The sequence below is a fragment of the Hordeum vulgare genome, chromosome 1H, assembly GCF_904849725.1.
Source record: "Hordeum vulgare subsp. vulgare chromosome 1H, MorexV3_pseudomolecules_assembly, whole genome shotgun sequence".
Taxonomy (NCBI): Eukaryota; Viridiplantae; Streptophyta; class Magnoliopsida; order Poales; family Poaceae; genus Hordeum; species Hordeum vulgare.
The window spans coordinates 133161612-133233700 of NC_058518.1; the positions used below are offsets into that span (position 1 = coordinate 133161612).

The 72089-nt window shown below is 43.9% G+C and overlaps 2 protein-coding genes across 2 annotated transcripts; one reads left to right on the forward strand and one right to left on the reverse strand.

The window, feature by feature from the left end:
* The first annotated feature begins 30562 nt into the window (after positions 1-30562).
* LOC123408112 (noroxomaritidine synthase-like) lies at positions 30563-32370 on the forward strand. The gene has a single exon (XM_045101305.1). The coding sequence runs from the start codon at positions 30679-30681 to the stop codon at positions 32239-32241; it is 1563 nt and encodes a 520-aa protein (XP_044957240.1). The 5' UTR covers positions 30563-30678; the 3' UTR covers positions 32242-32370.
* Positions 32371-34350: 1980 nt separating this feature from the next.
* LOC123427081 (60S ribosomal protein L18a-like protein) lies at positions 34351-37253 on the reverse strand. The gene is made up of 5 exons (XM_045111036.1): positions 37011-37253; positions 35571-35704; positions 35245-35377; positions 35063-35180; positions 34351-34751 (listed from the first exon to the last, which is right to left on the reverse strand). Exons 2-5 carry the CDS (start codon positions 35578-35580, stop codon positions 34659-34661), a joined length of 354 nt encoding a protein of 117 aa, XP_044966971.1. The 5' UTR covers positions 35581-35704; positions 37011-37253; the 3' UTR covers positions 34351-34658.
* Positions 37254-72089: the final 34836 nt, after the last annotated feature.

Sequence of the window (72089 nt, forward strand, 5' to 3'; positions counted from 1 at the left end):
GTACAACACGAATACTTTTTCTGTTTTTATTTTTCTTAAAGAAATTTTACCATAGACTACTATCGTTCCTCAAGAGTTTCTATTAAAAAACTACATACGGATGTATATAGACATAGACATACATTAGAGTGTAGATTCAATCATTTTGTTTCGTGTGAAGTCCTCTAGTGGAATATCTAAAAGAACTTATATTTAAAAACGGAGGGAGTGGAATATCTAAAAAGACTTATATTTAGAAACGGAAGGAGGGAGTGGAATATTTAAAAAGACTTATATTTAGAAACGGAGGGAGTGGAATATCTAAAAAGACTTATATTTAGAAATGGAGGGACTACATATGGATGTATATAAATATATTTTAAATTATAAATTTATAAAAAAGCTTAAAATCAGCCAACTGCTTTTAAACAGGCGCGTAAGCTGCCCATTGGATCGCCTGATTTCTAGGCGCGCTGCACTGTGTTCACACTAGGTTGCCTGCCTTTTTCATTTTTTATGGTTCGTGAACTCAGTGTTCATACGGGTAAATTGCTTTGACGTTTTAACGATACACTGCGAAGTTAGTTACTGATACACTGCTAAGTTAGTTACTTCCTCGTTACATTTTAGAAAGTATGCACATGTATCTAGGTCATTAATTTGATTTATATAAAATATATTGTTTAATATAAAAATTATATTATTAGAAAATAGAACATCTCAAATTTTTAATGATATATTTTTTGTAATATATGCATCTTATTAAGTTGATCAAATTAACGATCTAGGTACATGTTCGAAACTTGTAAACTAGACGGAGGGAGTAGTAGCTATTTGCCTACTCACTCTTAAAGCAAAAAGTGGCAGCATTGTTGCTTCCATTAACACAACAAAGGAAGGTGTAAATATGAACCAATAATTGACAACAAAATCAGTTCGTTTTGAAGCATTTACAATATTTAGACCCACCAACTAATTTCTAGCTCGTATCAATGATCTCTCTTATGCAACATGTTTTCGCTCCTAAACTTATCTCGAGCCGAATGCTCCAATCTACATGTTTTCTCTTCCCCCTTTGCCCTTTTTTATGTTGCCCGACACCCGTTGCTCCCAAGACGGTGGCCCCTACTTGTAAGTGCATCTAGTGCCCCTTAGTGATTTTGGTGGTTTGAAGACTTATAGGTTAAGTATCTAATGTGTTTATGAGTGTACACATGATCTATAAGTCATTGAGGAGTTTGAGATATTTGATGAATATCGACCCCTAAAAATATATTTCTTTGGTTGAAGAAATTGGTCTGAAGCTGAAGAAATGAATCGCGACGAATCTGCGATGAAATTGACATTCCTCATGAAGATACTGAAATTGAGGAATTCGGTGTGTCCTGAAGAAAATCACTTTGAAGACTTTAAAGCATGAAGATTTATTCTTTCTGTTTTATTTTCTTCGCATTTGAGTAATAGAAACACCGTACTGTTAAAGGAGGTCGAAGTTACACTCTGGAATGAATTTCCTCATGATGCTCAACCCAAGTCTAATCCTACCAAAAGCCTCAAGTGAGGAATACGAGTGACATGAGGACTCTCAGAGTTGAGGGTTCCGACCGTTTCGATAGCCACGCCAAGTCATTGGTCTTATCCACTCCAACGGTCATATTATTTAAGGGCATTAGTGTCAAATCATGTCGGGATGCTCCCAGGCTATAAATAGCCGCCCCCACAACCATTAGCTGGTTGTCTGCTCCGTTAGAAACTGACAGTTGTCATAAGAGCAACCCAATTCCTCAAAGTCTTCGAGAGTAATTCATCCGTGAGGAAATACCCCATACACCGAAACCACAAACCAAACCTAGTGATTGAGCATCACTGAAGAAGTTGCTCCTGTGTGGGACTGAAGCCTTTTACCTTTGAGGACTGTGCATCCTCCAGATGGTTAGGCGTCATGTTCTAGAGCTTTCCAGCAGTCAATTGTGGATCGTCGGGTGACCAAGTTTGTGAGGGTTTGGAAGTCTGCCCTGAAGACTTACCACGAGTGTTGGGCGAGGACTGTGTGTTCTTAGCCCAAGGAGAACACAGTAGGGACTGTGTGTTCCGGGACTGTGTGTCCTTTGGTTTCAATACCAAGCCGCTCCAAACCAGATGTACGACTATCACAACAGTTGGAACTGGGTCATCAATTACTGTCTTCACTGAGAAACGGGTTCTAATTCCTCAACTCCTTACTTTCCTCAAATTATGTGTTGATGACTTTCAGTGCTACTGTTTGAAGAATTTGCTGAAGACTTTTTCTGAATTTCCTCAACCCCAAATTCTTCACGCCAGTTAATCCTCATCTGTATTTTGCGTGCCTGCTCACAGTGCAATCTGTTTTCACATTCCTCACTCTGAAAAACTGCTGTTGTGAAACTTTGCACTTTTGATCCTTTACTGTTTTCACTGTAAGTTAGTCATCTGTGAGAAATTTCCTCAAAAGGAATTTCCTCAGTGATGAAATTCTAAAAATCTCCTATTCATCCCCCTCTAGTCGATATAACGCACTTTCAATTGGTATCAGAGCAAGGTACTCCCTTGTTCTGTGTGATTTTGGTTTAACCACCTGGAGTTTTAGTTATGTCGACTGAGGCATGTTTAAGGTGACTGCATCATGTCCTACCTTCGAAGGAAATAAATTTCCCTTCTGGAAGAACAAAATGCAAATGCATCTACAAGGTATTGATAATGATCTCTGGTATATTGTGGAACATGGCGTCCCCATCATCTTTGCTAGTGTCTCTGCTGCTGATGTGAAGAAATTCAAGCAACTCGATTCTCAAGCGAAGAATATCATCTGTGGCCATCTGAGCCTAGGCCAGTTTGGAAGAGTAAGTGCTTTGGGCTCTGCAACACTGATCTGGGAGAGACTGTGCAAAGTAAATGAAGGAGTATCAACCCAGCGTGACTCTCGTGTTGATATTCTTCGAATCTCTTCAATCGCTTCAAGAGACATGACAATGAAAGCTGCCAAGACACCTTTGATCGCCTCACTGACATATCAAATGAACTGCAAGCACTGGGAGCTCGAGACATTACTGATCACGAAGTTGTGAAGAAAGTGCTAAGATCTTTGGATTCTTCATTTGACACTTTAGTTCTGATGATTCAAGAAAGACCAGACTACAAGATGCTTGATCCAACTGATATACTCGAAAGGCTAAATACTCATGAATTCCAGCTAGAAGAAAATAAAGATCTATATGGACCAAGCTATTCCAGACCACGTGCACTGAAGGCTAGAGCAATTTCCTCATCTGAAGAAGAAGACTCAGATGACAGCATTGGTGACCCTGAAGAATTTGGACAGGAGCTTGCAATGCTCGTGAGGAAATTCCAGAGGTTTACACGACGTAGCCAGTTCGGTAAATCTTCAAGAAGAGACATGAGGAAATCAGAATCTTCATCTGAGGACTAAAAGAAACGAACCTGCCACAAGTGCAAGAAATCAGGTCATTACATTGCTGATTGTCCCTGTTGGGGAAAGGAATCAAAGAAGAAGAAATACAAGGATGACAGTTCTGATGACTCGAAGAAGAAGAAGAAATCTTCAAAATCCTCATCTTCAAAGCCCTCATCGCACAAGAAGACTAGTTTCAGAAAGGCTCGGGCACTTATTGGCAAGGAAATGGACCCCGAGGCAAAATCAGAGGAATGTGATGAAGAAGAGGGTTCTGATGAAGACTCAGAATCCGGACACGCTAGTCTTGCACTGGCAACCACTTTCGTAAGTAAGTCAATCTTCAATCTTGAAGAAAATGATTGCACCATCCACACTGATGACTATGCTGATGACTTCGCTCCAACCTATTGCTTCATGACAAAAGGTTCAAACGTATCAAATAATGCCTCCTCCTCTGATTCAAGTGATTGTGAACGTGATGATTACAAAAAACCCAGTTACAATAAACTTGCTATCATTGCCACTAAACAACAAACTGCCTTGGAAAAGCTTCAGAAACTGCTAGATAAAAGTGATGATCTGTTGAATGATGAAATGAACCTTACCCAAATCCTCACCGAAGATGTGTAAAGTCTTCAGTCTAGATTTGATAATCTTCATGATCGTTATGATACACTTCTCGCTGATCATGAGAAGCTTTCCTATGAATTTCTTCAATGGAAGCTTGATCTTGAGAAGCTGAGGATGTCTCATGATGATCTTCGTATGGAAAATGATTCATTACTAGCTCAACAGATCAGCACTGGTCAAGTTGAATTCATTCCTCCATGTCTTAAATGCATTGAACGCGAAACTGCTAATTCCTCACGAGAATCATCAAATGCTACTATTGCTACAAATTCTTCAACTGCACCTGTTGTGTCTATTTCCTCACTTGAGGAAAACACAAATGTTACTGATGAAAATGCAGGGTTGAAGGAATTGTATGTGACAGGCATATACAAAAGCCTCAAAGGACATCAAACCCTTTGTGATGTGCTCAGAAAGCAGATCTTGAATAGGAACCCGAGGAAAGAAGGAATTGCCTTTGAGAGGAAATTAAATGCTGATGGATCTTATTGGAAACCTGAGCAGTATCCCAAAACCTCATGGGTTGCTGCTACTGGGCCTCCTTTTGATCCATCTAATCTAACTGGCTTTTCATGTGAATTATCCTATTCCTCAGATGAGTCATTTGACTCAAACTATAAACTGTTCAAAAATCAATCTGGTGAAGTATTTGCTCGATATGTTGGAACTAACTCCAGGAATGGCCCTCCCTTGAGGAAAATCTGAGTTCCCAAAAGCTGTCTTGAAAATCTTCAGGTGAATGTCCTCAGGACACCACCACTGAAGAATCTGAACCCCAGATCAAATTCCTCAGGAGGACCAAAGTCTTCAAGAGGATCAAAATCCTCAACTGGTCAAAATTATGCTCGTACCCGTGCTAATGCGTCTAACATGTAGGGAAACTACAAGGAATATGAATATGAGCGTTACTCTTCAAATCATTATGTTCATAAATCCTCAAACCAGTTCTCTGCATATTCATATGAGTACTTTAACCCCCCTACGGTTATGAGAAGTGCATTAGCTTCAATGCCACCTTTCTCATATGGTGCTCGCAGGATGATGAATGCTTTGCCACCCCTTCAGATGTTGGTGGTGAAGAAATCGAACTAATCACTTCTGCAGGTCAGGTCTCCAGATGAAAATCATCATCTGAAGAATTTGCTGGAGACCTGAGGAAATGCTTGATAGAATGCAAGCTAATGATTGATGAAATAGAAATATTTCACGCGTCCTTATATTTCTGTTGTGATGAAATTCTTATCTGATGAAATTGATATCATATTCTTGAAATCTGAAGCATATGAGATGGTAAGCTGTACTAATTCATCTGCAGGATGACAAATCCAAGAATACTGAGTGGGTTCTTGATAGTGGCTGCACACATCACATGACTGGTGATAAAAGCTTGCTGATGAATATGCCACTAACTCCATCACCTCTGAAGCAAATCACATATGCTGACAAAGGTAAAAGCAAGGTATTGGGACTTGGCAAAGTGGCTATTTCCAAGGATAGGCATATGGACAAAGTGATGCTTGTTGAATCCCTTGGTTTTAACCTCATGTCAGTCTCGATGCTTTGTGATCTTGATATGATTGTTATCTTTGGTAGATATAGATGTGTAGTCATCATGGAATCTGACAGATCCAAAGTCTTCGAAGGTGTAAGAAGAGGGGATTTGTACATTGTTGATTTCTCTACAGGTCCTCAACCAGCCACTTGCTTACTAGCAAAAACCTCAGAAGGATGGTTGTGGCACCGAAGACTAGGTCATGCAGGCATGAGGAATTTGCACATGCTCGCGAAGAAGAAGCATGTCATCGACATCGAATTAGTCAAATTCCTCAAGGATCACCTCTGCGGTGCTTGTGAATCTGGGAAAATGACCAGATCCAAGCATCCCTTGAAGACTATCATGACCACTACACGTCCATTCGAATTGCTTCATAAGGATCTATTTGGACCTACTCACTGTGCCACACTAACCAATGCAACATCTTTATATGGCTTCATCATAGTTGATGATTATTCCAGATATACATGGGTGCATATCATAGTGTATAAAACTGAAGTGCAGGAAATCTTCAAACAATTTTCTTTAAGGGCCTCGACGAACTTTGGCATCAAGATCAAACATATCAGGAGTGATAATGAAACCGAGTTCAAAAACACTGGTCTTGATGACTATCTTAATGAACTTGGTATTACTCACGAATTATCTGCTCCTTATACTCCTCAGCAGAATGGTGTCGTCGAAAGGGAGAACATGACTCTGGTTGAAATGGCAAGAACTATGCTTGAAGAATATCAGACTCCTCGTCGCTTTTGGCCTGAAGCAATCAACACTGCATGCCATATCATCAACAGGGTATATCTTCACAAATTCCTCAAGAAAACCTCATATGAACTCCTCACTGACAAGAAACCCAATGTAAGTTATTTCAAAGTCTTCGGTGCAAAATGTTGGATTAGAGATTCTCACCATAGCTCAAAATTTGCACCTAAGGCACATGAAGGTTTTATGCTCGGTTATGGAAAGGACTCGCACACCTACAGAGTCTTCAACAACTATCACAACAAAGTTGTTGAGACTGTAGATGTGCGGTTCGATGAAACTAATGGCTCGCAAAGAGAGCAATTGCCTTCTCATCCAGATAAGTTGTCTCCTGAGGAAGCAATAAATCTCAAACCTACTGAAGACATTGTCCCCACTAAGAAAATTGGTGAAGAAACGATTCCCATCACTGATGAAAATCAAGAAGATGCTCCTAGGGAAATTGCACCAGAACCACTTCCTCAGCCCAGAAGAAATCCTCAACCAGCTCATCCGAGGATTGCAAATGAAGTAGAACTTGACAAAATCCTCAACGACATCAACGCGCCAGGTCCTCTCACTCGCTCAAAATCTTCACACTTAGTTAACTTCTGTGGGCATTTCTCCTTTGTATCTATCACAGAACCCTCAAAAGTTGCTGAGGCTTTCCTGGAACCGGAGTGGATCCAAGCTATGCAAGACGAACTTCTTCAATTCAAGCTGAATGACGTATGGGAGCTCGTCAAACGACCAGATCCTCGCAAGCACAACATCATTAGCACCAAGTGGATTTTCCGAAACAAGCAAGATGAGGACGGTCAAGTGGTGAGGAACAAGGCACGACTTGTAGCCCAAGGCTACACCCAGGTTGAAGGAATAGATTTCGATGAAACTTTTGCACCTATTGCTAGACTTGAAGCTATTCGAATACTACTTGCTTATGCTAATCATCATAACATCATCTTATATCAAATGGATGTGAAAAGTGCATTCCTCAATGGTAAGCTTGAGGAAGAAGTATATGTTGCTCAGCCCCCAGGTTTTGAGGATCCAAAGAATCCAGACAAAGTCTTCAGACTCAAAAAGGCTCTTTATGGTCTCAAGCAAGCCCCTCGGGCATGGTATGATACATTGAAGGAATTCCTCATGAAGAAAGGCTCCAAACCTGGTTCACTCGATCCAACTCTTTTCACTAAATCCTATGATAATGAGCTATTTGTGTGTCAAATATATGTCGATGATATCATATTTGGCTGTACTGACAAACGATACAATGATGAATTTGCTTACATGATGAGTGAACAATATCATATGTCTATGATGGGGGAGCTGAAATTCTTCTTAGGTCTTCAAATTCGTCAACAACGCAATGGAATCTTCATATCACAGGAGAAATACCTTAAAGATGTTCTCAGGAAATTCGACATGCATGAATGCAAAGGTGCCAAGACTCCAATGCCTACCAACGGCCACCTTGGAACTGATGAAAATGGTAAAGATTTCGATCAGCAGGTATATCACTCTATGATTGGCTCTTTATTGTATCTATGTGCATCTAGGCCAGATATAATGCTTAGTGTTTGCATGTGTGCACGTTTTCAAGCAAAACCGAAGGAATCACACCATAAGGTTGTGAAGCATATTATTCGATACTTAGCTCACACGCCAACACTAGGATTATGGTATCCCAAGGGCTCAAATCTTCATGTGGTAGGGTATTCTGATTCTGACTATGCTGGTGACCGTGTGGATCGCAAGTCAACTTCTGGCACATGCCATTTCCTCGGAAGATCACTAGTTTGCTGGTCCTCAAAGAAGCAGAACTGCGTATCACTCTCCACTGCCGAAGCTGAGTACATTGATGCTGGTTCATGCTGTGCTCAATTACTATGGATGAAGCGAACCCTCAAGGACTATGACATCAACATGAAGAATATGCCTCTCCACTGCGACAACGAGAGTGCAATCAAGATTGCATACAACCCAGTACATCACTCGAAGACCAAGCACATCCAGATTCGTCATCATTTTCTTCGGGACCATGTCCTCAAGGGCAATATCCTCATCGACCATGTGAAGACTGATGATCAACTAGCAGATATCTTCACTAAGCCCTTGGATGAGAAAAGGTTTTGCAAGTTGCGGTGTGAGCTAAATATCTTAGAATCTTCAAATGTTTTGTAAAAACATGCACACATCCTAACACTTATGCAAAATTGATGACTTAGATGTGCAACACATGATGAATCGATTTTCTTCAACTGATGAAGAATGTCACTCTGAATGTGAAGAAATCAACGAAGAAATTGATTCTCAGGGCCCTGCGACAATTGTACTCGGCGTATGTAATCAACATTGTTATATGGTGGGTCACGCCACCGCCCAATGTGAAATTCCTCAAGTTGATTTTCTTCAAATGTTCCATCTCCTCAAAATGTGTTTTTCTTCAAAGCAGTTATTCTTCATTGTGACGATTTATCACAAAATCTTCAAAAACACTTGATGACTTTCATTTGACTAGATAGACTGTGATTTCAAGTCCTCAACATCATTCACTTATAGCTATTTCTTCAAGTTGATATTTCTTCTAAGTGAATGTGATCGGATCCTACTTTCCCTCTATGCTATACTCATCCAGTCTATTCAATTCTTCATATGCGTTCTACTTGAAACTTTGTTCAAAATCCTCACTGCGTCCTTGTCAGCTGATGATTTTGTAACGAAAATCCTCAAATCTTCAAAAATTGTTTCTTTAATGCACAGTAACTGAACCCCACTTCCCACGTTCGGATAACCACGATCTCCACTATCTCCACCGCCTTGTTCGGGAACTACACGTGTCCTGCGGAGACGTAGAGGCAGGGGCTGTTTGGTTCGAAATCTTCGCGCCAACAGTAACTGTTTGGCTATAAATATGTCCCTATTCCCCTCGGCAAACTCTTCTTCGCCCCATCGCTCTCCTGCTAGAGCAAACAACACCGAACCCTAGCGCCATCGCTGGAAGTCTCGTCGCCGGTGAGGAAGAGCTTCACTGCCTCGACTTCTCCGTCGCCGGAACCACGCCGGAGTCGGACCATCTTCGTCCGCCGCCGCCGTAGATGTCCTCTGTCGCCGGGTTAGGGCGCATTGGACACTCGACCGAAGAGCCTCTCTACACAACTTCTCTGTGTTCTTCGCGTGCTCCTTCAAGGGTAAATAAAATCCCATTTTTACCGTAAGTTAGATCTACTATTTTACATCTTCTATGTGAAATCTGTTTTTCCTCAAGAATCGATATGCACTTGATTCCTCAAACACTGCCTATCACCACACCATTGATGAACTTCACTAAGCATCTAAGATTTTTACGAGATTCCTCAATTGTGCGAATTTTCGGATCTGTACAACTCTGGAACCCAAGAATAGTATGCTTAGGCAAATTCCTCAACCACTGGTTAAATTCCTCAACTGTCAAACTTTTTCATTTTCTTCAAATCTGAGAACGCATATGACCTCTCCAAATTCCTCGCAACTATACTCTATTCACAGGTACACACATGTCAGCTGATGAATCTCTCGGTTCTCATCACATTAACTCATTTGCAGCGTTTCTTGAAGAAAATCTTCAAGTCTCATCAGAATCCTCAAGAGTTCAATCTCATCAGCAAAATCCTCAGCTGAAGAAAATGGAGGATGACAGAAAACAGAAGGGAGGAAAGAAACTTGAGCAAAACACAACTGTGGATATCCCTGAGGATATTTACTTGGACTATTGCACACCTGATGAAAATGAGACAATGGCCAAAAGAAAGATCCGGCTGCAGAAGATAGAACGCCGATGGGCGAAGGAATGGAAGGAATACAAGTTTGTAACTGCCAAGTATGCGAAGAAATTCGCTCTGAAGCCCCCTGGCAAACGGGCCCCACTTGAGGCTCATCAAGTACCACATCCCTTAAGCCTCAAGACCCTTGATGACTATCCAGATGAGAAGGAAAAGCATCTGGCTAAGCTCAAGAAGCAGGCATATGCTGCAGTGAGGAAATTCAATGAATCCTCAGCTGCTGCCTCAGCTCCAGCTACTTCCTCTGCCGCTGAGACCTCTGGTTCAACAATTCCTCAACCACAGTCTGTGCCATCAAAGCCAAGGGCTCCAAAGCCTCAAGAGAAGTCTGCTCAGGGATCAGTTACAAAACCCTCAGCTCCAAAACCCTCAACACCACCACCGAAGCCTCAAGAAACACTAGTATAGAAGCCAGTCATGAAGCCAATGACCGCCACCTCCAGCTCCTCACTCCCGGCTGCAACCAGCTCGGAGACAAAGTCTTCACCACCTCCGATGAAGACTCAGGCGTCTGCTGAAAGAGCAACTCTGTCGAGCCCCAGCAAAATCATCACCGTCCCGTCTGCATCAGAGGGCAGTGATGAATATGATGATCAAACACTGCAAGCCATAATCAGAAACAAGCAGGAGAGAGTAGCTCAGGCATCAGGCAGCACCATTCCTCTCGCCATGGACCCCAAGGTCCTCCTAGACTGCATCAACATCTGGTATGAGGACCCAAACACTCCGCTTGATGATTTGAAACTTCCCCCTCGCATCAGCCACATGGTGGCCACTTTCATCAATGAAGCCAAGTGGAAAGAACAGCAAGCCAAGCAGGCCAAGGTTGCAAAGCTTAAAAAGGAGAAATTCCTCAAGCAGAATCTCCTCAGCTTGACGCCTGATGCACTGGTGTCAACACAGGCTGAGCTGAAGAATTTGACTGACAAGTACTCCAAGCTATCAAATCGTAAGAGTCTCAAGAGCAATTTCATCAAGCTGGCCACTAAAGTTGTTGATGAATACAACAAGAAGGTTGCACCTCTAGCACCAACTTCCCAGCCCTTGATTGAGGAGCCAGCAGATGAATCTCCTCAAGCTGAGGAAATACACCAAGAAAGCCGTGTAGATGTACCGGCTATTGAAGAAATCATCATGGAAGCTCCAGCTGATGAATCTGCTGCAGCTGATGAGACTGCCCCTGACCCAGCTGCTTCATCAAAACAAGCTGATGACTCTGCTCCAGTTGGTTCCTCAAAACCAGCTGAAGAATCTGTCGAGAGAACCCCTTCACCAAAAGCTTCAAAGGTGAAGAAGATGACTCCGTCTGCATCAGACGTGAAGAAAACCAGGGCTGTTGAGAAGGAAGCCAAAAAGAGAAAGGCCTCCTCAACAGAAGAAGAAACAAAGGCCAAGCACCTCAAAGCGCTTGAAGAGACTGCTCCTCTGGACCCTGTGCCCCTAAATGTCGCTCCTTCTTATGAAATGGTCATCCTTGATGATCAAGCGAAAGGGGCAGATGAGGAAATGAAGGATGCCGTCGCTGAGGAACACACTGACGAAGAAATTCGTATTGACGACAGTCCTCAACCCTTCATTCCTCAGAAAGACACTGCTCAAGGATCAGCTGCACCAGCTGATGAAACTGCCTCTGCCACCAAGCCAGCTGCGGAAGAACAAACTGAAAATCCTCAAGCTGATGAAATTCAAAGCTCTGAGCAAAATCTTCAAGATGAGGAACAGGTTGACCCAACTCCTCCACCTGAGCAAGATGAAACTATTCCTCAGCCTGATGCACAGCCAGAGCAAGCCCCTCAGCCTGACGCCCAGCCAGAGCCATCTCCTCAGCCTGAAGCCCCAGCTGCTGAAATTCCTCACCCTGAGGAAAATGCTGAGGAAAATACACCTGACCAAGACAATGCATTCGTCGTGCTCAACCCCGAGACTGCAATTTTGTCTCCTCTCATGTTCCTCAGCAAAATATTCAGCCAGTTCAGCGTCAGCCATTCTCCAAACGACCAAAGTTTCAAAAGGAGAATTTCTTTGAAAAACGCATGTACTTCATTGGAGAGAACCCCTATGACAAGCCTCAAATGAGGCATCTGAAGTTTTGGACTAGGACACAGATGAATTACTATGCCTCTGTGCTGTGTGGAAGAAAGAAGATATTCCAGCACAGGCATATTCCTCACGTTGGACTTGAAGCTATACCGTGCCTAGAGCCAGTCCTCAATGTACTTCATGACGCTGGTTTGCTGCCAATGTGCTCCGACATCTCTGACTGGAACAGTGAGCTCATTCTTCAGTTCTATGCCACTCTTCACATCTCTGGCAACCCTGAAGACATTAACACTTGGGCGTTTGACTGGATGACACAAAACACTCACTACAAGGCTCCTGCTACCGAGCTACCGAGCTCCTGCTACACTCACTACAAGTGCATCTAGTGTCCCTTAGTGATTTTGGTGGTTTGAAGACTTATAGGTTAAGTATCTAATGTGTTTATGAGTGTACACAGGATCTATAAGTCATTGAGGAGTTTGAGATATTTGATGAATATCGACCCCTAAAAATATATTTCTTTGGTTGAAGAAATTGGTCTGAAGCTGAAGAAATGAATCGCGACGAATCTGCGATGAAATTGACATTCCTCATGAAGATACTGAAATTGAGGAATTCGGTGTGTCCTGAAGAAAATCACTTTGAAGACTTTGAAGCATGAAGATTAATTCTTTCTGTTTTATTTTCTTCGCATTTGAGTAATAGGAACACCGTACTGTTAAAGGGGGTCGAAGTTACACTCTGAAATGAATTTCCTCATGATGCTCAACCCAAGCCTAATCCTACCAAAAGCCTCAAGTGAGGAATACGAGTGACATGAGGACTCTCAGAGTTGAGGGTTCCGACCGTTTCGATAGCCACGCCAAGTCATTGGTCTTATCCACTCCAACGGTCATATTATTTAAGGGCATTAGTGTCAAATCATGTCGGGATGCTCCCAGGCTATAAATAGCCGCCCCCACAACCATTAGCTGGTTGGCTGCTTCGTTAGAAACTGACACTTGTCATAAGAGCAACCCAATTCCTCAAAGTCTTCGAGAGTAATTCATCAGTGAGGAAATACCCCATACACCTGAACCACAAACCAAACCTAGTGATTGAGCATCACTGAAGAAGTTGTTCCTGTGTGGGACGGAAGCCTTTTACCTTTGAGGACTGTGCATCCTCCAGATGGTTAGGCGTCATGTTCTAGAGCTTTCCAGCAGTCAATTGTGGATCGTCGGGTGACTAAGTTTGTGAGGGTTTGGAAGTCTGCCCTGAAGACTTACCACGAGTGTTGGGCGAGGACTGTGTGTTCTTAGCCCAAGGAGAACACGGTAGGGACTGTGTGTCCTTTGGTTTCAATACCAAGCCGCTCCAAACCAGATGTACGACTGTCACAGCAGTTGGAACTAGGTCATCAACTATTATCTTCACTGAGAAACGGGTTCTAATTCCTCAACTCCTTACTTTCCTCAAATTATGTGTTGATGACTTTCACTGCTACTGTTTGAAGAATTTGCTGAAGACTTTCTCTGAATTTCCTCAACCCCAAATTCTTCACGCCAGTTAATCCTCATCTGTATTTTGCGTGCCTGCTCACAGTGCAATCTGTTTTCACATTCCTCACTCTCAAAAACTGTTGTTGTGAAACTTTGCACTTCTGATCCTTTACTGTTTCCGCTGTAAGTTAGTCATCAGTGAGGAATTTCCTCAAAAGGAATTTCCTCAAAAGGAATTTCCTCAGTGATGAAATTCTAAAAATATCCTATTCACCCCCTCTAGTCGATATAACACACTTTCACTACTGCGAGTGGCCCCACCACTGCGGTTGATGACACTTCTAGGGTTATTGCGTTGTGAGGCCATCTAGATGAGTGATACTAGGTGACACCAGCTGCTTTTTCGAGGTTGTCAGAGTTGTTACTAGAAGTGCTACAACAGATGGAAGTGTTTTTGCGAGCCGGCGTTACGATAGGACACGAACATATTGCTAGCCAGTGATGCGAGGGCGCCACCATGCTACGAGAGCCCATCGTTCTACCGCGAGGCATGTCATAGCCAATGTTGAAGGAGCACCGCCATGTTGTGAGGCATGCTATGAGGAACCTCTCCATGCCGCGGGAGCATCGTCGTGTCATGCTGCGGGGTGTGCTACAAGCCGGTGTCGCAAGCTATGCATGTTGCAAAACATGTTGTGAGCGGCGAGCGCATGTGCTACGAGGGGAAAGCATGGGTTTGAGGGGTGTGTGATGTATTGAGAACGAGACACACGTAGTTATCATGTGATCCAATAGGTGGTCATGCTGCAAGCTGTTGGGGCATAGTTTATGCCTAAGTAATTTTGGTGATTGATGACAGTACCGCAAAGGACTAACCGTGTGTGTCATTAAGATTTCAGATAACACACGTCAGCGGCACAAGACGACTCGCCCCCTCGTTCGTGGAACAGAAGACCGGCGTTCTCTAGGAAAGCCATACTATTAAGAGGGGAACCGTAGTGGAAAGGTTTGGGTGGAATCAATCTTTGCACGCGCACACTTCACATATTTTCCCTTACCTGCATCTTTGGAGTGGCTCCCGCCTTTGTTTTTCCTTCTTCTTTGCAAATGGTCCCCTAGAGGTAGTACCGCAGGGCCAAGCGGTAGTACCGCTGGCCCTAGCGGTAGTACCGCTAGCTGGTGGTAGTACCGCCCCAGGTCAGCGGTAGTACCACTCCAGGAGCTTGGTACCGCCTGCCTAGCGGTTGTTCGTGGACGGACCTTTTTGCGATGACTTTGTTGGCGGTGGTAGTTCTTATGCACTACCAGGGGGCCAGCGGTAGTACCGCTGCAGCCAGCGGTAGTACCGCTGGAGTGCTAGCGGTAGTACCGCTGCACCCAGCGGTAGTACCGCTAGACTCGGGCAGAGAGTGGGGAAAACGGTTGGATTCCCCCCACTATATAAAGGGTTCTTCTAGCTGTGGAACCTTATCTCTTCCTCTCCCAAGCTCCATTGTTCCTCCCTAAGCTCAAAAGTGCCTGATCTCTCTCCCTAGCCAATCAAACTTGTTGATTCTTTAGGGATTGGTTGAGAAGGCCCAGATCCACACTTCCACCAAGTGAAAAGTTGATTCCCCCACCAATCCCTTGCGGATCTTGTTACTCTTGGGTGTTTGAGCATCCTAGACGGTTGAGGTCACCTCGAAGCCACATTCCATTGTGGTGAAGCTTCATGGTCTTGTTGGGAGCCTCCAAGCTTTGTGTGGAGTTTGCCCCAACCTTGTGTGTAAAGGTTCGGTCGCCGCCTTCAAGGGCACCTATAGTGGAATCACGTTACCTTGCATCGTGCGAGGGCGTGAGGAGAATACGGTGGCCTTAGTGGCTTATTGGGGAGCATTGTGCCTCCACACCGCTCCAACGGAGACGTACTTCCTGTCAAAGGGAAGGAACTTCGGTAACACATCCTCGTCTCCATCGGTTCCACTTGTGGTTATCTCTAACCTTTACTCTGTGTATGCTTATGTTGTCGTCTATCTCTTACTTGTGTTAGTAACTCTCATTATTAGCTTCATTAGGGTTCACCCCATTTTTGTATTATTTGTGAACCCATATGTTGTTTACCTTAACTTGTTAAGATTAATTAAAAAGTGGTCGTTTCCTATTCACCCCCCTCTAGTCAACCATATCGATCCTTTCAATTGGTATGAGAGCCACGTCTCTTTATTAAGGGTTTAACCACCCGAAGAGTATGGAAGGTGAAGAGGGAATTAACCATGGGCAACCCGAGGCCATGGACTTGACTTCGGTCACAAGGGACGACTTGAATACGGCTATGGCCGCCCTCAAGACGTCCTTGACGAACAAAGTCAAGACCATGCTTAAAGAGTTAATTGAGGGATTTAAAAGTTCTCCCGTACCGGCTATAGTGGTTAAACCCACCGTCACCGATTCGGAGGCCAACTCCTCTAAGGAAGTGGCTAAAGGTATGCGACCTTCCTCATCTCACGAAAAGGATGGGACTGGAACATATGCCTCAGTTTCCCCCCCCCCCCATGGTCTATGGAGGATCCGTTCCCGCACCGCGTCTTAATCATGTTGGTCCTCCTCGTAAGCTTGTAAAAGGTGACTTTGCTAACTCGGTATTTTCAATTAAGTCTCATTTGAATCACAGCTCAACAAACTTGTGGAGAATCATCGAGCAAGGATATTATCCCCATGATCCAAGCAACCTCACTCCAAGAGAAGATGCAGGCAATCAATACAATCACTCCGCTTTGTTTATTCTCCTGTCCGCAGTGCCACCTGAAGATCTTCCTCACTTGCGTCCCTTCACATTGGCCAAGGATTGTTGGGAGCATATTATGGTGTTGTACAAGGGAAGCTCAAGCATTCAACGATCCAACTATGAAGTGATACTTGATAAGGCCGATGAGTTTGTGATGAAGGAAGACGAGGACCCTCGTGATCTCTATCGGAGGGTGACTGCTATTGCTGTGGCACTCAAGGATCATGGGAGCAAGGATGTGGATGATACATGGGTCAAGCGCAAGTTTCTCAAAGCCATCATGCCTTTCAACAAAGCCATGTCATCTGTCATTCGTCAGCGGCCAGACTTCCACTCCTTGTCTTCCAGTGAGGTGTTGGATGAATTCATTCCAATGTCAATCATGAACGAAACAGCCGACAATGCACTTGCTCGTGTTCGCTCAAAGACAACTTCACCCAACCTTGCTTTGAAAGCAAAAGCAATGCCTGAAGAAGAAGAAGAGGATGATGAAGAGGAGAGCTACCCTGAAGACACAAAGTATGCCTATCATGAGCACATGGCTCTTGCATCAAGGCAATTCTGGGGCAACAAGAGGAACTCAAGACCCACCTTCACCAAGAACAACTCGAGTGGATTCAAACCCAAACAACGAGTAAGGACATGTTATAACTGTGGTAACGTGAGTCACTTCGTGGCCGAATGTCCCTATGATAAAAGGGAAGACAACAGGGGCAAGCTCATTCGCATAGACAAAACCAAATCATTTCCAATCAAGAACAACTTTGTGAAGAAACCCCATCCAAAAGGGATGGTGGCCCTTGAAGAGTACCCATCCGATGATGATGATGATGATGATACAGTGGCAACGACAACTGTTGCTATTGTCACTGCCTCTCCCCAGAAGGTGTCTCTCTTCAACGCCCCCAACGAGAACCACATTACCAAGTGCCTCATGGCAAAAGGTATCAATCAGGTAACTCCCATCATTAAGACCAACATCGCTTCTGCTCCTTCATTGTTAAATTGTGTTGAAGATAGTGATGTTGGGGAACTTAATGAGCATGATCTTGACAAGTTTTTGTGCACTATTAAGGGAGAACCCAAGAAGCACTTTGTTGCTCTCTTGGAACAACTGGGTGAGGCCACTGACCTCATTGAGTCTCATGAGGAGACCATCTCCGAGCTTCAGGGACACAGTCGTGACTATGTCGATGAAATTGCTGAATTATCTAATGCTCTAGAAAAGGAGCGCACTCTTCGTTTGGCTCTTGAGGAGTCATATAACGATGACAGCGCTAAAATGCAAAAGAAACTAGATCATGATGTTGTTCTTACTCGTATGCTTAAGTCCGAAAAGTATGCTCTTGGGGTTGGCCATGACAGACTCAAAGAGGAGTTTGACACACTTGACAAGGCCCACAAGGTCTTGAAAGGTGTTCATTTCTCTCTGAAAGAGTCTCATGATCAACTCCAAGCAAAGCTTACCAAGGAGATCTCTACTTGTCCTCCCTTTGTGTTAATTGATAATGCTTGTGCAACTAACCCCTGTTGTGATCATGTACATCTTGTGGAGGAAAATGCCAAGTTAAAGGAGAAACTTGAGAAGGGCCTTGTGGCATGCATACAAGGTGAGAAGAGCCTGAACGACCTCTTGAGCACTGAAAAGGGTGTTGTAGGAAAGGAGGGACTTGAACTTACCTCCAAGTCAAAAGGTAAAAGGAGGAACAGGAACTAACGATCTCCTACCCTCATGGACATCTTTGTCAAAGAGGGTGAGGGGACTCAGAAGGTGAACAGGAACAAGGTGGACTATGGAAACCTCAAGAAGGGCAAAACCATTCCTACTAACACAGCCGACAAACTCAATTCTTCTTATGTCTTATGTTGTGCTAGTGATGGGCATGTTTGTGCCAGATTTGTTGGTTCCTATGATGAGTATATTGAATGGGCTATCTGGGTTCCTAAGACCCTTGTCTCCAACATGAAAGGACCCATTAAAAAATGGGTATCTAAAACCAAGCCTTGATCTATTGCAGGAGTTTGCTTCCGGTGGGGTGTCATGGTTGCTCGATAGTGGAGCAACAAATCATATGACCGGAAGCAAGGACTTAGTGGTGGATGTGCATCCTTCTCCATCTATGCCCACCCATGTCCAATTCGCCGATGCATCCTCGTCAAAGGTATTGGGATTCGGTAAGGTGGTCGTCTCTCAAGAGTTATCTATTGAGAAGGTCATGCTTGTTGAGTCACTTGCCTACAATTTACTTTCGGTTCGTCAACTTGTAATTATGGGGTTTTTCCACATTCTTTAATCTTGATACTGTGGTCCTCCTGAGGAGCAAGACTCTTAAAGTAGCCTATGTTGGATATGTCGAAAATGGTCTTTATGTGGTGAACTTCTCAAAGCGACCCCCTAAGACCGCGACATGCTTAATGGCTAAAGTTGATGTGGGCTGGCTTTGGTATCGCGTTTAGCTCAAGGTAATATGAGATCTTTGCAAAGTCTTCTGACAGGGGACCATATTCGTGGACTAACAAATGTGAGTTTTGCTAAAGATCGTGTTTGCAGTGCCTGCATTGAAGGAAAGATTCATGAAACTGCTCATCGTCCAACGACTCTTATCTACACTAAGAGGCCATTGGAGCTTCTCCATATGGATATATTTTGCCCTCCATCATTTGATAGTCTTGGAGGCAGAAAGTATTGCTTGGTGATTGTTGACGACTACTCAAGATATACCTGGGTATATTTCTTCAAAAAGAAGAGTGAAACTCAACAAACTGTCATCAACTTTGTTAATGAAGCCCAACGTCAACATGAAGCAAAGATCTTGATGATTAGAAGTGACAACGGCACCGAGTTCAAGAACTACACCTTGGATGAGTTTCTAGGTGATGAGGGAATAAAACACCAATATTCTACACCATATACCCCTCAACAAAACGGCGTGGCAGAAAGGAAGAACCGGAGCTTGATAGACGCTGCAAGGACAATGATGGCAGAATTCAAATCTCCATATAACTTCTGGGCAGAGGCCATCAACACAGCATGTCATGCATCCAATCGGCTCTATATCCGCAAAGGCTTGAACAAGACTTCGTATGAGATTCTAACTGGAAAGAAACCCAATCTCAAGTACTTCCGGGTATTCGGTTGTAAGTGTTTCATTCTCAAGAAAGGTGCACGTTTAGCTAAATTTGATTCTAGAGCATATGAGGGCATCTTTGTTGGTTATGCTACAAACTCTCATGCTTACCGTGTCCTCAACAAGTCCACCAGACTCATTGAGGAGACGTGTAACGTGGAGTTTGGTGAAAATAATGGCTCTCAAGTGGAGCAAAGTGGTCTTTGTGATGTAGGTGATGAAATTCCTCCCCAAGCCATAAGAAGAATGGGGATTGGTCAAATACTCCCCATTGAGGAACCCCTTGTGGCCGAAGGAGAAGGACAATGCTATACTCAAGTGGAGCCATCACCTCCACAAGCCCCACACGCTTCCGATGAACAAAGAGAAGACTCTCAACAAAATGAACAAGCTCAAGGTCAAGATAAATTGCCCAACAATGATGATGTGTCTCATGATATTCAAGCACTCTCCCAAGACTCTGAACCTGCTCATGATCAAGATCAAGTGCAACCACGAGATCCACACCAAGTAGAAGCACAAGATCAAGATCAAGAGCAATCACAAATACAAGAACAAACTAGTGAACCTGCTCAAGTCGAAGGACAAGATGATCAGGATACTGTCTCACAATTCCCTTCTGCAGCACCAACATCCGGTGCCAAGGGAGGCTCAAGACGCAAGGGCAAGCAAAGTAAAAAAGTCGATGCTCCCCCGTTATCCAATGAAGAACTCTTAGAGCGTCGAGCAGCCAAGATTGCGAACAAGGTGAAAGTCAAGTCACATCTTATGAAGAATGTACTTGGCAGTTTGAAAAGGGGAGTATCCACCCGTCAACAGATTTGGAATTATTGTGAGCATCACGCGTTCGTTTCGTATTGTGAACCTCAACAGGTACATGAAGCGCTCGATGATGAGGATTGGCTTATGGCCATGCATGAAGAACTTAACAACTTCGAGCGCAACCAAGTCTGGGATTTAGTGCCTAGGCCAACGGAGGAACATAATGTCATCGGGACCAAATGGATATTCAAGAACAAGCAAGATGCCAATGGGATTGTGATTCGAAACAAGGCAAGACTGGTGGCTCAAGGCTACTCCCAAGTCGAGGGTATCGACTACGGTGAAACCTTTGCTCGTGTTGCTCGTCTAGAATCTATTCGCATGTTGCTTGCATTTGCTTCTCATCATAACTTAAAATTACAACAAATGGATGTGAAAAGTGCCTTTTTTAATGGTCCTTTAAATGAGTTGGTCTATGTCAAACAACCCCCGGGATTCAAACATCCCAAGCTCCCCAATCATGTGTACAAACTTAATAAGGCACTCTATGGCCTTAAACAAGCCCCACGTGCGTGGTATGAGTATCTTACTGAGTTGTTACAAGATCGTGGGTTTAAAATTGGGAAGATAGATCCCACTCTTTTTACTAAGAGGGTTAAAGGGGATTTGTTCATATGCCAACTATATGTTGATGATATTATCTTTGGCTCTCCTAACATTTCCTTCAATGAAGAATTTGCTGCACTAATGACTGAGAAATTTGAGATGTCCATGATGGGAGAGTTGAAGTTCTTCCTCGGGTTCGAGATTAAACAAGGCCTAGAAGGGACCTTCATCAAACAAGCCAAGTACACTCAAGACATGCTCAAACGGTTCGAGCTCGAAGATGTCAAACCGGTCAAGTTCCCCATGCCAACAAGATGCAAGCTTGACAGTGATCCCAATGGTAAAGCAGTGGATCAAAAGGTATATCGCTCCATGATTGGATCCCTCCTTTACCTTTGTGCATCTAGACCGGATATTATGTTGAGTGTAGGGATATGTGCACGGTTTCAATCCGCACCAAAAGAAAGTCATTATATGGTTGTTAAGCGAATCTTTCGATATTTGGCTCATACCCCAAACTTTGGTCTTTGGTATCCCAAAGGAGCAAACTTCAATCTAGTTGGCTATTCTGACTCAGATTGGGCAGGAGATTGTGTGGAGAGGAAGTCAACTTCTGGAGGATGCCAATTCCTTGGTCGCTCATTGGTAAGTTGGTCTTCAAAGAAGCAGAATTGCGTCTCTCTATCATCCACCGAAGCTGAGTATGTGGCAGCTGCAAGTTGTTGTGCACAATTGCTATGGATGAGGCAAACTTTAAAGGATTACGGTGTCACTTGTGACAAAGTGCCTCTTCTATGTGACAATCAAAGTGCTATCAAGATTTCCCTCAACCCAGTGCAACATAGCAAAACCAAGCATATTGATATTCGTCATCACTTTATTCGTGAACATCTCAAGCTAGGTGATATTGAGGTTCACTTCATCCACACTGAAGAGCAACTTGCAGATATTTTCACTAAGCCTCTAGATGAAGCAAGGTTCCGGGAGTTAAGGCATGAGCTAAATATCATTGATTCAAGTAATGTGGATTTAAGCTAGGCATGTTGCACCTCACTTTGCATTCTATCTTGGTCTAGATGTAGGCATGGACATAGGGGGAGTGTTGTTTTCTCAATGAACTTTTCCTCCCCCCATTATGCATAAATCGATCTAGTCTTTCACTTTAGCCATTGTCAAATGGCACTTGTGCTTCAAAGACGAGCATTGGTCATGAACCCAAGGATAATTCTTCGCGGTGTCATACCTTTTTCTCAAACATAGGTGGCCTCGGCCACCCCCCCCCCACCTTTCTCTCATATCGAAGAAAGGATATAAAATGACAAGTCAGTATATATTTCTGGTGCTATCTTCTTTTTCCACTTACTTCTCATTTGACCACGTTCTTCTCTTCTCTTAGGTCCCGTTGTGACATTTGCAGCGGTACTACCGCTAGGCCCTAGCGGTACTACCGCTAGGGATAGCGGTACTAACGCTAGGATCCCAATCTACCACGACCTAACTAGGAAATTTTTAGGGTTGTCTCAGGGGGAGCGGTACTACCGCCAGGACCCCAGCGGTACTACCGCTGCAGCCAGCGGTACTACCGCCAGGACCACAGCGGTACTACCGCTGGCCCGTACCCCTTGGGCTATATAAAGGAGGGGGAGCCCGTTTTTTTTTGCTGCCTCTTTCTTCTTCCTCGCGGCTCCTCCCTCCCCAACCCCGAACTCCTCCTATTTCGATCTCTATTCGTGGAGCCCCTTCTCTCCGTTGAGTTGGAGGGTTTGCTTCACTTCTCCTTCCTCCTCCAAGTGCAATGGACCCCGGTAAAGCTCCTCTCCTTCTCTTGGTTGATGTTCTTGTTCTAGGGTTAGGAGCATTGGTGGTTTGGATCCATGTCTTTGCCTTGTTCTTGGATGGCATGAAGGAGATATTTGAGGGGAGTGTAGGTCTTATGAATCGTGCTGTTTATTTTGCCATGCCCTAGGATTTACATGTTTTAGATCAAGCACTTGAACTATGTTTGGATTAGATCTAAAACTTGCTCTCTCTTGACTAGGCATGTGCTTATTTAGATGGTACTTGTGTTCCTCATGTGATGAGGGTTGTGGTGGAGTTCTTAGTGTTCATACACAGCCCATGCCCCTTGTAAAATCCGTGTAGCCATATCTATGAGGTCTATTTTTATTTCAGATCTGAAAATCAAACCCCAGCGGTACTACCGCCAGGGGTAGCGGTACTACCACCAGCACCCCAGCGGTACTACCGCTAGGACCCCAGCGGTACTACCGCTAGGGGTAGTGGTACTACCGCCAGAAGGATTCTCTGTGTATTCTTTTCATATACTTGGCAATGTGTGTTTACTTTTCTGCCTTCTCTGGTTCATTGCCTTGACTCCTTTTGTCGCTCTTTTTCGGTGTGCGTTTTGTGTCACAGGTGGTGCTCGCCGCTTGAACCCCCCACGGGACACACAGTCAAAGCAATTTCGCAATCCAGAGGCTCCAGAGGGTTCCGCCACTTCAGGTCTGCAACCCAAAAACCAGGCCTTCAAGAAGACCGCTCACAAGGACAAGGGGCTCAATGTTCGCACCATGCCCCCAAGGACTTTCTGCGGTTCCGCACTCAAAACCACTATCTCCAAGAGCGATCTGTGATCAAGAATGTCGAGCATGTGTGGACACGGGATCACTGCAGGATCTATCGTGATATCATCAACCATTTCAAGAGGAACTTTGTCCCCGTTCAGTGGATTGACCTGGCTCACCTTTAGCGGAACATGGACTACTTTGGTGATGCTCTTTCTCTGATTGACAAAATGGGCATCAAGGACATCATCTCTTTCAAGACAGACTTTGACCCCAATGTTGTTGCCTAGTTCTATGTCACGGTTCACTTCTCTCCTGATGACGAGCGCTCCATGGTGTGGATGACTGGGACTCAGAAGATGACCGGTACCTGGCGTGAATTCATGGCATTCCTCAAGGTTGAGTTCCAGGGAGCTGACACTCCACTTGGGTCGCGTCCTCATGCTGTAGCTTCCACTGATAGGGCCCCCGCCAAGGACAGATTGCAACAACTCTATGTGAAGAAGGGTGTGCTCCCCAAGCATCTAGATATCATGCATCGGATCTTCCGCAACACCCTCTTTCCTCGCATTGGCAACTTCGATGAGGTACATGGCTATCTGGCTGAGATGCTACTGCTCTGTGAGGAGGCTATGACTAAGGAGTCTGCCCCTCTTGATATTTCTGATGTGATGTTCACTGAGCTCTGGAACTGCATCATGATGCGCAAGGTTCCCATCTACGGGCCCTATCTGTTTGCTTATATCCGTCAGAAGTGGCAAAACACCTATCCGCAGAAGGAGTTATACATTCAGGCTGACTACGTTGTGCACGATCCTGTCAAGCTTCGCGTCAAGGATAAATGGGCCAACCCATCAACCTCCTCTCAGCACATGGACACTTACACAGAGACTGCTGCTGACAGAGGAACCGCCTCTCAGTCCCGCCCTTCTGCCATGCCATCTTGGGCCATCAAACTGCAGGATAAGATGAAGACTCTCTTCTGTATGCAGGCTAAGGGCCAATACCAGACGCACGTGGCTCAGAAAGAGAACCGTCAGAGGCACAAGCGTGTCCTAAGGACTCTTGATGTTGACATCTCCAGCGAATCAGAGGACGACATAACTCCAGAGGCTACTTGGATGCGGGCTCAAGGGTACCAGTGGTCTGGCGTTGAGGAGGAAGAGGAGGAGCAGGACGATCCGGAGGGTACGGACGAGTCTGGCGATGCTGAGGATGAGGAGTAACCACCTGTGGCGTTAGGTGTGCCCCTTTTTGGTGTCTTGTGCCAAAGGGGGAGAGAGTCTAGGAGATTTGCTTTGAGAGTCAAACTTTGCTTTGCTTTGCTTATCTTTCGTGTTTTGCTTCGAACTTGGTTTGCTTCTATTTTGCTATCTTTTGTGAGACATGAGCTTGTGTGAGATTTATTTTCATCATATGTTGTGAGTCATATGCTCCTTATTGTCATATATCTCTATCTTTTGGTTCCCATATTATTCTATGTGCAAATCCGGTATTGTCATCAATCCACCAAAAAGGGGAGATTGTTGGGGCATAGTTTATGCCTAAGTAATTTTGGTGATTGATGACAGTACCGCAAAGGAGTAACCTTGTGTGTGATTAAGATTTCAGATAACACACGTCAACGACACAAGACGACTCGCCCCCTCGTTCGTGGAACAGAAGACCGGCGTTCTCTACGATTCTCTTTATTTGAGTCATAGGAAAGCCGTACTATTAAGAGGGGAACCGTAGTGGAAAGGTTTGGATGGAATCAATCTTTGCACGCGCACACTTCACATATTTCTCCTTACCTGCATCTTTGGAGTGGCTCCCGCCTTTGTGTTTCCTTCTTCTTTGCAAATGGTCCCCCAGCGGTAGTACCGCTCGAGTGCTAGCGGTAGTACCGCTGCAGACAGCGGTAGTACCGCTAGCTGGCGGTAGTACCGCCCCTAGTCAGCGGTAGTACCGCTCTAGGAGCTTAGTACCGCCTTCCTAGCGGTTGTTCGTGGACGGACCTTTTTGCGAAGACTTTCTTGGCGGTGGTAGTTCTTATGCACTACCAGGGGGCCAGCGGTAGTACCGCTGCAGCCAGCGGTAGTACCGCTGGAGAGCCAGCGGTAGAACCGCTGGAGTGCTAGCGGTAGTACCGCTGCACCCAGCGATAGTACCGCTAGACTCGGGAAGAGAGTGGGGAAAACGGTTGGATTCCCCCCCCCCACTGTATAAAGGGTTCTTCTAGCTGTGGAACCTTATCTCTTCCTGTCCCAAGCTCCATTGTTGCTCCCTAAGCTCAAAAGTGCCCGACTCTCTCCCTAGCCAATCAAACTTGTTGATTCTTTAGGGATTGGTTGAGAAGGCCTAGATCCACACTTCCACCAAGTGAAAAGTTGATTCCCCCACCAATCCCTTGCGGATCTTGTTACTCTTGGGTGTTTGAGCATCCTAGACGGTTGAGGTCACCTCGAAGCCACATTCCATTGTGGTGAAGCTTCGTGGTCTTGTTGGGAGCCTCCAAGCTTTGTGTGGAGTTTGCCCCCAACCTTGTTTGTAAAGGTTCGGTCGCCGCCTTCAAGGGCACCTATAGTGGAATCACGGTACCTTGCATCGTGCGAGGGCGTGAGGACAATACAGTGGCCTTAGTGGCTTATTGGGGAGCATTGTGCCTCCACACCGCTCCAACGGAGACGTACTTCCTGTCAAAGGGAAGGAACTTCGGTAACACATCCTCGTCTCCATCGGTTCCACTTGTGGTTATCTCTAACCTTTACTTTGTGTATGCTTATGTTGTCGTCTATCTATTACTTGTCTTAGTAACTCTCGTTATTAGCTTCATTAGGGTTCACCCCATTGTTGTATTATTTGTGAACCCATATGTTGTTTACCTTAACTTGTTAAGATTAATTAAAAATTGGTCGTTGCCTATTCACCCCCCTCTAGTCAACCATATCGATCCTTTCACAAGGCGTGCTCGTTCCAGCAACAAGTCATGTGCATTGTAAGGGCCGATCGGGGACCACTGCTACAAAGCCCTAATACACAACGCTGCAAGGGTCGGACACCATTGTTGCAAAGCCTGACGCGCAATGCTGCAACAGATGGTCGTCTCTACCATAAACTGGACATGTAACTTTGCAAAGACCAGCCACCACTGCTGCTAAACCACCGCCCCTACGGCAAGCCGAGCGCTACAAAGGTTGAATGTTGTTGATGCAATGCTACGATCGTGTGGCGCGCAGTGCCTTTGTGTCTCAAACGCGAAGCAAACCCACCTTTACTGAGTTCGTGACCTATAGTAGCGATCCCATGACTTTGTTGGGGATCGTAGTAATTTCAAAATTTTCCTACGCCATGCAAGGATCTATCTATGGAGAAACCAGCAACGAGAGAGGTAGTAGAGCATTTTCATACCTTTGAAGATCGCTAAGCGGAAGCATTACTATGAACGCGGTTGATGGAGTCGTACTCGCCGCGATTTAGATCGCGGTGGATTCCGATCTATGCACCAAACGATGGTGCCTCCACGTTCAACACACGTACAGACTGGCGACGTCTACTCCTTCTTGATCCAGCAAGGAGAGAGGAGAAGTTGAGGGAGAGCTCCGGCAGCACGACGGTGTGGTGGCGGTGAAGCTATGTGGTTCTCCGGAAGGGCTTCGCCAAACGCTGCGGAGGAGGAAGAAGAGAGGGGTAGGGTTGCGCCGTGGGAGAGAGATGAATAATAATTGTGTCTCAAAAATCCCAAAACCTCAAGTATATATAGGAGTAAGGAGAGGGAGGGATGCCTTGGCCCCTCCTCCAAGGAGGAGGAGTTCGGCCGAGCTAGGGAGGAGTCCACCTCCCACAAGGGAGGTGGATCCCTTCCTTTTAAACCCCTTCTTGCCTTATCTCCTTATCCCTAGCCGCATGGGCCTTTAGGGAAGGCCTTGTCCAGCCCAATAAGGGCTGGTCCACCTCCTTTAACAGCCCATGAACTCCTTTGTTCGTCACACCCCTCCCGGGGGTCCTTCGGCACCCTCCCGGCACTCCCGGTACACTACCGATGAGTCTGAAACTTTTCGGTGACCAAAACAGGACTTCCTATGTATCAATCTTTACGTACGATCCATTCTGGAGCTCCCCCTGACGTCTGGAATCTCATCCGGGACTACGAACAACCTACGATAACCACATACTATTCCCTTTACAACTCTAGCGTCATCGAACCTTAAGTGTGTAGACCCTACGGGTTCGGGAGACATGCAGACATGGCCGAGACATCTCTCTGACCAATAACCAACAGCGGGATCTGGATATCCATGTTGGTTCCCACATGTTCCATGATGATCTCATCGGATGAACCCCGATGTCAAGGATTCAATCAATCCCGTATGCGATTCCCTTTGTCTACCGGTATGATACTTGCCCGAGATTCGATCGTCCGTATCCCCATACCTTGTTCAATCTCGTTACCGGCAAGTCTCTTTACTCCTTCCGTAAGACATCATCCTGTGGCTAACTCCTTAGTCACACTGAGCTCAATATGATGATGAATTACCGAGTGGGCCCAGAGATACCTCTGCGTCACACGGAGTGACAAATCCCAGTCTCGATTCGTGCAACCCGACAGACACTTTCGGAGATACCCGTAGTGCACCTTTATAATCACCCAGTTACGTTGTGACGTTTGGTACACCCAAAGCACTCCTACGGTATCTGGGAGTTGTACAATCTCATGGTCTAAGGACATGATACTTGACATTAGAAAAGCTTTAGCAGACGAACAACACGATCTAGTGCTATGCTTAGGATTGGGTCTTGTCCATCACATCATTCCCCAATGATGTGATCCCGTTAAAAATGGCATCCAATGTCCATGATGAGGAAACCATGACCATCTATTGATCAACGAGCTAGCAACTAGAGGCTCATTAGGAACACATTGTGATCTATATATTCACACATGTATCATGGTTTCCGATTAATACAGTTATAGCATGAATAATAAACAATTATCATGAACTAGGAAATATAATAATAACCACTTTATTATTTCCTCTAGGGCATATTTCCAATAGACTTGTCTTTTTTTTATGATCCTTCTTACACGCATACTTCACGGGTTGCATTGTTGCTACATAGCTATATTTGTGATGGCACATTGAAGCCAAATGATGATTTCTAGCACACCATCTTTTGGACCTGATCATGGGAGTTGGTTTGATCTGGTACTACAACAAGCTCATGGAGTCAAGGTTATTTTGTATATAGCATCCTTAACGACGATGATGCTGTCGCCTACGAAGCATGCCATCGCGACATCACGGTGCAGCCGGTTTGCTATCACCGCATCGCTGCGACCATCGAAGCGCACCATCGCACCATCATCGAAGCATCCATGCCCGTCATCACGCACTACCCCGTCCGTGAAACAAACTAGTGAAGCAACCAGGTCATAGGATCGCGGTTGTTGAAGCACGATGTCGCAACATCTCCATGTCTGTTTGAAGAACGCCGACGCAACATCGCCGAGGCCGTTGAAGCATGCCGTCGCAATATCGACGCAATAGTGGAAGCTTGTCATCGCACTGTCATTGCGTTCGTCGAAGCACAACATAGAAGTTAGAAGCATGTCGTCATTTCATTGTCGTGGCTGCTTTAGCACGCCTCGTAGCATCACCATGACCGTTGAAACATGCCGTCGTGACATTGTTGCAACTATCAAAGCACACACGCGAGTGTTCGAAGCATGTCGTTGTGCAAACTCTGCAGCCGAAGCATCACGCCCATGATGCATTGTCGCAACCGTTCAAGCATGTCATCACAACATCCTAGTAGAATTCAGCATGCCGATGCAACATCACCATGACCATCAAAGGGTGGCCTCTTTTTATTCCCCCCATCCATGATGCCAAATGGGAGGCAGTATGACTTTAGTGGGGAATCCATGGCAAGCAGGTTTTTTTTCAAAGGATACGTCAATGTTGGTGTATCGAGATCATAGATAGAAGATACCAAGATGGCAGAATAGAGTTTTACAAACATCCACGTCTTCTTGAGCCAAGTTACGTCATGCTAACTACTCGCTAATCATCCACGAATCTATCCTAATTGGGAGCGAGCTCGCCTCCCTCAGTAATGTCGTTGCACTCCAGTTTTGGCCCTCCGCTTCGATATGCTCCAGCTCGTTGTCATGGGAAGGCGACGTGACATTGAAGACAATGTCGTTCGTGTGTTTCCACATAGTCCAAGCCACTAGGGTGATCACAGTCCATGCTTCCTTCCTCGTCCCCTTATGAATATTTAGGGATGTCCATCACTTCATCAGCTTGTCCTTATGGCCTCGCGTCCTTGTGGCAAGCAGTTGTGGACGTCTCGATGGACCAAATTGTCTCGTCCCGGTGTGAATAGTCCGGTACAAGAGTGATTTTGAACCCAGTTTGTTGTCCTCATTATGTATTTCAGGGACTAGTGTGTAACTTTTTGCTTTGTGTTGACTCCAAATGTAAGTTGTACCGTTGGTCGTGAGTGCTGGTGGTTTTGCATATTGGTCCCTGAAGGGCTTCTTTGCTTTTCTTGTTGGGTATTAGCTGTAAAATGTGGTATCAGTTGTGTTCTGGATCATGAGCATGTGTGATTTTGTAATTCTGCTCAAGGATGAATGCACATGGTTTGTTAATATAAAAACGAAAACAAAATGAAGTATATCGGTCCAGATTTCAGAATGCTTTTGTTCGAAAGAAGGCTATGCGTGGCATGAGCTGCCTACCGTCCCAGCGAATACTTGTGTTTCTGTCCTATAAAAAGTATGTGGAAACTAGCACAAGGCATCAGTGGTCTTGTGGTAGAATAGTACCCTGCCACCGTACGTACAGACCCGGGTTCGGTTACCGGCTGTTGCACATTATTTTTTTTTGGAGGGGAGCGGAGAGAAAAGGAGTCGCCCGTCGTAACAGGTTGATCCGTGCAGCAGCGGTTCGCCGATCCGACCCGCAGTCGACGATTTGTATCACGAACTCGGCATGAATCATTTACCGTCCCCACTAGCACTCTCCGGCTCACATCAATCGAAATCCCCGGCCCACACGATCGTTGTGAATCTTAGCACTCCCATAGGGAAGTAAGAACAAGTGCCAGTTATACCACTGATCATCAGTACATTAACTGTCGGCGCGCAAGGCACACCCCACTCGGCAGCTAAACCTTGCGCGCGCAAATGGCCACCATGGGCGCCTTCCTCCTCTACTACCCGGAGACCCTCCTGGCCGCGCTCTGCTTCCTCTCCCTGGCCGCCCTCCGCCTCGCCCTGCGGTGCCGCGGCAGCAGCGTGCCGCTGCGATGGCCGGTCGTCGGCATGCTCCCCTTCGTGCTCAGCAACCTCGGCCACCTCCTTGACGCCGCCACCGCCGCGCTCAGGGACTCCGGGTGCACGTTCGTGTTCCGCGGGCCGTGGCTCTTCGGCGGCGACTTCCTCGTCACCTGCGACCCGGCCGCCGTGCACCACTGCCTCGCGGCCAACTTCGACTGCTACGACAAGGGCCGCGACTTCGCGGAGATGTTCGACGTCGCCGGAAACGGGCTGCTCAACGCGGACGCCGCGTCCTGGGCGCGGCAGCGGCAGATCGTCGCCACCGTCTTCGCCGCGCCCGTGTTCCGCTCCTTCGTCATATCCACCGTCGCGCGGCAGACGGCGCGGCTCCTGGTGCCCTTCCTGGACCACGCCGCCGCGGCCGGGCGCGCCGTCGAGCTCGAGGACGTGTTCATGCGCTTCTCGCTCGACGTCTCCTACGCCGTGGTGTTCGCCGCCGACCTCGACTCGCTCTCCCTCTCCGCCGCCGACGCCCCGTACCCGCCCTTCGGCCAGGCGACCAGGATCGCCGGGGAGGCCGTCATGTTCCGGCACGTCGTGCCGGCTGCGTGGTGGAAGCTGCTGAGGTGGCTCAACGTCGGCATCGAGAGGAGGTTCGCCGAGGCTAAGGCGGTGCTCGACGAGTTCGTCTACCGCGAGATCGCGAAACGCAAGGCAAAGCCGCTCCAAGTCCAAGGAGGAGGACAAGGCGGCGACCTGCTGTCCATGTACATGGCGTGGCCCAGGGACCCCGCCATGACCGACCGGCAGAGGGACGAGTTCCTCCGCGACGCCGCCGTCGGCTACATGATCGCGGCCAAGGACCTCGTCGCGTCCGCGCTCACCTGGCTCTTCTACATGCTCTGCACACACCCGCGCGTGCAGGACAAGGTCCTCGCCGAGCTCGAGTCGTTACTACGCACCAACGCCGCGTGCTGCGGCGGCAAACCGGCCGTGTTCGACTGCGACACGCTCCGGTCGGCGACCTACCTCCACGCGGCGGTGCTGGAAGCGCTGCGGCTGCACCCGCCCGCGCCGTTTGAGGAGAAGGAGGCACGCGCCGACGACGTGCTGCCGGACGGCACGAGGGTGACCAAGGGCACCAGGATCCTCTTCTGCATCTACGCCATGGGCAGGGTAGAGGGGATATGGGGCGACGACTGCCGGGAGTACCGGCCGGAGCGGTGGCTGTCCGGCAGCGGCCGGGTCCGGCACGAGCCGAGCTACAAGTTCGCAGCCTTCAACGCCGGGCCCAGGAGTTGCCTGGGCAAGGACCTGGGGCTCACCAACCTCAAGATCGCCGCCGCGGCCATCATATATAACTTCCGGGTGGAGCTCGTCGACGGCCATGTGGTGGAGCCCAGCGACTCGGTGGTGCTCCACACCAAGAACGGCCTCATGGTCAAGCTCAAGAGAAGGGAGGCCGCTTGATGAAGATGAATAAATTCAGGCTTCTCGTTGCATATTCATATACACAAAAGCGAGGCGAATTACTACTGAATTACTACATGTCATACAAAAACTTATGTTATCCCCAGCAGAAGTTCTCTATAACACACAGACAGCAATACATAAGAGCAACAGTATTTCAGTAATCAGTAATAGTACTTCCTCTGTTCCAAAATAATTGTCTTAAGCTTAGTACAACTTTATACTAAAGCTAGTATAAAATTGAGACAATTATTTTGGGACCAAGGAAGTACTATATATAGTTCACATAGACACTAGACAGCCTGGTATAAGTAAACAAATAACAATTCTGCTTCAATACACCCCCTAAACACAAAAACGGTCTAGATTAATCGATCACTGCTCTTAATCGATACCTCTTCATAATAAAAGGCAAGATGATCATATTCACGTATATGCTTTTTTTTCATAAACACACACCCTGAACACTGTTCATGTTTTCTCTACTTTTTAAACCGCCAAAAATATTATGTGAGAAGCAAGATTCAAACCATGCACGTTTAGGTATTACCAAAGCTGCACTAACCAACTGGTCAACAAGACCTCACATGCTACAAATATTTTTTACTCTAATAAACAACACTGGAAACGCAGTATTCTTTGTTTTGTTTCCTTTTTATATTTATTTTTTCCTTTTCATTTTTTTGATTTCCTTTTCCTTTTTAAACGTGTTAGATTTTTAAACCTCGCACCATTTGTTTTTTCAAATGATCATTTTTTCAAGTTCGTCATTTTTTTCTTAAAAATAGGTGACTTTTTCACAGATTGATGAAGTTTTTTTTCTAAATTCGTGAACTATTCCTCAAACACGCGAACTTTTATTGCAAGTTAATGAAACTTTTATAAAGTTGATGATCTATTATTTTAAAAATTGATGAACTATTACTTAAACCGTAATTTTGGTATTTGAAACCCTAAACCCTAAATTGTTGGGAAGTTGTTAACAACTTTGGAAAATGTATTAAAGTTTTTAAAATTTTCATACATAGTTTGAAATTCTAAAATTGTGCACAAATTAAAATTAGGTCCATTTCATGAGTCGGAGTAGCATCAACGCATTATAACACCTCTTTCGCCCTTACCGACACCCGTGCGTTCCACATGATGTATATGCATATGTTTATCGCATTATTATAAAAATTAATGAACTATTACTTAAACCGTAATTTTGGTACTACCTCCTTTTCAAATTATAAGGCTTGCACGTATTTCTAGATTTATAATTTGATCAAGTTAAAATGAGTTGTATAGTCTAAAAATTATACCATTAGAAAGTAGACGGTTTAAAGTTTCTAATGACATATTTTTTGTGATATATAACTTGTATTACGATGGCCTATTTGTCAACCTAGGAATACGCGCAAGCCTTATAAACCGGAAAGGAGGTAGTATTTTAAACCCTAAACCCTAAATTGTTGGGAAGTTGTTAACAAATTTGGAAAATGTGGAGAACTTTTTAAAAATTTCATACGTAATTTGAAATTCCAAATTGTGTACAAACTAAAATTGGGTCCGTTTTCATGACTTGGAGTAACATCATCGCATTATAACACACGATGTACATACATACGTTTATCTAAACTATTTTTTATGACCTGTGCATTCCACATGATGTACATACATACGTTTATCTAGACTATTTTTCAATTTATTAAATAAGTTTCAAAAGAATAATAAAGATAAAAAAGGATAAAATGAATTTAAGAAAAGTTTAAGATATTTAAAAATCACGAATTAAAAAAATGAAAATAGGGTAAAAAGAAATACGAAAGAAAAAGGAGCTGGCAAGCAAAATTTAAATCAAAATAGATAAACAGCTGTGTTTTTTATATAAAGGAAATATCATACTTGAATTTGTCACATCAGTGGTGTGTTCTGTTGGTAGCTGCCCCTTTCATGTTGGCTAGAGGTTTGGAGTTCAAACCATGGTGCGAGCATAACTTTTGAACTTTAATATAAGACAAGAAAATGGTGTACTAGGCCCGACCAAGGGCGTATGTAGTGGATCCTTCGTACATATTACCCTTTATTTCGATGGTAGCTGTCTAGTTCTCTCCAACTACACAAGTATTTAGATATAGAGTGAGTATATTACTCAGCTAGCGCATTTGATTGCGCCTGAAAGAATAAATTCCAATAGTTTGCCAGTACAAAAAATGTTACGCAACAGGTTCATCTGTCAGCACAAAATTGTACAGTAATCTACACTCCACAGCAAGAGATAGCAGGCTATCATGCGAAGGGCAATCCTTCGATTTCTCCTGGGGATTTAATCAATTGATTAACAAGGGAACCTAAAGAGAGTATTTCTGTCAAGCACTTCATTCCTCGAGGGTATGCATCGAATATCTTGCAGCTAGCTACTGTATATTCTTCAGTCAGCTACCACAGCTATTCAAGAAACGTTTGTGTGCACACATTACCAGTAAAACAGAAAGGGTAATGATAGTCGCTGCTGTAAACATGATTGCCTGCACACATGAAACCAGAGGAAACATGAGAAAGAAAACTCAATTGCTAACAGTGTATAAGAAAACAAATGAAAAAAAATGGAGAGGCACATTGATGAGTTTGTATATTAGATTTAATTAAAATGTCCGTACATCACAAGGAACTAAACAAGGCCATGCAGGCAGTTCAACCATGAATTATGACAATGTGCACCGATGAATGATTGAGTAACTTGTTAAACAGTAAAAATAAATTATTGTTTTTGTATGTCATATACTAAATCTAATCGGACATGATATGCTTCGCACGTGTACGACGAATAAAAACTAACCAGAAGAGCAGAAGCGGCAAGCCCAGGCCGTTCTCGAGGATCACGGTTGTAGTACTTGCAGCAATAAAGAAGAGCTGCTATGTACCAGATTAACGGGCACACGAAACCTAAGAGAAAACTGCAATAATTTTAATACAGTAAACAATAACCGAATGAAAGAATGAAGGGGTAGACTGCCTCACCAACACCATCCGATTCCACAACCAAAGAAGGGAAGGCGTCTTTCAAACATTGCCAATCTTGGATTTTCTTCATCGCCAAGTAATGTGTACTTTCCGAGGCACACCTGGCAACTGCAATAGTCATTTGAGTTTCCTATGGAACACAAAAAAATGAATTTAGTTAAACTAAGATAAACACTTCTCCAAGGGACATGTACTTATAAACACTCTTCATTATATATGTCTTACAGAACAACGAGCATGCTTTTAATAATATGAGAGTGTGTTTTGCAACCAATATTTGACAGGCATCTCACACAAAGTAAGAGCATAAGCAGATTCAGTACCTCCCCTCATAATACTACAGTTGTTTGGTCAAGGAACCAGCAGGAAGAAACATGGAACTTTTCAGCATTTCGTGACTCCTTGCTGTAATGGCTAATGTAAACTATGATCTAAGAGCTATCATCACATCAAGCAGCTGCACAAACGAAATGTGAGTAATTAGCATAAACATTAAGTAGCTGCACAAAAACATGAGAAATTGGCAGGAAAATCATGTGGCATCTAATCTTATGTAGAACAAAGTGTATTCGAAACAAATAGCCGTTTTAGATAGTGCACTACAGAGATGATGATTCTGTACAAATATTGCTATTCAGAAATATGTCGAGTGCAATTGAACTAGCTATTCATTACATAAATTCCATGAGCAATCCCCTCAACGAACGGGAAGTAGACAGCCCACCGACATAACGATTCTTTTTAGACCATTTTGATCAAGAAAATATAGCAGGGTAGAACTGTATCCAAATGATACAGGCTTGTTCGGTTCAGAGCCTTGGAGTACCTAAGTTTGTCAAACATTTTTGACTAACTTGTCTCAGAGAAAAACAAGACACGTCACAAGCAAGTTTCTGAGCTTGCCTAAGCAGATATTGACAACTCAACAAATCTTTGGGCATGCCTAAACTGTGGTAATGAACAAAATTTTACTAACTCGGTCAAACTTGCCAAAGAGAATTGTGACAAACTCAAAGTTTGCGCCTCATGGACATCCGGTTGGACTTTTCCTGTAGATGATGATAGTTTTAGTGCTAATATAGGAAGCACTTTCATCTGAACTGGGTTCAACTAAAAGAAGCAGGGGAGGATTTAGATGGTGTGCTTGGTATGCACTGCCAGACTCATAAATTGTCAAGGCTAATGTGGTTTGACTAAGAACTTGATGGAAACAAGCTCACACCTCAAAACCCAATGAGAAAGATTGTGGACGAAGCGGAGGCAACATCCCTGATAAGCCGACAGACTAATTTTTGCCCTTAGGCCTGTAGGTGGCAGCTATAGTGCTAATATTGGAAACAGTTTCATCTGAAGTGGATTCAACTAAAGAAAAATGCAGTCAGGAAGGTCTTGTGCCCTGCACTGCCCATTACAGGGTTGAACTGTTGAAGCAAGCCAAGGTAAGCTCAATCCAACACAAAGATCTAGAATCGAACACCCGGATATTCAGCACACAGCTTGACACCATAATACCATCGAACGGGTTGTGTTCCTCCCACAGCCAAAGGGTCAACGCCCTGCTTGAAATCGCAGACGAGCGATGTCAAGATCCGGTCCTAGTACATTCCCACAAGCTATCACATTTTGATCCAACGTATTGTAGTATAATAGACATTTTGATCCAAGCAAGAAACCAAGAACTGAGCTGAGATCTGCAGAAGCAAGTTACGCACACACCTCGGCAAGGGTGGCGTCAAACAGAAAAATGGAAGCTGCCAACTTACATGACCGAATCGAATCTCCTGCGAGGAAAGTCCATGTAATTCTGGGGCGGATATGCCTTTCAGCTTCTGCAGGTGGCCTTTTGCTGAGATGCGAAGAACCGAACGAGGGCGGAGAAGGCGTGAGCGGCTTCTGCCTTTTGGTATCCGTCCCGTTTGGGTGATTGCTTACCCTTTCCAAGTGACCCTCCCCCTCTTCTTGATAACCCCGAGTGGATTTTGGCTGCTATTGCAGATGCGACGCTGGATATTTGCTGGTATGGGCTCCGGAGGATTCGTGAGTCAAGTAGTGGTGTGCTCTACCTATCTCTCCTATTTTATTAGACCATCTTCAACACATACCTGGTCAAACGGGCCGGCCAACGGGCTAAACGTGCCTGGCCCGACACGGCCCGCCGAGGCACGTTTAGTAATCGTGTCGTGTCGTGCCAGCCCATGGGCTGCGCCTCCAGGCCCAGGCACGACCCGGTTATTAAACGGGCCGGTCTGTTGGCCCGATTAGGTCTTTTTTTAATATTGTATTTTTTTATTCATTTCAAAAAATAATGCTCAAATGTGAATTTTTTAATAATATATCTGCCTCGGCTTAGGCGTGGTCGATAGGGACTAATCGACTTAGCCAAGGCCAATTAGTCTGAGTCGGCCTTGGCTAGGCCGACAGGCCTATCAACCTGCATGTGGGTGCATGACAGGGACTAATCGGCCTTGGCTAGGCCAATTAGTTTCTGTCGGCCTAGCCAAGACCAATAAGTCCCTGACAGGATTAATTGGTCTTGGCTAAGCCGACAGGCCTATCAACCTGCATGTGGGTGCATGACACGGACTAATCGGCCTTGGCTAGGCCAATTAGTTCCTGTCGGCCTAGCCCAGACCAATAAGTCCCTGACAGGACTAATTGGTCTTGACTAAGCCAATAGGTGCATGGAAAAAATAATCAACCTTAGCTATTTTCCCGGCTCCATTTCCCGCCCATATTCCCCCAATCTTTCCCGCCATTTCGTTCCCTCCTCCCTTGTCGCCAATATTTCCACGTCTCCATTCCCGCCAAATTTTTCGCACCACCTTTCCCGCCAAATTTTCCCCGTTTCTTTTCCCGCCACCTTTCCCGCCAACTTTTGACCCTCTTATTTTCCGCCAAAACTTTCCCGCCTCATTTCCCTCCTCGTTTTCCCGCCATCTTCCTGGTCATCTGAGTCTATAAAAGGAGGCATTGGACTGCCTTCCTCCATCATCCAGCCTCACTTGAGAACACTACCACTGCCTTCCTCCACCATCTAGTCAATATAAGTTTGTCTTGCTCGGATCAGAGCATCATGCCTAAGAAAATGAAGAGTGCGAGTTTGCCTCGGGGGGTGGAAGCAGTTCGATGTTGGTGCGGTGATCTCTACAGGGTGAAGGAGGTGATGGATTTTTCAGATTGGTTGGGCATGAAGTTTTTCATGTGCACCAATTATGAATCTGATCCACCCGAATCTATTTCTGCGTACATCAGGCCTCCGGTATGCTCAAGTCATCCAGAATAAATATGTTGTTGATATTATTGTTTACTTGATATTTATATTTTTTTTGGTAGTCTCCTCCTCCTCTCTGCATGTACTATCATTGGATTGGCAAGGAAATGCCGGACTGGACGGTGACCGAGATTCATGAAAGAGGTCGCCGTGCATGGGTTAGCTTGGACTTGGAAGAGCGCCGCGCGAAGGCTGAAGCAGAGGAGAAAGCAGCGGAGAAGAAAGAGTGGGAAGAGTACTGTGTGGAGCAGAGGGCTTTTCTTGATGAGATGATAAGTAAAAACCAAGAAGAGAAACTTCGGCTGGAGGAGGTTTACAGAAAGCGGGAGGAGGCCCGTGAAGCTGAGAGGAAGAGAAAGAGAGAAAGGGCTCGTGTGGCCAAGGCAACAGAAGAAGCCGGTGATGAAAAAGGAAAATATCTACGTTGGACTCAGTAGATTTATTTTATTGTATCCTAAAATTTTTGAATCTTAAATTCAGCAAGTTGTATCAGCACGTTGTATCTTAATTTCATCAAGTTGTATTTTAATTCCGGCAAGGTGCATCTTACTTTGTTTGTAATCTCAAGTTCTTGGTAGTATATGTGTTATCCACGATGAACCAACTGAGCATAGGAATAGATATAAATATGTCTCTTAGAATACACATAAGTCTCATACATAAAATACACATAAGTCTGCAGTGATACATAGAAGGGAAGAGTCTGCTTCACTGCCGACGTCTCGGTTGGCGCTCTGGGGGTGTGGGAGGCATACTCCATCCCCACCTGTGGGGGAGCTAATGTTACAAGGAGGAATCTCAGATCCATCCTGGTCATACTGTGTATCCTGTGTGGGCCATGGTGGAGGAGTCGAAAACATGTCCGACCACATGTTTTGCTACGATGGTGGCTCTTTTGGTTCACTCCCTAACCCGGATCCGGACGCCGACGCATCATGATATGCATAGGATCCTGTGGCATTTCCTATGGCATTTCCCGCCAACGGAAGTCCGAGCAACATTGAGACATCTTCCATAGTAGGAGTCATCTCACCCCAGCGGAAGTGGAACGTGTGGGTCTCAGGCCTCCATCGGTCCACTAAGCAAGTGAGCAAAGAAGAGTCAATGTTGAGGTGCCTCGATGTCTCAGTGGCCTCAACTAGACGTGCGAAAGGTAAAAGCCCGGCCCATTTGAGTCTGCATATCCACCAATCATAAAATTTATGTTACTTACAATGAAATTTTAATACAATGATTAAACTTTAAGATAAAAATAAAACATTTACCTTTCAACCCACATCGGATGTATACTCCAGTCCACCTTAACAGTGCGAGTGACTAGTGATACGAGCCTCTGCTCAGTTAATAGCGAAGCACGATGCTTACTATCAATGTCCGGATTAAGAAGATACATTCCCTCCATTGTTATACAATACAAAACATAATGCAACACATAGTATAAAATTAAAACATAGTTCTAGTACAAACTAAAAACATAGTGGTAGTCCAAACTTAAAACATAGTGATAGTCCAAACTTAAAACATAGTGCTAGTACAAACTTAAATATAGTGCTAGTACATAAATCTTAAACTCTTCCTCCTCCTCTTGCCCTCCCTCTTCCTCCTCTTCTTCCTCGGCTGCCTTGTCCACGCCTAGTGCCCCTTGCAGTGACGAAAGTGGGACCATGTGTGTCATGCAACAGAGACCACCTCTCCAACAGCTCATGCTCTATCCACTGATCAAAGGTTTTAATCGTCCTCGCTAGCCTTCTCCTTGTACCAGGAGCTTGTTTGTTCGGGTAGAGGGCACCTGTATGGGAGAACCTAAGAAAATTGTGAGCTACTTAATTCATATGCCTAAATATATCCCAATGTAACCGGACAAACTAAAATTATTTAAACTACTAAATGGTCTTACCTAAATATATCCAAAAAAATTAAATTATTTAATTCACTAAACTAAACATATACAAATCTACCGAAGCACCTAAAAATATTTAACCTAATAAATTCAACTACTTAGTTCACTAAACAAAAAAAATTACCCTTGAAGCGTGACGAACGACGAACGTCGCTCGACGAACACCGACAATAATCACGAACGAGCAACCGACAGCACCACCTCCATCTCCACCACAACAACCACCTTCATCCACACCTCCACCACCACCACTCCTACCTCCACCTCAACCTCCACCACCACCACCAAAAAAAGCTTGAGAAAAACAACCACGAACTAATCCATCGCGAGTGAGACGGATGGTTTGGTTGTCCTGACCTTACACAATAAAACTACGGTGCAAAATGTGGGGAAAACGGATAAGTAAGAAGAATAGGAGATTTTTTATGTGGGGAGAGAAGGAAGGAGGAGAAAGAGGGAAAGGAGATAAGGAAGAATGGGAGGAAGGAGGAAGGAGGAAGAAGGTGGCACGGGGGAGGCTGGGCGCTGGCTGGCTGTGGCTGGCCACTTATCGGCCTAGCCCTGGCCGAGTGGTCCAGTCGGCCTGGCCGTAACCGACTGGGCTGCATCGACGTGGCCTGCCCACTTATCGGCTGCCACATGGCCGACAGGGCCCCTATCGGCCAGACCAAAGCCGACTGCACCTTATCGGCCGCACGTGGGCCAACATGACCGAGTCGGCCACGCTAACGCTGAAGCAACATTATTTTAAAAAAAATTTAAATTTGAGCATTATTTTTCGAAATGAATAAAAAAATGCAATATTAAAAAAAATTAGCCCCGATTAGCACGCTGGGCTGCACAATTTCAGCCTCATGGGCTTGTGTTTTAGGCCTATTGGGTTATATATTATATATATATATTAAAATATTTAAAAAAATGTAAAAAAATAAACGGGTCGTGCCGTGCCGACCCGCGTGCCCAGCCTCCAGGCCCAGGCACGACCCGACGCGTGTCGCGTGCCTGGCACGACCCGTTTAAATTGTGCCGGGCCGGGCCAGTGTCGTGCCGTCTTGGCGGGCTGGCGGGACGACATGTTTAGCCCGACCCGTTTGGCCAAGTATACTTCAACATCATTTGTTATTTTTATTTTAGGGAAAGCCTTCCCGCCAGCGTGTTGGTCGAATCGATTTGCCGGTTGCACGCGAACCGTGCGATCCGCGTGGATTTAATGGCAAATCGCGTGGGCCCGCCACCAATCACTCCCCTTTCAAAAACGTATTTATTTTCTCCTGTGGTGCAACCGCGGCACAAGGCTGCAAAGGACGGTCGGTGGAGTTGCATGGTCACCACGGTCATCATCGAGTTTTGCTACAAACGACGTCCAAATTTGCTACAACCATCCACTAAAAAAATTGCATCCACGTTCGTCAGAGTTGCAACCCGATTTCGTCGAATTTTTTTGCTACAACCGGTATCAATTTTTGCTACAACCGTTCACTAGAAAAGCTGCATCCACGTTCGTCAGAGTTGCAACCCGAGTTTGCCGGATTTTTTTTCTACAATCGTTGTCGATTTTTGCTACAACATATATGAATTTTTGCTACAATGTTTGCAACCGGCACCTGTAAAAGCTACAACCGGCGGGAAGCGTGGCGCGCGCCGCCATGGGGGAGCAGGTCGTGCTGAGCGTGCGCAGGCGGTCGAAGGAGTCGACCTTGAGGAGCATCCCGGTGGCCGGCGCGGGCGGCGACGCGAAGCGAATGCTGAAGACGGTGTCCTAGCCGTCGTCGGCGGCGGCAAGGAGGAAGACGCAAGACGCTGGAACTGCGGCTTTCCAGGAGCAAGGATGACGAGCGGCGGCGAGCCGGCGAAGTCATCAGCGTTGGGAGTGGTCGGGGAAGGGTGGGGTTTCTCTCGCATATGTTGTTGCGCTGCACGAAGTGGCGACGGAGGCGGCCGCCATGAGCTGCTGTGGCGCTTTCTTTCAGATCTGAAAACATGCAAGGGTGAGAGCGCTCGAAGAAGGACACACAGCTATGCGGGGACGCATCTGACGGCCAAGGTTGGACCGATCCAAAGTTTGGGCCGACGCACAGGTGTAGATTATTGTCCTCTATTTTAATCACATAATGTTTCAATGTTTCAGCGCATGACAGGGAAAAGATTGGCCTCCAACAGCTCGCCAATCCAAAAAAAAAACTCCGAAATCTGCGAGGTCCAATCGTCGCCATCGCATTCACGCCGAAATCTGTCGTTGCCGCTTCTTCTTCGGGCCATCGCCGTAGGTTCTTCTCCGAGTCGAAGCCTTCCCGACATCGCCGCCTCGTTGCCATGGCACCTAAGAGCAAGAGCGCCGCCGAATTCGACGGGGTGCACCGGCGGTCGTCTGACAAATACGGCATGGAGTTTCAACCGTCGGTATTTGTTGTGCACATACTCGACGATCCGGCTGATTTAGCACCGACACCGACATAGCCACCCGTGTGTACAACATCGCAGTGTGGATGCTCGACCTCCCCTGCTCAAAGATTGATTTCCCGGAGATTGAGTCTTGGGCGGATTCGGAGCACGTCAGCCTGCCATTTATAATCCAGTCAAGCCCGATCTGGGCGGCTCCTCGCATTGTTGTCGACGAGCAGGAAAACATCCGAGAGAGGGATCAGGAGGCCATGGCAGCATTTGCTAGGGCACATCCAAAATATGTGCAAGCCGAGCAGGAGTTCTACTGAAAGAAATACACCAAAAAGCGCAAGAACAACGACGAGGCAGGGCCTTCGTCGCCACAGGGCAAGAAGAAGAAGAATGGAGGAGGTTGGAGTGTGGTCGACATCATGAATGATGAGTCTGATGATATTGACTAGGACAACCACTAGTGTTTGTAGTAGTGCTTGTTGTATTTTAAGTTGGTATTTTAAGTGACATGTAGTATTTGAACTAAATTTGTACCTTGCATGTTTAAACTTTGGTCAATCATTGTTTCAAATATGAAATATGGTCGAAGTAGTTTAAAAGTTAGTTAATTCTTTTTATTTGGTTGATCTCTGTGTGTCCTATTTTAGAGTTGTTATTGAAGACGACGTTTCTTGGTTAAAAAAAACAGGTTGTTCGTATCCAATTTTTTTACTCCATCAACTTTTCGTGTCAAAACATAGGGTTATTGTTGAACATGCTTTTAAAGCATCTATAGGTGGACTCCTTAAAAACCATTTACATATTTGGACACACCATTCGGTCTGTGACCGATCATAAAATCACAACACAACTACTTCTCTCAAAACGACATTTTTTTCAGGTTGACCGGCACCGTGATATCTCATGAATGCTATGTTTCGCTTATAGCAAGAGTGCAAGACTACCATCTGCCTCGCTGAAGCTTTCGTGCACAACACGTGTCTATGGGTCGGCTCAATAGCATGCTACTGTTTTGTTCGATCGTTGGTTGCTTTTGATTGATGTTTTTTTTTTCCTTTTGTTTATGTTTGTTTTTCTTATTTATTCTTTGTTTTTTTGGTTTTCGTTTTTTCGTCGTTATACTCCTTTTTTTGTTTATTTTATAGTTTTCATCGGGTTTTCTTTCCTTTCCTGTTCTCCTTCCTTTTCTTTGTTCTTTTGTTTCTTTTTGGGTTTCAACCATTCATCGTGCACTTGTTTCTTCCTTTTTTCTATTGTTTTTTTTTTCGGTTTTCATTCAAATTTTTTTGTATACACTAAGAACATTTTTCTAATACATATTTAGGAAAATTATATATAAGTTTAATATTTTTTTAATACAGGGTCAACATATTTCTATGGACATTTTAACATTTTTAAATGTTTGGTTTGCATTTTTTGAAATACAAGATTCAATAGTTTTTGAATGGTCAACTTTTTTATCTGTACACACTTGATTTTTTCAAAATTCTTAATTAAAATTTCTCAAATACTTGCTTAACATTGTTTAAATGCTTGATTAATATTTTCTAAATACATGATCAACTTCTTTCACATACATTGTATGTTTTTTTATACCTGAGAAACATTTTATTTACACACATTTAACATTTTTCAAAATTGTCAATATTTATATACATTTTCAACATTTTACAAATGCTTCATTAACATTTTTCAAATAAAATATTAATATTTTTAACATTTTATTCTATACACATTTTAACGTTTTATTCTATACACAGTTTAACATTTTCAAATGCTTGGTAACATTTTTACAAATACAAGTTTGTATTATTTTTTAATACATGGTCAATATTTTTTATACATATTTAACATTTTTCAAATTGTTCTTAATTTTTTTTCAAATGCTTGATTAAATTTTTTAAAGTATACGAGCAACTTTTTTCTCACACATTGTATATTTTACATATACATGAGAAACATTTTCTTTACATACATTTAACATTTTTCAAATGCTTGGTTAATATTGCTTCAAATTTTTATGGAAAGTGTTTTCTGTAATATATTTTTATATAATATAGCAAACAAAAGTAAAAAAATAGAAAGCAAAACGTCGAGTTGATTAGGATTGACTAACCTTTGTAGTTTTTTTTCTTGCAAAGAGTTCCTCCTATGCGATCTTTCATTCACGAGGTAATTCACTACTGCCCATGATGTTTCCGTCGTCACCATCGCCCATGATGTTGTCATCGCTACCAAGGGCACAACGAGGATTGATTTTCGCCCCATCGCCCCTACAACACGGTGGTCCTTCTTCTCAGGTCTATGCGTTGACGTCTGTTACCCCTCGACGACTAGGGTTTCACTCGAGGACAATTGGGGAATGAAGAATATAATGATCTTGCAAGGTACTAAGCGAAGGTGCCATTTTAGAAGATCGGGCAATACATTAATCAACTTAAGAGTACGATAACACAATTTAAACAAAATCAGTTTTATGTGACACAAGTGCGCGGTTACAAAATAGTTTCTGTTTTGTAGCGTCTCTATGAAGTAGGAATATAGCAACTATATGTCTCAATGTCTAAGCTAGTTGTTTTGTAGGAACAAACATATATTCAACCAATATAAAAAAATTGAGCACACGCCCTAAACAATCTTTTTGTTCAAGAAACAATATGAACATTTCACACACTTTTTGCCCTTCATCCTCGTGCATTAAAAGTCCACGATTGCTCCATGCGTCGAGAATTTTCTACAAACTGTAAGCAAAGTTGGGGGATGGTTTGTGGGGGTCTGGACTTCCGCCACATAGGCGTCCGACACCCGACCCACACAAACTCATCTCTATCAGTCTGCTCCAATCGCTACTCCGCTCTCCTCGCTGCATGCACGGAGGTCAAAAATGGAGTGACCGGTCTTGATACGCTAGCAAAATGACACGGTATTCACATTGGTGTGATGATCCAGGCGCCTGCCCTAGCCCGACCCTTGCGCCACGTGCACTTGCTTTCCGCACCGTGTTACTGCCGGTTCAAAGCCGACGTGATTGGACTGGGCGACAAGACGACTTCCTACCGCACACAAGCGAGCCGACCATCCGCCCGTCTACAGGACATGCACACCGACGCGTGATACATCCCAAATGTATTACTTTTTTAAACACTTTTGCTCTTGATTGGACAATAATTTACATTATTTGAATGAAACTAACCCGGACTGACGATGTTTTCAGCAGAACCATCATCATGGTGTGTAGAAATAAAAGTTCTCGGATTGGGCTGAAAATTTATGAAGAATACTTTCATAATATAGAAAATATTAGCGAAAATACCTATTGAAGAGGGGCCACCAGGGAGCCAAGAGCTCAGGGGGCGCCCCCTAGGGCATGCCCTAGGAACATGTGGGTCACACGAGCGTCCACTAGCCCTAACTCCAACTCCTGTGTACTGTCTCACGAAGTAAAAACCCAAAGAAAAAGTTCCATCATGTTTTGCGAGACGGAGCCGCGACCATCTCATGTTCTTCATCGGGAGGGCTAATCTGGACTCCGTTCTGGGAACTGGAGAGGGGGATTCGTCGTCGTCGTAATCATCAACCCTTCTTCATCAACAATTCCGTGATGCTCACCATCGGGAATGAGTAATTCCTTCGTATACTTCCTGGATGGTGATGGAGTTGGATGAGATCTGTCATGTAATCGTGTCAATTTTTTAGGTATTGATCCCTAGTATCCACTATGTTCTGAGATTGATGTTGTTGTGACTTTGCTATGCTTAATGCTTGCCACTAGGGTCCGAGTGCCATGATTTCAGATCTGAACCCTCTATGTTCTCATGAATATATTTGAGTTCTTGATCCTATCTACTAGTTATATGCACTTGTTATTGTTTTGATCTGTAGACCCCAAAGTGACAATAGTTGGGATACTTTCCGGGGATGACTATAATTCGAGGAGTTCATGTATTCAATATGTGTTAAATTTTTGTTCCGGTTCTCTATTAAAAAGATGCATTAATATCCCTTAGTTTCCCTTTGGACCCCACTGCCATGGGAGGGTAGGACAAAATATGTCATGCAAGTTCTTATTATAAGCATGTATGACTATACCCTTTTCTCATATTGATCTTTACTAAGTTACTATTGTTGATGTTGTTGCAATCATCACAAACTCCTAAGGTTACTGTTCCTGTTACTATTATTACTGTTATTGTAACTATCAAAACTATCAAACGATTGTGCTACTAAACATTTTGCTGCAGAGATATTATTTCCGAGGTGTGGTTGAATTGACAACCCAACTGCTAAAGCTCATAAATATTCTAGGGTCCCGTTTGTTGAATCAACAAATTTGGGTGAAATACTACCCTCGAAGGCTGTCGCAACCCCTTGTCTTGTGGGTTATCAAGACTTTTTTCTGGAGCCGTTGTCGGGGAAGATTGGCTATATTTATTGAGTTCACTTGGGATATCTATTGATCACTATGAAGAATTTGAAAGACGCTAAGACTAAGATATTACCCTCTAAGACGAGGGGAGGTAAGGAACTTCCATCTAGCTCTGCACTTGATTCACCTTTTGTTTGAAGTAGGCTTGCGACACCTTCACCTGCTATTAATTTTGATATGTCGCAAGTAACTGATGATACCATTTGTGTTATAAATGAAACTTGTGATGATGCTAGTACTCTGTTTGATAATATTGTTCCGCTAGGTGAATTTATTGATGAACAAATTGCTAAACCAAAAGAAATTGAGAATGTTTATGTTAAAGCATATTTCTCCATATGTGGTTTTGGTAATTGATGACAATCCCTATGGACTAGTGGTTGCCTTAAGTTATATTCAAAGGATTTGTCCATATGCACTTCTTGAAGTCCATTTGTTGGTGTCAAGGGGTTTATATAATGACCAAGGTGGTATTCAAGGTATTATCCAAAGATTGGTCATAAAGACACAAGGTTGATCAAGATTAAGTAAAGAGTAAATCAAGATGATCAACACACAAAGTGTACAATATGCACCGAGAGGGATCAAGTGATCCCATGGTATGGTAAGCATTGTCCATAACGCTTTCGTGTACTAACACATGGTCCTTGTGAGAGTTGTATGTGGGGTTAGGTGTGTCTCTATGGGTTCGCGTCAAGAGGAATATCTCATTCAACCTATGAAGGATGACACCAAGTGGTGATCGTCATCAAGATTGCATGTGCAAGTTCAAGTGGAGCATCACGAAGATATCATGCTTGAAGCTTCTCGTCCATTGTGGTGGCAAATGGACTTGTGACGATGTGCTGAAGAGTGGCTCACCCATAGTGAGTATGGGGGAGCAATCAACTAGTCTTCGTCAAACCAAGGCAATCAAGAAAGGTGGTCCATCTTGAGGAAGCCAAGATCATCATCATCTAGCTCAAGAGGACTAGGTGCAAGGTATAGGTTTGCCCTTGATAGGTTTTCTATTTTAGGATAGATTGCCGTACTGTCAAGGGGGGCTCTCAAGTGAGTAGCTTGACCGTATCATTCGTTGAGAGCTCAAACCATTTGCATCCTAACAACATATTTCTTAGTTCTTATTTGGTGTTTCTCTTTGTGAGTTTTAGAGCTTATGGTCATCTTCATGAAAATCTCAAGTTCATCGAAAACACAGTCCATATGCATCTTCTATGATGTTTTCGATGTTGGAAGTTTTTGCCGGTTCTTCATTCATAGAGGTCTCACTTCTCTATATCATTGGCATTTTCTAACTGCATGTTCTTAATATTTTATGTCACTGTTGGATAGCTCTTGTCGTTGTGAATTCAACAAGCTTGGGTTCGCTCGATTTGGAGCTCGTATGCAAAAGTTAGAACAGTTTCAGTATCCAGTGGTAGTACCGCCCCCTGGAGCGGTAGTAATTTTTTAATACCGCTCCAGAGAGGTAGTACCTCTTCTGGAGAGGTAGTAATTTTTTACTACCACCCCCTAGTGGTAATACTGCTCTAGGAGCTGTAGTACCGCTCCGTCGGACTTTATTTGCGCATCCTTTTTGGGCTCAGCATGGTTGGTGAACCTACCGAGCGGTAGTACCACCCACATGACCGGTAGTACCGCTTTGTGCGGGCTATGAAGCATAATGGTTGGATTTTTCGCCACCTATAAAAGGGGGTCTTCTTCCCCATTGAACCTTATCTGTTTAGCTCGTGTTCTTCCCCCATTGTTGACCTTCTTCGAGCTTGCTAACTCTCAATCCCTCCAATGATTCTTGCTAGTTCTTGAGGGAAAAGAGGGAGGAGATCTAGATCCACAGTTCCACCAATCACTTTCTCCTCTAAGTGAGGGGAACCCCTTGTGTCTAGATCTTGGAGTTCTTCGTGTTCTTCTTCGTTCTTCCTCTCATTTTCCTCCCTAACATTAGTTGCTTTGGTGGGATTTGGGAGAGAAGAACTTGGGCACTCCGTGTGCCCTTGCCATTGCATTTGGTGCATTAGTTTGAGTTCTCCATGGTGATACGTGGAAGTGAGAAGTTGAGAAGATTATTACCTTTGGGTACTTGGTACCCCTAGAAGCTTGGTGGTGCCTCGTAGCTCAATCATTGTGGTGTAAAGCTCCGAGCAAGCGTCGGGGTCTCCAATTAAGTTGTGGAGATTGCCCCGAGCATTTGTAGTCACCTCGAAGACATATGCCATTGTGGTGAACTTCGTTGTGTTGTTGGGAGCCTCCAATCAAGTTGTGGATATTGCCCCAACCTTGTTTGTATGGGTTCGGTGACCGCCCTCAAGGGTCCCTTAGTGGAATCACAACATCTTGCATTGTGTGAGGGCGCGAGGAGATTACGGTGGACTTAGTGGCATCTTGGGGAGCATTGTGCCTCCACACCGCTCCAACGGAGATTAGCATCCGCAAGGGTGTGAACTTCGGGATACATCATCGTCTCCACGTGCCTCAGTTATCTCTTACCTGAACCCTTTACTCATGCACTTTATTTTGTGATAGCCATATTGTTACTTGTCATATATCTTTCTATCACTTAGTTGTTTATCTTGCTTAGCATAAGTTGTTGGTGCGCATAGTTGAGCCTAGTTGTTTTAGGTTTTGTGCTTGACAAATTAAACGTTAGTTTTATTCCGCATTTGTTCAAGCCTAAAACGTAATTATTTTAAAGAGCCTATTCACCCACCCTCTAGGCGACATCCACGTCCTTTCAATTGGTATCAGAGCTAGGTCTCTCTTTATTATGTTTAACCACCTAGAGAGTAAGGATGTCGACTAGGGGATTAGGATGCTCTGACACTCTTAGTTTCGATGGCACAAATTTTTATGTTTGGGTAATTCGCATGCTTACTCTCTTTAGGGTCATGGACCCAAATTTAGAGAGAATTGTAGATATGGATTTTTCTCCTCCAAAGAATTCTCAAAATATATCTTTAGAGGATGATAAAAACTCTTATCTCAATGCTCAAGCTTCTAATGTGCTTTTTGATGCTTTGAGCAATGTAGTTATATTTCAACTCATGCCATTCCGGGATGCTCATGAGTTGTGCACAAAGCTTCAAGATAAATATGACGTGTCCAAGATTTGTAGGGATGATTGTTCTCCCTCTACCTCCGGCCGTATGGTCTTCTCAACTTCATATACTTCACCTACATGTGGATTGCCACAAGGTAATGATATGGTGAGTAGTGGTGATCACTGCAATGATGATAGTGGGTTTATTGTTGATGATCCTTCATCACTATATTATTGCAATGCTTCATCTTTGGGCGTTAACACTTCGAGCACTCTAAATGTTTTACATGCTTGTGTTGATAGCCCTTACATATCATGTAAAAACTGCTTGACTAAATCCCATGATGATATGCTTCCTATATATTGTTGCCATGATAAAAGTGTATCTATTTCCTCGAGTTGTTGTGCTAACAATGTAGAGGAAATTCATCACTCCATGGAACAAGATGTGGCCTTGAATGATGCTTCAAGGGATCCTACCATCATATATTTTTACCCAGTTTTGCCTTATGGCTAAGGCTTCAAAGGCATCTCCTACTTTGAATCCCAATATATCTCATGATGATGATGGTGATGATAATGGGGATGAGGATAATGATGAAGAGGGTGATAACATTGCATCCTTAAAAATTAAGGGTGAAATGATTTTTAAATCTCTATAAGAATAAACTTGCTTGTTCCAACTTCTTGGAAATCATGTCTATTGCCACCGAGGGCAAGAAATACATTGAGGAGTTGGAAGCTCATCTTGAGGAGCATGAGATCACCATTGAGATAATGGAAGGTCATGAGCATGATTACGCTAATGAGATCGCAGAGCTATCTCAAGCTCTTGAAAATGAACAAACTACCAAGGAATCTCTTGAGGAAACCTTTGCTCTAGAATTATCTAGATTAAAGGAATCACATGATATAGCTCTCGAGGTGGCTAATGATTTTAGAACTAAAAATGATAAGCTTGAAGTTGCACATGCTAAACTCCTTGAGGACTATGAGCACCTCGAAAATGGCTCAAGGGCTATTAAGAGTTCGCTCATCGAACTCACCGAGTCTCATGCTCAACTTTAAGCTTCATATGCTAAATCGCTTGCCAATGTGACTTCTCCTCTTATTGCTAATGATGATTCTTGTGCTACTAACTCTACTTCTTGTGAAGCATCCATTTTAAAGGAGAATGTTGAGCTAAGGGCTCAACTTGAGTTGATATCTAGCAATTATGGGAAATTGGAAGAAAGTCATGTAATTCTCACAAGCTCTCATGATGATCTTCTAGCGTCCCATAATGTGCTAAAATTAGCTCATGAGGCTATTACTACTAAGGTAACATCAAGTGAGCCTCATGTGGACAATGGCACTACTTCTAGTCAAAATGCTATATTGCCATGTGCTAGTCCTCGTAATTCTTCTACTCATAATGTTGCTACCTCTTGTGATGAATTACTTTCCTTGCCTTGTTGCTCTAACAATGAAGCTTATACTTCCTCTAGTACTTGTGTTGATACTAACCATGTAGAGGAAATCAAAGAGCTCAAGGCCCAAGTCCTTTCTTTGAACAAAGACTTGGAAAAGAGTCATGAAGGGATGTCCACACTCAACAATGTCTTGTGTGGGCAAAAATCCCCGAATGACAAAGATGGACTTGGATTAAACTCCAACAATAAGAAGAAGTCCAAAAACCTCAAGAAGAAGGGCCAAGAACAAGTCAAGAATTCAGCCAACATTATTTGCTTCAAGTGAAAAATTGAAGGGCACCATGTTAGATATTTCCCACTAAAGAAAAAGCCCCAAAGTCACAAGCAACAAGACAAGTGGCCACAAGTTCAATCACATAATCAACTACAAGTTGAAGAAAGGCCTCTTCCCAAGAAGACCCAAGCCAACACTCCTCATGTTGAGAAATCAATAGTGAAGAAATTAAAGGGTAGATGTTGCTACTTATGTCGTGAGATGGGTCACTTTGATTCTTCTTGAATGAGAGGTAATTTCTCCAACCCAATCATTATTGATGATATCTATTCTCTTGGTAAGGATAAGGTTGGCAATGTGCTTTCCAAGTTTGTTGGTACTCAAAGTGGTGTGAAGAAAAGTATCGTTTGGTTGCCAAGCCTATTGTGACTAACCTCTTAGGACCCAACGTGGTTGGGGACCAACAATCTCAAACTTGATCAATAGGTTAATGTGGAGGACATTGGAGACTTGGATACATAATGAAGAATTAAGTGGTCTTCATCATTCATATTATCTCAAGCCAAGTCATTTGGATTATCGAGTTTCTATCTCATATCCAATGTTCCTCCTTACGGTAACTTGTACTGAAATTGTTTACATTGTTAGTTACTTGCCCCTTTGCATGTTTTGGTTTTGTACCTTGCATGTGTTTGTATATGTTATGCTTCCAACTTGCTTATCTTGAGTAATCGAGTATGTGTATGTTGGTTTGCACATCATGTACATGTGAGTCTTGTATTGAGCCTTTTTTGCATCTTGTTTGTATCTTTGTTGGCTTTTGTGAGAGATTAATGGATTATCCCATTTGGGGGGGATGTGCTTTGTGCACCTCACAATCCTCTAAATGTGTATACATGAGGAATCCCACTTAGTATTGATGTTTCAAGATTAACTAGTCTCTATGTGGTATGTCTTACTCATGAGAAATTCAAATTCTAAGTGATCCATTAATTATCTCTTGTTGGTTTTCTTTTACCACTTGTCAATTTTGTTAGTTATCACATTATGGGGGAGTAATATGCTATGTGGATATTACAAGCCTAGAAAATGTGTATATTTGAGATATTGCCACTTAGTGTTGATATTGTAAATTATCTTGTTCCTAGGTGGCAAGTTAGCTCTAAAAGTGTCATTTGCTTGTGTTTTAGAGTAAAGATGATGCTATATATATTTGCATTCTATTAATAGGAATTATTTCCAAATACTTTTTGTCCTTTGACAATTGGTATTCCCTTCATGTGGTATACATTGCTAATCATCTTTACATTGGATTTTGTGTATCGTTTGTCTTCCTTGCCTTTTGTGGATCTATTTGAACATGTCTAGTGTTCTTATCGATATAGTGAAGGTGATGATTCCATCTTGTGCATTTTGTATTCAAATGCAAATTCTATATAATTCACATATCTTGGGGGAGCTATACTATTTTCTTTAGAACACTCTCTTTATGCGTTTATCATAACATCTTTTGATCCCCATCAAGTGCGTGTTGATGGGAGGCAAGTCTTTCTCTTTATGATGCTTTGTGCCATCATGAAAATTTGTCGAGGGTTTGGTTTGTTTGGAACCTAGATCTCTTTTGGAAACTAGATACCTCGTGTTTGTTTTCCTTCTATTGGTATCTTGTTTCCTTTTATTTGGCATGTGTCAATGGATATCATTCTTTGATGTATCTTTTAATTGGTATCCTTCAAGTGATAATTTTTCGTTTGGTATTTTATTCACTTGATACCTTGTCTTTTGGTGTCTTATCAACTACGAGTTGATTTGATTTTTGAATGCCTTGAGCATGCATATTTACTATATACATATAGTTTCTTTTGCATGCTTTCTTTCCTTGACCCGATATATAGGGGAAACTCCACCTTGTCATATATATATGCACATAATTATGTGGAGTTTGTCCTATGTATTGTTGGTTTTCTAACTCTTTGGTCCCAATGAGTTTGGGCACCATTTTGTTTGTTTTGTTGTTCTAGGAAAAATTGGAGAGGCATTGGATGCTCGGCTCACCTACAAGGAAGGTGTTAACACCATGTGCTTATTGGAGCCAAGTTAGGATGATCAATGAACAACTATCTACTACATAATTCCAATGCTATCTCGGTAACAAATATCTACTTTATGCATACATTTCTTGCATTCAACCTTTCGTAGGTTGCATCATGGCATGAATTTCTTGATTCGTTCTTGTGGTACTTGTTTCCCTCCTCAAAGCATCCGAACGATGATGTCTTTGATGTTCATAAGTTGGAAGTTCATATTATACAATACGAAAATATTAGGCCATGTGCTATGCTTTCTTTTGGATATCTTGTTTGTTCCTTCTTGTAACCATTTCGTGTGTACATCTTTCTTTGTGGATATATATCATCATGATTTTCTTCTACCTAGAATCTTTTACACATGATAGAAGTTACAACTCTAGTTGATATCCTCTTTTCTTTCACATCCACCATTGCATTTCCTTTTTCAGTTTTTGGTGGCTTCGTGAAAGGATTTGTCTTGAGTGCAGATCTTTTATCCTTGCATCTTGATGCACTCGTTGGTGGTGAAGATTATTTTTCCTCATACCTGTCTTGACAAGGGAGTTGACATTTTGGTTGGTATCCCTTCTCTTGACAAGGTTATTATTTCCTTTCTTCACCATGGATTGTCACAAGCGTTGGTTCTCAATTTGTTTTTAGTAAGCTTGTGAACCTATTTGCTAGTAGTGTGTGTGTGGGAAGGATATGTCCTACACTTTGTTCTTATTTCTTCAAGACTATATTAATGAGTAATGCTCATCATCAGCTTAGTCTTCTCAAGTGCCTTGCCATGACTCACACACATCATTTTGGTTGAGCCTACTCTTAAGTTGCCTCTTTTACATGTTTATCAACAATATGTTTTGTGCACGTGATATACTTATTGTCTCATCTATTTTCTTGCACTTGTTGTGTACTTCTATTAATTTTGGGGGAGCAATGATCCTATTTTGTGCACTTGTATCAAATACAAAAAAAATCTTATTAGTGCACAAATCATGGGGAGGTTCTCTAGTTTTGATAAAACACACTATTGTCCTTATCATAATATATTTTATTAATGTGGTTCGAAGGACCATATGATTACTTGTTCCTATTGTTATCTTTTGATTGTGTGCTTCTCTCGTTTGTATGTCTTTGTGACATACGATCCTTCTTGCAATCTTTGGGTCCTCGGTATAGTTCATTTTCCTCCAACGTTTATCATTGTATTTGTGTATTTCTTTGCGCTATTGTTGAGAAGTACACACTTTTTGGAGGACCACCTACCATATTGGTTTTCTAAACTTATTGTCCATTTTGGCATTCGATGCCAATGGGGGATAAGTTTAGAGAGTTTAGTTTGGTGATGCATACATGGTTTTGCTTTTATTGCTTAAGCATTTACATCTTGTACGCATGCATTATAGTTTTGTATGTGTGCACCTGGTTATGCTTATTTCCTTATATAAACTCTCTTGTACTGATTGTCATCAATTACCAAAATGGGGGAAATTTTTAGAGCATATTTATCCATATGTGGTTTTGGTAATTGATGACAATCCCTATGGACTAATGGTTGCCTTAAGTTATATTCGAAGGATTTGTCCATATGCACTTCTTGGAGTCCATATGTTGGTGTCAAGGAGTTTATATGATGACCAAGGTGGTATTCAAGGTATTATCCAAAGATTGGTCATAAAGACACAAGGTTGATCAAGACTAAGCAAAGAGTAAATCAAGATGATTAACACACAAAGTGTACAAGATGTACCAAGAGGGATCAATTGATCCCATGGTATGGTAAACATTGTCCATAACACTTTTCTGTACTAACACATGGTCCTTGTGAGAGTTCTATGTGGGGTTAGGTGTGTCTCCATAGGTTTGCGTCAAGAGGAAGATCTCATTCAACCTATGAAGGATGACATCAAGTGGTGATCGTCATCAAGATTGCGGTGTGCAAGTTCAAGTGGAGCATCATGAAGATATCATGCTTGAAGCTTGCCGTCCATTGTGGTGGCAATGGACTTGTGAAGATGTGCTGAAGAGTGGCTCACCCATAGTGAGTATGGGGGAGCAATCAACTAGTATTCGTCAAACCAAGGCAATCAAGAAAGGTGGTCCATCTTGAGGAAGCCAATATCATCATCATCTAGCTAAAGAGGACTAGGTGCAAGGTATAGGTTTGCCCTTGATAGGTTTTCTATTTTAGGATAGATTGTCGTACTGTCAAGGGGGGCTCTCAAGTGAGTAGCTTGATCATATCATTCGTTGAGAGCTCAACCCATTTGCATCCTTGCATCATATTTCTTGGTTCTTATTTGGTGTTTATCTTTGTGAGTTTTATAGGTTACGGTCATCTTCATGACCAGCTCAAGTTCATCGAAAACGGAGTCCATATGCATCTTCTATGACGTTTTCGATGTTGGAAGTTTTTGCCGGTTCTTCATTCATAGAGGCCTCACTTCTCTATATCATTGGCATTTTCTAACTGCATGTTCTTAATATTTTATGTCACTGTTGGATAGCTCTTGTCGTTGTGAATTCAAGAAGCTTTAGTTTGCTCGATTCAGAGCTTGTATGTGAAAGTTAGAGCAGTTTCAGTATCCAGCGGTAGTACCGCTTCTCGTGCCAACGGTAGTACCGCTCCTAGAGTGGTAGTACCGCCTCCGGAGCGGTAGTAATTTTTTACTACCACTCCCGAGCGGTAGTACCGCTTCCGGAGCGGTAGTAATTTTTTACTACCGCCCCCTAGCGGTAGTACCGCTCTAGGAGCTGTAGTACCGCTCCGTCGGACTTTATTTGCGCATCCTTTTGGCCTCAGCATTGGTTGGTGAACCTACCGAGCAGTAGTACCGCTCTGTGCGGGTTGTGAAGCATAATAGTTGGATTTTTCCCCACCTATAAAAGGGGGTCTTCTTCCCCATTGAACCTTATCTCTTTAGCTCGTGTTCTTCCCCGATTGTTGACCTTCTTCAAGCTTGCTAAATCTCAATCCCTTCAATGAATCTTGCTAGTTCTTGAGGGAAAAGAGAGATGAGATCTAGATCCACATTTTCACCAATCACTTTCTCCTCTAAGTGAGGGGAACCCCTTGGGTCTAGATCTTGGAGTTCTTCGTGTTCTTCTTTGTTCTTCCTCTCATTTTCCTCCCTAGCATTAGTTTCTTCGGTGGGATTTGGGAGAGAATGACTTGGGCACTCTGTGCGCCCTTTCCATTGCATTTGGTGCATCGATTTGAGTTCTCCATGGTGATACATGGAAGTGATAAGTTGAGAATCTTATTATCTTTGGGGTACTTGGTACCCCTAGAAGCTTGGTGGTGCCTCGGAGCTCAATCATTGTGGTCTAAAGCTCCGGGCAAGCGTCGGGGTCTCCAATTAAGTTGTGGAGATTTCCCCAAGCACTTGTGGTCTCCTTGAAGCCATATGCCATTGTGGTGAAGCTTCGTTGTGTTGTTGGGAGCCTCCAATTAAGTTGTGGAGATTGCCCCAACCTTGTTTGTATGGGTTCGGTGACCGCCCTCAAGGGTCCCTTAGTGGAATCACGACATCTTGCATTGTGCGATGGCGTGAGGAGATTACGGTGGCCTTATTGGCATCTTGTGGAGCATTGTGCCTCCACACCGCTCCAATGGAGATTAGCATCCGCAAGGGTGTGAACTTCGTAATACATCATCGTCTCCGCGTGCCTCGGTTATCTCTTACCCGAACCCTTTACTTATGCACTTTACTTTGTGATAGCCATATTGTTTCTTGTCATATATCTTGCTATCACTTAGTTGTTTATCTTGCTTAGCATAAGTTGTTGGTGCACATAGTTGAGCCTAGTTGTTTTAGGTTTTGTGCTTGACAAATTAAACGTTAGTTTTATACCACATTTGTTCAAGACTAAACCGTAATTATTTTAAAGCGCCTATTCACCCCCCCTCTAGGCAACATCCACGTCCTTTCAGTTGAAACTGATGAAAATTATGATTCACCTATTATGCCTAGCTCTTGTACTATAGTTGAAATGCTTAAGATATCTGATGCTTATGTTATGGGTTGGGTGATAGCTAGATAATTTCTTTCTTGTAATGATAGAGATGATCTTAATAAATTACTGAGTAAGCTGAAAGAAAAATCTATGAGAGACATAATGAAATATGACCCTAAGTTGGCTACTTATCCTATCTTTGTTACTCATAAGGATTATGATTTCTGTGTTGACCGTGAGTTAATTACTTTGGTAGAATATGATCCTTTTCATGCTTGTGAAACTAAAACTGTTGTGGCACACCTTGTCAAATTGAATTATATTGCCACCCTATTTTCTCATGAGGAAAAAATCGCTACTACTATATTCTTAAGTTATTTCCTTTCAAATTAAAGAGTGATGCTAAGAAATGGTTTAATACCATTGCTCCTGGTTGTGTGTGTAGTCCCGAGGATACGATATATTACTTCTCTCTGAAAAATATTTCCCCGCTCACAAGAAACAAGCCGCCTTACATGAAATATTTAACTTTGTGCAATCTAAAGAGGAGGATCTCCTTCAAGCTTGGGGGAGGCTTCTCCAATCACTTAATGTTTTACTTGATAATCCTCTTAAGAAAAATGAAATACTTGATATCTTTTATAATGGACTAACCCATGCTTCTAGGGACTACCTAGATAGTTGTGGTGGCTATATCTTCATGGAACAAACTATTGGACAAGTTGAAGAACTGTTGAATAATATGTTGAAGAATGCCAATGATTGGACACTTCCTGAACCATCACCGGTGCAACGACATCCTATACAAATGGTTTTTACACCCTTTTCGTGACGAAATTTTAAATCGTCGCCTTGCCTCACCATTATCCATTATTATCATACAATTCTTATGCCTTTTCTCTCTGAATATGCAAGGTACATCACTAAGAGGGAAATATCTGGAAACTGGAATTCTGGACCGGGAAACCGAGAAAAAGGCAGAAAAATCAACTTGCTCGAAATGTCCTGAAACTTTACGGAGATTTTTTCTGGAATATTTGAGAATTTCTGGGCCAAAAATACACCACAGAGGGGCCACCATCTCGGCACAAGCCAATAGGGTTCCCCCTGGCCGCGCCCTCATGGCTTGTGGGGCCCTAGTTGATCCTCTCGCGACCATCTTCTCCTATATGGTGTGTTTTACCCTAGAAAAAAATCATAGGTTATTGTAAGGGCATTCTCTAGCTTAAGTGTTTTGGTAATGATGACAACTCACTATGTTATATAACCGGGTGTCAAGTATGCACGTATCATATGTAAAACACAAGACATTTAGGTATTCCCTCCAAACAAAAAAGATCGAAGACGTGTTCCCTATGTGTTTATTTTCTTTGGTCGTAGAGATCCTGTACTATTAAGAGGGAATCCACATTGGAAGTCTATGGGAGAATCATTGAGAGAGAGGCCCCTGTTTTTCTAACTGACCGGTTGTACCGCTTCCATGGGCGGTTGTACCACTCAACACCTGGGCGGTTGTACCGGCCCGGCACCGGTCCACAACTGGTCACGGCTCTGTTTCACTGCGGTTGTTGGGCGGTCGTGGCCCGGTTATACATCTATATTAAATATAGTTGATACTACCAGTGTTCCAAGCGGTTGTACCGCTTGGGACTTAGCCACGCCCAGCGATCGTGGCTGGTGGAACCTCAGGGCCAAATCTTTGTTTTGGCCTAGTTCTTGGGCAGTGGCTGGCCGGTTGTTCCGCTAATTTAGGAAGACCAGTTGTACCGCCCAGTAAAAAGTGGTTGTAACGGTTAGAAATCCGGGGGGGGGGGGTATATAAGGAGGAGTTTCTTCCTCCTCCCTCCTCATCTCTTACCTCTCTCCCCACCATTGATGCACTCAAGCTTTCTTGCCCGATCTCTCTCCCTAGCCAGCCAAACTTGTTGTCTTGCTAGGGATTGATGGATGACACCTAGATCTACACTTCCACCAAAGTAAAATTGATTTCTCCAAGTTCTTGTGTGGATTTTGTTACTCTTGAGTGTTTGAACACCCTAGACGGAAGAGGTCACCTCAGAGCCACATTCCATTGCGGTGAAGCTCCGTGGTTTTGTTGGGAGCCTCCAATTGAGTTGTGGAGAGAGCCCCAACCTTGTTGTAAAGGTCCGGTTGCCACCTTCAAGGGCACCACTTAGTGGAATCACGACACTTCGCATTGTGTGAGGGCGTGAGGAGAATACGATGTCCTTAGTGGCATCTTGGGGATCACTGTGCGTCCACACCTCTCCATCGTAGACGTATTCCCCTCAAAGGGAAGGAAATTCGGGAATACATCCTCGTCTTCATCGGTTCCACTTGTGGTTATTTATTACCTTTACTTGTATCTACTTATTGCTTATTATTGTTCTTGTTAGCATCATATAGGTTGCTCACCTAGTTGTATATCTAGACAACCTATTTGTTGCTAAACCTAATTTGTTTAAAGAAAAGTTTAAATTTTGTTAGTTTCCTATTCACCCCCTCTAGTCAACCATATCGATCCTTTCAAATCGTATCAGAGCCTCATCTCTTTATTAAGGGTTTCACCACCCAAAGAGTATGGTTGACGACAGGGAACATGTTGAGGAGGTGCCCGAGGGAGCTGTTGCAAACTCAATCACCCGAGAGGAATTAAATGAGGTCATGTCCACATTTAAATCCTCAGTGGCTATCAAAGTGAAAAACATGCTTAAGGATTTCCTTGATGTTACGAACCGCCTACCAACCTGTTGTTGGTAGCTAATCCCACAACTTTGGATTCAGGGGGCAATTCCGAAAAGGAAAATGCTAGTAGCGAAAAGGATAAAACGCCTCAAGGAACAAGTGGGGCAAATGCATTTGCCTCTCTTCCTCCTCCCATGGTCTATGGAGGACTGGTCCACCCACCTCATATTATTAATCTAGTTCCTCCACCAAAGCTTGTTAAGAATAATTTTTCTAAATGGGTTTTTCGTATCAAGTCTCATTTGAACCACAGATCAACACAACTTTGGAGAATCATTGAGCAGGGATACTACCCACATGATCCAAGAATGTCACGCCAAGAGAAGAGGCCGAAAATCAGCTCAACCACTCTGCCTTGTTCATTCTTCAAGAAGCTATACCTGTTGAAGACCTTCCTCGCTTGCATCCCTTCACTCGAGCCAAAGACTGTTGGGAGCACATCATCTGCATGTACAAGGGAAGCTCTAGCATTGAACGGTCCAACTATGAAGTGGTTCTTGATGAGGCCGATGAATTTGCCATGATCGAGGATGAGGACCCTCGTGAACTATATCAAAGAGTTACAACTCTTGCTGTTGTTGTTCACGATCATGGAACCAAAGATGTGGATGACACTTGTATTAAGCGTAAGTTTCTCAAGGCCATCATGCCTTTCAACAAGTCCATGTCCTCCTTCATCCATCAAAGGCCGGACTTTCATTCCTTGTCCTCAAGTGATGTGTTGGATGAGTTTATTGCCATGCACATTTTGAACAAGATTGCTGACAATGCTCTTGCATGAGTTCAATGGTCAAGAAAAGACTCTCCCGACCTTGCTTTGAAGGCCAAGGCTGCTTTGGCAGAAGATGAGGAAGACAAAGAAGTAACTTGTCCTGAAGACACCAAGTGCTTACCACGAGCATATGGCTCTTGCATCAAGGCAGTTTTGGGGCAACAAGAAAAACTCAAGGCCCAACTTCTCCAAGAAGAACTCGAATGGGTCCAAGGGAAAGGAACACGTGAGAACTTGCTACAAGTGTGGCAATGTTAGTCACTTTATGGCAGATTGTCCCTATGAGCATAGCGAAGACAATGGTGGCAAGCTCATTCGCAAAGACAAGACCAAGTATTTCCCAAACAAGAACAACTTCCCCAAGAATATGCCCCCTAAGGTGTTGGTGGCTCAAGAATAGTACCTCTCCGATGAGGATGATGACAATGAGACAAGTGGTGAAGCAATGGGAATGGCCACAGTGGACATTGCATCTTGTTCTCCAAGCAATGTGTCACTCTTCAAGCCCCAATGAGAACCACATTGCCAAGTGCGTGATGTCCAAGGTATCCAACAAGGTAACATCTAACACTCAAACTACCAACATCAAAGCTACCATTTCCGCTAGCATGGATAGAGGAGATGAAAAGGAAGAGGTAGAGGAGGAGGAAAACTCCTTTGGTAAATTCATGAGAAAACCCAAGGGTAAATCCAAGAGGAATTTTGTTGCTCTCTTGGAACAACTCGGTGAGGCTAATGACCTCATTGAATATCATGAAGAAACTATCTCTACATTACAAGGTCATAGTTGTGACTATGCCGATGAGATTGCGAATCTTTCTATCGCTCTTGAAAAAGAGCATGGACTTTGTTTGATTCTTGAGGAGTCACCAAACGATGACCTTGCTAAGTTAAAAAAACATCTTGATCATGCTCTTGTACTTACTCGTGTGCTTCAATCCAAAAAGAGTGCACTTGGGCTTGATCATGTTAGACTCAAGAAAGAGCTTGCTTCACTTGACAAGGCGCACAAAGCCTTGAAGAGTGCTCATGTCTCTTTAAAAGAGTCTCATGCTCAACTCGAAGTAAAACTCACTAAGGAAATAGCCACTTGCTCTCCATTTGTTTTAATTGATAATGTCCATGCTACTAACCCTTGTCGTGAGCACACACATCTTGTGGAGGAGAACTCCAAATTAAAAGAGCAGCTTGAGAAAGGCCTTGTGACATGCATCCAAGGTGAAAAGAATCTTAATGACCTTTTGAGCAGTCAAAAGAAAGTGGTTGCAAAGGAAGGAGTTGGGTTCACACCCAAGTCCAAGAAGAAAAAGAAGAAGAAGAAGACCAAGCAACCTCCCCATCTTATGTAAACCTTTGTTAAATATGGGGAGGGTACTCATGGGAAGAAAAAGGACCAAGCTAAAGGTGGTAATGCCATCAACGACAATACCCCTTCACCCAACACACACGACGACTTTAACCCCTCTTATGTTTTGTGTCATGCGAGTGATGGGAATGTTTTTGCTAAGTTTGTTGGTTCTTATGATGAGTACATTGAATGGTCTATTTGGGTTCCTAAGACCCTTGTTACTAACATAAGAGGACCCATTAAAGAATGGGTACCTAAATCCAAGCATTGATATTATGCATGAGTTTGCTTCCGGTGGGGTGTCATGGTTGCTTAATAGTGAAGCAACAAATCATATGACCGGAAGCAAGGACTTGGTGGTGGACGTCCATCCTGACCCATCCATTGCCACCCAAGTCTCCTTTGGTGATGATGCAATTTCAAAGGTATTGGGTGTTAGCAAGGTGGTAATTCCTCCGGAACTTACCATTGAAAAGGTTATGCTTGTTGAGACCCTCGCATACAATTTACTTTCCGTTCATCAACTTGCACTTATGGGCTTTAGTACTTTCTTTGGCATTGACTTTGTGGCCCTTTTGTGGAGCAAGACTTCAAAGTAACCTTTGTTGGGCATGTCGAGAATGGTCTCTATGTGATTAACTTTTCGTAGCGACCCACTAAGACCGCGACTTGCCTAATGGCTAAAGTTGATGTGGGATGGCTTTGGCATGGTCGGCTAGCCCATGTCAATATGAGATCTGTGCAAAGTCTCCTCAAAAGGGGTCACGTTCTCGTACTAACAAATGTTAGTTTTGCAAGAGATCGTGCTTGCAGTGCGTGTATTGAAGGAAGGATTCATGAGACAGCTCATCGCTCCACGACTATCTTCTACACGAAAAGGACCTTGGAGCTCCTCCAGATGGATCTCTTTGGTCCTCCATCCTATGATAGTCTTGGGGGAAGAAAGTATTGCTTGGTGATAGTAGATGATTACTCAAGATATACGTGCGTATAATTTTTCAAGCGAAAAAGTGAGACTCAACAAACCGTCATCGACTTTGCTAATGAAGCTCAACACCAAAAGAATGCAAAGATATTGATGATCACAAGTGACAATGGCACCGAGTTCAAGAACTACACCCTAAATGAATTTCTGAGTGATGAAGGAATCAAGCATCAATACTCTCCTCCTTACACCCTCAACAAAATGGTGTGGTGAAAAGGAAGAACTGTATGCTGATGGATGTGACACGAACCATGATGGCGAAGTTCAGGTCTCCGTATAACTTTTGGGCCAAAGCCATCAACACCGCATGTCATGCATCCAATCGGCTCTACCTTCGCAAAGGCTTCAACAAGACTCCATATGAAATTCTTACCGGCAACAAGCCCAACCTCAAGTACTTTCGGGTGTTTGGCTGTAAGTGTTTCATTCTTAAGAAAGGTGTTCATTTGTCTAAATTTGAACCTAGAGCTCAAGAGGGCATATTTGTTGGTTATGCTTCAAACTCTCGCGCTTACCGTGTCCCCAACAAGTCCTAAGGACTCATTGAGGATACGTGTAACGTGGAGTTTGATGAGAATAATGGCTCCCAAGTGGAGCAAAGTGGTCTTTGTGATGTAGGTGATGAAATTTCCCCCATGGATACTTCCTGCCTCTTGAGGAACCCCTTGTGGCTGAAGGATAAGGACAATGTTCCACTCATGTGGAACCATCACTGACACAAGACCCACACGCTTTCGAAGAACGCTTTGGAGGCCCTCATCCCCATGAACTTCAAGATCTAGAGCAAGAACAAGAACAAAATCAATCTCAAGATCAAGGGAAATCTCGAAAAGGCAGAAAAGGTCTCAAATAGGCTCCTCGGCTTACCCCTGAGGAGATTTATGAAAGACGTGCTGCCAAGACTGCCAAAACGCTAAAAAATTATTCTCATGTTCTCGAGAATGTCAACGACAGCTTAGAGAGAGAGTAACCACACGTCGTAAATTATCAAACTTTAGTGCCCATCATGCGTTTGTTTCTTGCATTGAACCACTAAAGGTACAAGGGGCTCTCCAAGACATGGATTGGGTTGAACCATGCATGAAGAACTCGACAACTTCGAGCACAAAAAAGTGTGGCAATTGGTGCCAAGACCAAAGGAGAACCACAATGTTACTGGGACAAAGTGAATCTTTAAGACCAAGCAAGATGTGAACGGTGTCGTCACTCGTAAGAAGTCAAGATTGGTAGCACAAGGCTATTCCCAAGCTGAGGGCATCGACTATGGTCAAACCTTTGCTCCTATCGCTCGCCTTGAGTCTATTTGCATGTTCCTTGCATTTGCATCTGATCATAACTTCGAATTATACCAAATGGACGTGAAAAGTGCATTCCTTAATGGTCCTCTTAATTAGTTGGTTTATCTGAAGCAATCCCCAGATTTCGAGGATCCCAAGTTCCCTAATCATGTGTATGTTCTCGATAAGGCACTCTATGGCCTTAAACAAGCCCCACGTGCGTGGTATGAGCACCTTACTGAGATGTTACATGACCGTGGATTTGAAGTTGGGAAAATTGACCCCACTCTTTTTACTAAGGAGGTCAAGGGGAGGTTTTTCATATGTCAATTATATGTTGATGATATTATATTTGGTTCCCCTAACAAAGCTTTTAATGAAGAGTTTGCGGCACTAATGACTAAAGAGTTTGAGATGTCCATGATGGGAGAGTTGAAGTTTTTCCTTGGATTCGAAGTCAAGCAACAAAGTCAAGGAACCTTCATCAATCAAGCAAAATATACTCAAGACATGCTCAAAAGATTCAAGATGGATGATCTAAAACCTGCCAAGGCTAACACTCCCAGGCCTCTCAACTGCCACCTTGACCTCGATCCCAATGGTAAAGTTGTGGATCAAAAGGTATATCGCTCTATGATCGGTTCTCTGCTTTACCTTTGTGCATCTAGATCGTATATTATGTTGAGTGTAGGAATTTTTGCACGATTTCAATCCGCACCTAAGGAAAGCCACTATGTGGCAGTGAAGAGAATCTTTCCATATTTTGCTCATACCCCAAACTTTGGCTTATGGTATCCCAAAGGTGCTTCATTTGATCTCATAGGATATTCGGACTCCGATTGGGCGGGAGACCGTGTGGATAGGAAGTCAACTTCCAGAGGCTGCAAATTTCTTGGTCGTTCTCTGGTAAGTTGGTCTTTAAAGAAAGAAAATTGTGTTTCCCTCTCGTCCATCGAGGCCAAATATGTAGCTGCTACCACTTGCTGTGCTAGGTTGCTCTGGATGAGGCAAACTTTAAAAGAATTACAGTGTCACTTGTGACAAAGTGCCTCTTTATTGTGATAATATTAGTGTTATCAAAATATCCAACAACCCTGTTCAACATTGTAAGACGAAGCATATCAGTATTTGCCACCATTTCATCCGGGAGCATATCAAACGTGGGGAAATTGATCTCATCTATCCGAACACTAATGATCAACTTGCATATATATTCACGAAGCCTTTGAATGAAGCAATATTTCGCGAGTTAAGGCATGAGCTAAATATAATTGATTTGAGCAATGTACATTGAAATTAGGCACATCCCACCACTCTCATCATTATATTCTATTTATTTGTAGGCATGAATTTAGGGGGAGTGTTGTTCTCTCAATGAACTATGCCTCCTCCTATTATGCATAAATCAATCAAATATTTCACATTCGCCATTTTTATGGTATTTATGTCTCAAAGACGACTTTTGGTCATGGGCCCAAGGTTAAAATCTCCGCGGTGCCATACCAGTCCACTCAAACACAGATGGCCTCGGCCACCGCCCCCTCCTAGTGAGGTACTTGCCTTTGGTGTTTCTTAATGTTGCATCTTTTTGGTCCTTATTTGCGCCTCTTTCTTAAGTCTTAGGTGTGGGTATCCTTCAAGGTTTGCATTTCTATGTTTCTTCTCGTTCACCTTGGAGCTTACCCCACCATACTTCATTGTCTTATTTTTGTCCCAAGCTCTCCTCACCTCGAAACCCTCTCATATCCAATTGTACACATTGAATCTCTTGTGGTGGTGAATGTGGTAGGGCGGTACAACCGGTGGTAACAGCGGTACAACCGCTAACACCCAGTTGTCTCTCCCCAGTGGTACAACTGGTCCTTGTTTGCAGTTCTACCACTAACTCCCAGGTTGTTTCTGGCCAATACAACGGATCTTTGGAGGGCCAGGCCAAAGGGATACTCAGTTTCCCCTTCGTGCCCAACTCCTCCTCTCGGTGCCCTAGTCGCCAGCCGTCATCACCACCATGCCGGAGTGCCTCCGGGGCCCGGGATCTGGTGCCTGCCTTCGGATTCGCTCCGTGGAGGCCCTTCCCCCTCTGACCTCCTCCAATGGACATTGGTAATGCCCTCTCCCCTTCTTGATATTGGATCCTCTTCTTTGGATCTGCTTTTTCGTAGGGCATTGCTAGGATCTTGCGTTTTCGGACAAACTATTGATAAGAGGAGGTCATATATGTGCTTCTTATCAGTTATGTGATACGTCTCCAACGTATCTATAATTTTTGATCGTTCCATGCTATTATATTATCAACTTTGGATGTTTTACATGCATGAATATGCTATTTTATATTATTTTTGGGACTAACCTATTGACCTAGAGCCCAGTTCCACTTCCTGTTTATTCCTTGTTTTTGACCTTTTTCAGATAGGAATATCAAATGGAGTCCAAATGGAATAAAACTTTCACCGTGATTTTATGTGGAAAATATCAAAAATACCGGAAGAAAAAGATACCGGAGAGGAGGCCCGAGGAAGCCACGAGCCAGGGAGACGCGCCCACCCCCTAGGCGCGCCTAGAGGGCTCGTGACTCCTTCGTGGGCCCCCCTGACTTTTTCTCGATGCCATCTTGTCTTATAAATACAGAAACCTCCAGAAATAAACCTAGATCGGGAGTTCCGCCACTACAAGCCTCTGTAGCCACCAAAAACCAATCGGGAGCCCGTTCCGGCACCGTGCCAGAGGGGGAATCCATCTCCTGTGGCCATCTTCATCATCTCGGCGATCTCCATGACGAGGAGGGAGTACTTCTCCCTCGGGGCTGAGGGTATGTACCAGTAGCTATGTGTTTGATCTCTCTCTCTCGTGTTCTTGAGATGTCTTGATCTCGATGTACCGCGGGCTTTGCTACTATAGTTGGATCTTATGATGTTCTTCCCCTCTCCCTTCTTGTAATGAATTGAGTTTCCCCTTTGAAGTTATCTTATCGAATTGAGTCTTTAAGAACACTTGATGTATGTCTTGCACGTGTCTATCTGTGGTGACAATGGGATATTCATGTGAGTACTTTATGTATGTTTTGGTGATCAACTTGCGGGTTTCGTGACATCGGGAACCTATGCATATGGGTTGGCACACGTTTTGACTCTCCGGTAGAAACTTTGGTGCACTCTTTGAAGTTCTATGTGTTGGTTGAATAGATGATTCTGAGATTGTCTGATGCATATCATATAATCATGCCCACGGATACTTGAGGTTACAATGGATTATCTAGGTGACATTAGGGTCTTGGTTGATGTGTGTCTTAAGGTGTTATTCTAGTACGAACTCTAGGATAGATTGAACGGAAAGAATAGCTTCGTGTTATTTTACTACGGACACTTGAATAGATCGATCAGAAAGAATAACTTTGTGGTGGTTTCGTACCCGACAATAATCTCTTCGTTTGTTCTCCGCTATTAGTGACTTTGGAGTGACTCTTTGTTGCATGTTAAGGGCTAGTTATTGCTACCTCTTGAGCCTGCGTTGGTTTTTCCCTTGAAGAGGAAAGGGTGATGCAACACAGTAGCAGTAAGTATTACCCTCAGTTGAGAACCAAGGTATCAATCCAGTAGGAGTATCAAGCCAAGTCTCCATCGTACGTGCGCAAAAACAGCAAACTTGCACCCAACGCTACAAAGGGGTTGTCAATCCCTTCACGATTGATTGCAAGGTGAGATCTTGTCACACCCTGTTTTTCACCACAAGTATTTTATGTTGCAAAATCAGTGCTTGTTAAAACTTTTTCAAATAATGTTGTGAGTGCAATGTCAGCCCTTGTATGAGTGAATGCTTGCTTGCTTGATGACTCAAACCCATGAAAAACTTATTATTTTGCTCTCTTCAAAACCCCTTTTTCTTTTATATCAAGATCACCTTCATCATGTTGGGATACACTACTAGCTCATGAAGCCAAGTGGCACTTCCAACCAAAGTTGGTGATCTAATCCAAATATTATTTTCATTCACTAAAAACATTAATTGGTGATTTAAAATATTATTTTCCTATTTTATATTTATGTCTGTTTCTAAGGCCAGGAATGATATTCCCACAAGGAAAATTGCTTTCCTGCCTTAGAAAATTCTAAGTAAATTCATGGAAGCTCAGAAGGACATATATTTTCCATATATAAGATTTTCAACCCTATCTTATATTAATATTATTTGAGTAAAACCCTGAAAACCATTTCTGTCTGTTTTAGCTTTTTGAGATGTTCCCAAAGGAAATAATCTCAAGAAATTCCCATAAAATTACAGGAGCCCTCCCAAGCCATATTAGGTGCTCACATAAAATATCACCTTGATCCAAGGTGGGGAAGTGCACCTAATGAGCCCAAAACCCTCCCTGTCCAGAGAAGAGTTGGAACAACTCTACATTGCAAAGTTTCTCCAATGGAGCTGAAACTTTGCAGAGGTGTTAGACACCCCAAATGAGGACTCCACACCAAAGATGGGATTTGTGAGACTCTGATTGGCCACACTTCCTTTGTAAAGGACAATACTGGTCATTTTGAGGCATTTTCAAGTTTACAAAGCTAAACTTGTTCAATGGAGCTCAAATTTGGTGAAACCCCATGTTTTTACCCGAAGACCAAACCTGTTAAGTTCCAGTTCCAGTGGTGGAGTGGAAGCACCCCAAATCACTGTCGAACACCTTCTGACAGGAAGGTAAAAACCCTCCTAGCCACTGTTTTACCCAATGGCAAAGCCCCAAACTTGGTGAGTTAGAGCCCCAAAACACCCTGAGCACTCAGTCAACCAGCCCCTCCCGAACTCCAAGCACTAGTGACAAGATCTTCAATTTGAGCCGTAGGCCAGGACTAGCAACACTGGTGTTCCTTGCCTCCTTTGACCAGTTCGTGCTCCCACTAACACACAATAGCTAGGCACACTCCGAGCAACACTCAGGACATGGAGGGCACGTCCTAAGTGCCCCAGAGCGCGCCAGCATGCCGTGGCATGCCAAAACTACGCTTTGGGTGCGCTACAGAGAGCCTCCAGCAAGGGGACATCGCCCCGACCAGTTCCAACATCCCCAGTAATGTCCAAACGCTCCCCTGACAGCCACTCTGTGCGAAGCAACCATCAGGGACCCCCTCTCCTCGCGCAAGAGCTCAGGCGACGCGTGCCCGCGCACGCCCGACGCGGCCGAGCATGCACGGTCGCTGCGGCTCGACCCCACTCGCTTCCCCTCTGCGGCCGATGCACCAGGAGGTCCTAAACCACGTCCCGAACCCATGGTTTCGCGGCCAGCACCTCACTGTGCACGCACGCGCGCCACGGTGAGTCACCAGCGCGCCCGAGTTGGCCCACCGTCGCTCGCCTATAAATAGGTCTCCCCGGCACCCCAGCACCCCCCAGACAGCTTCAGCACAACCACTAGACTCCCCCTAACCGCCCAATCGAGCTTGCAGAGCCCCGGTGCTTGAGATCGACCGAGGCCCCTCCGTCTCGGAGCTTCGATCGATCTCCGGCTACACGCCGGCTCCTGCGCCGCCCGACCTCCCATTGCACTTCCCTTGACGCCAGGATCATTTCCCCCAACTTCCCCGAGCGAATCCGTGCCCCTAGCCACTAGCTCGACGCCATCCTAAAACCTTTCCGCCACGGTCACCTCGTCGCCGGTGACCCAGACCACCTCTGGTGACGTCCCGACCACGAGCAGGTAGGCGGAGGAACGAGGAACCCATTCCTGCTCCTAGATTGGCCTGAGGGCAACGGTAGCCTCGCCGGCGTCCGTCTCCACCTCTCTGGCTGGAGGTAGGAGAAGGACCCGACAGGTGGAGCCCACCTGTCGGTGTCCTAGGGCAGCCAGCGCGCGCAGCCGCTGACACTGACCCCAGGGGCCCGCATGTCAGGTCTGCACCTGGCCCGCGCGCGCCTGGTGGCCGGTTTGCTGGCTGGGCCGGCTGGGTCCCCCCTGGCCTTTTCTTTTATTTTTTAACCTACAAGCTTAAATGATTTTTATAAAAATATTTAGCTAGTAGAAAAATATGATTCTTCCATCAACAATTTTCTAAAAATGTGTAGTAATTGATTCTGTAGAGTTTGACATTTTTCAAAAACAGAATCTGTTTTGGTATAATAAAATGATATTAAAAGCATTTGTTTACTCCCGTTTGCTTTTAAATAAAGATTCTTATCTAATAAAAACCATAGGAAACATTTTCCAAAATAAAAAACTGAATTTATTCAAACTTTGCAACATTTTTAAAAGCACCTTGTGATCTGTTTTGGTGTGAGCTATTATTTATTTATTCCTTTCTCGACGGTAGAGTTACCGAGTGACGAAGGATTCAGAGCGAAAGACCTCGAAGACACCGGATACCTAGCTGACCAAGGCAAGCAGCCCTTTGACCATGACTTGATCATAAACATTGTTGCATGCTAGTATAGTTGGTATTTTCCCGTTGCATGTGATCACGATGCCGGTTCATCATTGTGGTGATGGCACCGGAGGCTTCTTCAAAGCCCTTGCATGTTGATGATGTTATTCATATGGCTCCTCGGAGCACAAGCATGATGAGATTGACACTACCATCTATGAGGATCATGCTACTGTCATGCTGACTAGTACAGTTATAGGACCATTGCATTGAGCTTGACCCTACCCCTTGAGGGTCATGCTTATACCATGTTGAGAAGTAAAGATAGAGCATATTATCATGAGCATGTTGATGTCATAAAATAAAGAGTTTATGAAAACCCCGTCGGGTGCCACTAATGCCCGAGGGTGATGATGAGTTGGTGGCCACTTTTGGAGAAGTGGTGCACCGGGTATTTTGCGTGTGTGGTTTCGGAAATGGGATTAGATTTATGATGTGTCGACCGTCCCAACCTTACCAGTACGGCCACGATACCCCTTTATGGGACGGGGCTTTGTTGATTACTCTGGTCGGTGCTAGCAAAGAGCCACATTACTAGTGGCGGGAGTGATCGGTGTCACTCTCG

What these genes read in the sequence shown, in the direction of transcription:
- LOC123408112 (XM_045101305.1), top strand. Translation starts at nt 30,679, where the DNA reads ATGGCCACCATGGGCGCCTTCCTCCTCTACTACCCGGAGACCCTCCTG.
- LOC123427081 (XM_045111036.1), bottom strand. An exon ending in TGTGGAATCGGATGGTGTTG is followed by an intron (nt 35,181 to 35,244) that starts GTGAGGCAGTCT and finishes AAATTATTGCAG; the next exon opens with TTTTCTCTTAGGTTTCGTGT. An exon ending in TTGCCGCTTCTGCTCTTCTG is followed by an intron (nt 34,752 to 35,062) that starts GTTAGTTTTTAT and finishes TCATGTGTGCAG; the next exon opens with GCAATCATGTTTACAGCAGC.